Source organism: Aquarana catesbeiana, linkage group LG03, assembly GCF_042186555.1.
Source record: "Aquarana catesbeiana isolate 2022-GZ linkage group LG03, ASM4218655v1, whole genome shotgun sequence".
NCBI classification, from domain to species: domain Eukaryota; kingdom Metazoa; phylum Chordata; class Amphibia; order Anura; family Ranidae; genus Aquarana; species Aquarana catesbeiana.
Window position 1 is genome coordinate 642,145,153 of NC_133326.1, and position 72,089 is coordinate 642,217,241.

General features: G+C 45.5%; 3 protein-coding genes across 3 annotated transcripts; all 3 read right to left on the reverse strand.

Moving 5' to 3' along the window:
- Positions 1–4,277: 4,277 nt before the first annotated feature.
- Positions 4,278–9,427, reverse strand: LOC141133285 (uncharacterized). Its single transcript, XM_073622559.1, has 2 exons — positions 6,753–9,427; positions 4,278–6,044 (listed from the first exon to the last, which is right to left on the reverse strand). Exons 1-2 carry the CDS (start codon positions 8,032–8,034, stop codon positions 4,654–4,656), a joined length of 2,673 nt encoding a protein of 890 aa, XP_073478660.1. The 5' UTR covers positions 8,035–9,427; the 3' UTR covers positions 4,278–4,653.
- A 15,358-nt stretch (positions 9,428–24,785) lies between these two features.
- Positions 24,786–29,935, reverse strand: LOC141133282 (uncharacterized). Its single transcript, XM_073622556.1, has 2 exons — positions 27,261–29,935; positions 24,786–26,552 (listed from the first exon to the last, which is right to left on the reverse strand). Exons 1-2 carry the CDS (start codon positions 28,540–28,542, stop codon positions 25,162–25,164), a joined length of 2,673 nt encoding a protein of 890 aa, XP_073478657.1. The 5' UTR covers positions 28,543–29,935; the 3' UTR covers positions 24,786–25,161.
- Positions 29,936–45,300: 15,365 nt separating this feature from the next.
- On the reverse strand, positions 45,301–52,186 carry LOC141133283 (uncharacterized). The gene is made up of 2 exons (XM_073622557.1): positions 47,776–52,186; positions 45,301–47,067 (listed from the first exon to the last, which is right to left on the reverse strand). Exons 1-2 carry the CDS (start codon positions 49,055–49,057, stop codon positions 45,677–45,679), a joined length of 2,673 nt encoding a protein of 890 aa, XP_073478658.1. The 5' UTR covers positions 49,058–52,186; the 3' UTR covers positions 45,301–45,676.
- Positions 52,187–72,089: the final 19,903 nt, after the last annotated feature.

Sequence of the window (72,089 nt, forward strand, 5' to 3'; positions counted from 1 at the left end):
CAAACCTAATTCTATATATTGAAGTGTATCTAAAACCAAAACTTTTTCGTTTCGCATGAAGTGGTGAGGTCAGTAAATGTATTTTTTTAAATGCAAGCAATGTCAGTACCTGAATATCAGTCTTCTTTAGCTGTTCCTATATAACAGGGCCAATCAGTTTATGTGCTGACAAGAAGCAGAGAGATGAGCTCATCACTGTGCTGCTTCTTCCTTCACTGTCCAGTCACAGACTGAGCTGGGTCCCAGACAGCCTAGGTTTAGAGGAAGTGGTTTGAATGATGGCAGGCATCAGACTGGGGAAATCTTTGAGCAGAAAGGAAGTACTGCGGGGAAGATCTCTAGATCGACAGTGAAATTTGCAACAAAAGCTGTTTTCTTTTTTATAGTTTTTTAATAGGCTCTTCTTTTTATCTTTTTATTTTTGGCTTGAGTTTAACATTACATTTAATAATGTATTAATAAATAAAGAACTGCATTAATTTGAGTCTTTTTTATCTGCATAGAGTTGAGATGCAAGTTATTTTGCACGTTGAGTTTACATGGAAATATTTTTTTGTTTTTGGCCTTATTCACGTAAGTGTACTTAAAGTGGAGGGCCACTCCGGAAAAAAAAATTCACCAAAAATCCTAAAAAAAAATTAAAAAAAAACATTTGAAAAAAAAAAAATTTAAACTTACCTAAACCCTTGTTGCTAGGAAGTCTTCCTAATCTGCCTCTTCCTATTCCGCGGTTTGAGCTGTTTTTGTATTTATTTCCCTAAAATTCACTGCAGAACTTTAATCTCTTCCTGCCACTTTCTGGCAGTCCTTAAACATCTTCGATACTGGGCACTTTCACCACCTTCATGCCCAGGCCAATTTTCAGCGATGTCACGCTTTAAATCACAATTGAGTGGTTTTCACACAAATAGAGCTTTCTTTTGGTGGTATTTAATCACCACTTGTTTTTTTACTAAACAAATAAAAAAAAACAGAAAATTTTAAAACAAAAAAAAAAAAACATTTTCTTTGTTTCTGTTACAGGATTTTGCAAATTAGTAATTTTTTTCTTCACTGTTGTGCTCTGATGAGTCTGCATTGATGGGCACTGATAGGATGCATTAATGGGCACTGATGAGGCAGCACTGATGGGCACTGATGAGGCTGCACTGATGGGCACTGATGAGGCTATTTCCAGTTACAGGGCACATTTACACTGATAATCAGGGCACTGCACCATCACTGCAGCCTCATCAGTGCCCATGAGTGCAGCTTCATCAGTGCCAATCAGTGCCCATTAGTGTAGCCTCATCGGTGCCCATCAATGCAGCCTATCAGTGTCCATCAGTGCAGCCTCATCAGTGCCCATCAATGTAGCCTCACTGATGGGCACTGATTGGCACTGATGAAGCTGCACTGATGGGCAGTGATGAGGCTGCACCGATGATCAGGGCACTGATGATCAGTGTAAATGTGCCCTGTAACTGGAAAGCCAGTTATTAGCTTTCCTTTCTTCAGACACTGACTGCGCTATGGAAAGGAAATGCCGATAACCGGCATTTGTTTACATGTGACCAGCTGTAATTGGACACAGCTGATCATGATCACATGATAAAGTCCCCTAGGACGGTCACGAGCGGCACAATGCGAAGGACGTCATATGATGTCCAGTCAGTATGGCAAAGCCATTGCCTGGCCATCATTCTGCTATAGGCCAGGCAAGAAGGTGTTAAATGGGTCTTACTCTATGGACACTCTTTTGTACACCTGGTTTGACTGTTCTATACACATTTTTTGTTACATGGGAACCTGTACCTTTCTAGTATATAAGCCCAAAGCCCAAAATATAATATATAGCTTCTTAGTAGTCCTTATTGTGGTGACTGCATTTGTTCCTTTTTTTAATTTAGTATTTAGTTCTGATAAAAAGATCTTATTTGTTGATTATCATTTGTAATATCAGAAAGTTTTAAGTATCTCTGTTTCTCTCTTTTATGTACTACTAATGCTGATGATCATAATAGGACCATTGCACAAGGGCAATCTAACACTAACTGACGCTGGGGGGAACTGACTAACTGCCACTGACATCACCAGTGACACAAATACAGTGATCGGTGCTAATACAGTACTATTCAATGTCACTGCACTAATGACACTGGCTGGGAAGGGGTTAACATCTAGGGCAATCAAGAGGTTAAATGTGTGACTAACAATGTGTAATGTGTGTAATATGCGCTGCTTTTTACTACAGATCACTTTGTTACTTATCCCTGCTTTGCAGAGATAAGAAACAGAGAGATCGCTCCCTCTGTACAGAGCTCTGTGTTGATTGTCAGCACAGGGCTCTAGGCTGTTGTACACAGCTGATCAGCCAGTCCCAGGCCGTGAATCATTGGGCAGGATTTGCTGATGGATGCCTGCTGTGTACAATCACAGCGGGTATCAGAAGCAGGCAACGATATGTGGGTGCGTCACTTTGCCTGTGTGGGCTGCCCATCCGCAGTACATTGTGGGTGGGCAATCCACAAGTTGTTAAATTAACCCCTTAATTTACAGTGCAGAAGTCTCCCTCATATAATTTACTCTTTTGGTTGAATGTTCTTAGCCTGTAGTGTTGGCAATTTTCTCTATTAGTGGGATATTCTTTAAAGAAGAAGTACAGTCAAAGTTTGTTTGGCTGTACTTATCCTATGGATTCATTTGGCTGTACTTCTCCTATGGATCTTTACAGAGCTGGTCCAGTCGGGATCCGCCCACATGTCTGGTACGGCACCCGGCTCAGCCCTCAGGATGAGAGCCTGAGCTGGTCGCTCCCATCCCCTCCACAGCCCAGCGTTCCAGTGAGCGACGAGGGGGCAGAGCAGAGAGCTGTGACTGACAGTCAGCAGCTCTCTGTTCAGGGAGCTCTGAGAACCGAGCGATTGGTGGTGTTTGATCGCTCTGTTCTCTGTGTTAGAGGTGCCAGGGGACAGATGCAGCATCCACCTAGGTAAGTATGATTCTTATAAAAAAAAAGTTCCATGCATCTCTTTTACCTTTTCTGCTCAAATGCTCTTAAAGAGGAGTGGGGATAAGGTGTTTTGGGAGAACTGGTATGGATTTTGGGGGGGACTCCCATGCCATTTTTTTTATTTTGGCATGGGGTTCCCCTTAAAATCTATACCAGACCTAAAGGATCTGGTATGGATTTTGGGGGGGACCCCCACGCCATATATTTTTTAATTTTGGCGCAGGGTTTCCCTTAATATTCATACCAGACCTGGAGGGCCTGGTATGGATTTTGGGGGGGGACCCCCACGCAATTTTTTTATTTTGGTGCGGGGTACCCTTTAATATTCATACCAGACCCAAAGGGCCTGGTAATGGACTGGGGGGGACCCATGCAATTTTTTTCAATGATTTTTATCTATATTGCCAGGATCTGACAATACATTACAGCCGCAAGCAGTTTTAAATTACATTTTTTCCTTTAGAAATGTCATTTTGCTGCAGGACTGTTTTTGATGCACTACTTTACAGGCATACTAAGGACACCCCCCCCCCCCACCCCCCAGGCACGATTATTAAAATCACTGCTCCTGAAAAAAACGTCCGTTTTTAAAACTTTTTTTTGCATTGATACATGTCCCCTGGCGCAGGACCCGGGTCCCCAAACACTTTTTATGGCAATAACTTGCATATAAGCCTTTAAAATGAGCACTTTTGATTTTTCATGTTTGTGGCCCATAGACTTTACCAGGGTTCACGTGTTCGCACAAATATTTTGCCTGTTCGCATGTTCTGGTGCAAACTGAACCGGGGGGTGTTCGGCTCATCCCTACATGGGACCATGGAGTAAGGTGGGTATAACTAGTCTTATATCTTGAATATACAGAGGGGGTGGGCACCCAAGTTTCATTTGCCTGGAGCTCAGTTTTAAATCAGGAGTTTTCTTACATTCATGTACATGTTATTGATGCTACAGAAACTGTTAACATTAAAAAGTATTTACTATAAATAACTTATAAAACAACATCAGGAAACACTTCCACTTTCTCATGGCTCATTTTCATTTTTCAAGAAACGAAACAAAGTTTATATCTTGCTCTAAAGGGTTATAGCTGTAGTGTAGCCCAGACAGTCTACACAGTGCTGTGAGTCATTGTCAATAAATGCCCTTTAAGGCAAGACCAGGCTTGGTAGACTTAGTTCATAAATACAGACATCTACTGTGCATATTGGTTATTCCCCGTATTTATGTAGACTATTTTTGATTGAAAAATGTATACTTTATTTTGCAAGAAAATATACAAAAAAAACAAATACTTTAAACAGGGTACATCCAATCTGTACTGCGACGCAGCGCATAAATACACTACATTACAATACATCACCAAGCATACCAATAAATTACATTCATCCTGCGGTATGATGCCTAATGTGTTGTGCAGAGTAGTAATACCCCGAAACATCACATCATGCATGACGCCGCATTACCCTGAAAGCAGTACTAAAAAAAAACATTTCACAAAAAGTCCAGTCATACAGTCAAATAACATTCAAATGGGCAACGGGTGTGATGGGGGGGGTGGAGAAGGTGGGGCAGGGGAGGGAGTAAAGAGTTCACAGGCCCGAAGCTTTATTTGAACTGCCAAAGGATACACGGGGGAGAGGGGGGGGATGGGGAAATCTTCAGACCTCCTCTTCCTCCTTGAAGTCCATCAGGTGATAGTCTCTGAGCAGACTGTGAACCAGTCTGCGACAGTCCTCGATGGACGTCCTCTCCCGCTGGTGGATGAGGCGCTTTCTGGCGCACCATAAAGCGTCCTTAAAGCAACACAGCACCCGCCAGGCACCGTCAATGTCCTCCTGTGAATGAGTTCCACAGAAGAGTCCGTTCAACACACCAAAGTGTGTGATTGCAGTCTGTGGTACAAAGTCTTTGAGTTCAGGTTCCAGGGCCCTCAACAGGTCCTGTGCAAAGGGGAACTCCCAGAAAACATGCAGAGCAGTTTCCTCCTGGATGATGCAAAAGGGGCAGTGCCTGTATCTACACAGGTTTCTGGCATGCATGAATGTCCTGAGTGGCAGCCCCCCTTGGATTGCCATCCATGCCAGATCTTTGTGCCTGTTGGTGAGTCTCTTTGAAGAAACATTCCTCCAGACCACTTTACAAGTGGCTGAAGGGAGGCCTGGAACAGTCTCCACAATGTCCGATGCTCTGATCAACTTGTGGATAGTTTTTGGCTTCCACAAGTCGGGCTTCACTCCATGTAGCCCCAGCTCCTTAATAAACTTGAAGGTGTCCAAGTAGTACCAAGGCGTGTCCCAGTTGTAGGGGATGGAGCTGTCCCATTTGTCCCATCCAAGGGTCCTCCAAAGAGGCAGGAGGAAAAAACGGGACATAGAGTTACCACCAGAGTCCACAGTTCTGTCCACCAATGTCCTGCGGATGCAGTTACAAGCAAAGCACACCCTCAATAGTGTAGCGATGTCGGGCACGCCCTTACCGCCCTTGAGGGGTTCCTTGAACATAACCGCCCGCTTCACTCTGTCCATTTTGGAGCTCCAGATGAAGTGAAACACCGCCCTGGTGATGGCCTTACAGGTGTTGACCCGAGGGGGCCAGGCCTGGGCGAGGTACTGCAACACAGGGAGAATCTCGCTGCGGAGTACCAGTGTTTTGCCTTCGATGGTGAGTTCTCTGAGGCTCCAAAGTCCAAACTTCTGTTGCATCTTTGACAGTCTTTCCTCCCAGGACTTCAGGGCTGCGCCCTCAGCTCCAAACCATACCCCAAGGATTTTGATGAAGTCCGTCTTGACGCTGAAAGGAATTGGTGCAGAAGAAGGCAGGAACCACTTTCCGAACAGTATGACCTCTGACTTCCCGCAGTTGACCTTTGCCCCTGAAGATTGGCCGAAGTCCTCACAGGTCTGGGCGAGCGTGTCGATGGAGCGCCGGTCAGCACAGAACACCGTCACGTCGTCCATGTAGAGTGAGCACTTGACCTCCCGTCTGTCCGGTCCTGGTGCGGTGATCCCTCTGATCTCTGGGTTCCGTCTGATGCTTCGGGCGAAGAGCTCTATACAACAAACAAAAAGCAGAGGTGAGAGAGGGCAGCCTTGTCTGACCCCAGACAGAATTGGAAAGGGGTCAGTTTTCCAGCCATTTACCAGCACCAAACTAGAAATGTCAGTGTACATTACATTCACATACGAACAAAACATTTCCCCAAGACCAAACCTGCGCAGAGCTCTGCACATAAACTCGTGGGAGACACGGTCAAAGGCCTTCTCCTGGTCAAGACTGACCAGGGCCGCGTGCACACGGCGGCCATGAATGTACTGGACCGTGTCCCGGACAAGCGCAAGGCTGTCCGCAATCCTGCGACCAGGAATGCCGCAAGTCTGATCCGGGTGGATGATCTGTCCGATGACAGACTTCAACCTGTTGGCCAGGACCTTGGCGAGGATTTTGTAGTCCACGTTCAGCAGAGAGATCGGACGCCAATTTTTAAGATCCGATCTCTCCCCCTTCCGCTTATACAAAATCGTGATCATCCCCTCCCTCAGTGACGGAGGCATTCTGCCCTCCACCACCATCTCCTCGTACAGCTCGAGCAGGTCCGGGCCCACGAGATCCCACAGTGCTACATAGAGCTCAACTGGGAGACCATCGCAGCCCGGGGTCTTGCCCCGCCTAAAGGATTTAGCGGCAGAGTGCAGCTCCTCCAGCACCAAGGGGGCGTTGACGGTTGATGAACCTGCAGGATCAATTTGGTTAGTGATACCTGACAGGAACCTGTCGGCCGCCTGTGTGTCCGTTTCTTTCGGGGAGTAGAGGTTGGTGTAGTAGTCGCTGACCACTTTCATCACAGCCTTCTTCCCCTTCTGGAGTGTTCCGGTCTCGTCGCGCAACTCTGACAAGGGTGTGTGTCCTGAGTGGAGTTTCCTGAAAAAGAAAGAATTACACTTCTCACCTTTCTCAAGATTCTCCACCTTGGCACGGAAGACAATGTGCCTGGATTCTTCCTCGAAGTGTCCTTTCAGGCTCCTCTTGGTGTCCTCCAGGTCCTGCCTAACGTCCCAGCCACAGTGCTGAAGGTCCTGCAGGGACTGCAACTGACGCTGCAGTCTCCTGAGTTCCCTCCTCCTGGCACACACACGCTGGCGTCCCCTTGCCTGAAAGAAGCTACGCAGCTGAACCTTCACAAACTCCCACCAGTCACTTACCCTTCCGAAGAATCTCTTTTCCTCCGTCCAGGTGGCATAGGCTTCTCGGAGTTCCCCCATCAATTCCTCGTTTTCCAGCAGGGTGCTATTCAGCTTCCAGGAACCCGGTCCGCGGGCAAAGCCCTCGCCCAGGTCACCCCGAAAGTGAATAGCCCTGTGGTCAGAGAAAAAGCAGGGGACCATGGAGAACTCACGATGCTTGACTGTTCTTGAAGTGAGCACGAAGTCAATCCTGGAACGCACAGATCCATCGGGTCGGCACCACGAATAGTTCACGGTCCCTTTCCCTATGGATCCCACGGCGTCCTGCAAGGAGGCCTCCGAGATCATCTCCTTGAGCAGCCTAGAAGTAGCATCAAGTTTTGCGTATATGCTGGAGCTGCGCCCATCCTCCTCGATCGGACAGTTAAAATCACCGCCGATCACTACTGTTCTGGTGGTGACGAGTTGGGTCCGCAGGGTCTGGAAGAGTTCCAGCCGCGCATTCTTGTCTGGGGGGGCGTACACGTTGATGAGCCTAACTGGCTCTTCCACCCACGAGCCGTCTATGACCAAAAGACGGCCACAGACTAGCTCATGGATAGAGTCAACCGTGAAACGCCCACCCCTGACCAGAATGGCTACGCCTGCAGACTTGCAATCGCCACCCCCGGACCAGTAGGAGGGACCAAGGGTCCACTGGGAGGACAGATGAGTGTACCTCCTCAGGGGAGGAAGGGCGCACTCCTGAAGCATGTAGACATCACTCTGCTGACTTGAAAGAAAGGTCAGGACCGCTTGCCTTCTAGATGTATCCTTGATACTCCTCACATTAATGGAAAAGATTGAGATCTCAGCCATAATGAAAAAGGGTATGAGGGTCTAGTTAACAAGGGTCCGAACTTACCTCCCCGGAGGGGGGGGGTGGCTCTTCCGTTGCGTCTTCTGCCTGTCTTATGTAGACTATTGGTTAGCTATAACTTATTAAGCTGCTTTCAGGCGTTTTAGCGCTAGAAATAGCCTCTAACGCCTGAAAACCGCTTCCTATTCATTTCAGTGTGACTTTTCACACTCGGGCGGTGCGCTTGTGGGATGTTCTGAAAAGTCCTGCAAGCAGCATCTTTGGGGCTGTTTGGGAGCGTTGTATACGCCGCTCGCAAAACGCCCTGCCAATTGAAATGAATAGGCAACCTGCAAAGCGCTTCGGCAGCACCGCAACACGGGCACATTTAACCCTTTCTTCAGTCACTAACGGGGGCTAAAAGTGCACCGCTAGCGGCTGGGAAGGGCCACTAAAATTACAGTAAAGCGCCGCTAAAACTAACAGCACTTTACTGCTAACGGGGATCGGCTACAGTGTGAAATTAGCCTTATACCTTATAAGGGGGGGAGGGCTATGGCTGACAGCAGAGGCATAACTGGAACCTTCAGGGCCTCGGTGCAAAAAAACATAAAGGGCCCCCTGACCCGTAGCTGGGCCCCCACCCTCCCTTTGTGACCCTGGTAGTTCTGCCACTGGTGTCATTCGTTTTTTTTTTTAATTTGTTTATGTTTTACAATTTTATATTTTATTATTTTAGTATACAATTTTTATTGTATTATTCCTGTTTATTCATAAACTGAAGCATAGTAAACATAGTTTGCTATGCCTGAGTTATGAATGAACATGTACTGATCACTGACTCTATTCATTAAGACAAGGAAAGGGCAGATAAATGACACATTTACCGGCCCCTTCCCCGCTCTCCATCTTGACAAGTCCCCTGCAGCTGCCACCCTCAGAAGGGAGGGGGGAACCCAGCAATGCTGTGGGGGATGACCGAGGGGGTGGGAGAGTACACAAAAGCCTGATCACAGCAGGAGCAGAATAGAAGAGGAGGCGGGGCTGCATTTAGATGAACCAATCACCCTCCATTTTCCTCCAGCAGCTACTGAAAGGCTACAGGAGGAAAATGGAGGGGATCAGCTCCTCTATATGCCGCCCCCACTGCCCCTCCTATCCAGGTGTATAGGGGTCCTTACTGGCCCCCAGGATCATAGGGGCCTGGTCGCAATTGCAACCCTTGTACGCACGCCCCTTGCTGACTATCATCATGCATCTAAAGTGCTGCAGACACCTGTCCTTAAAAATTTACACTGAGGTGCACATGGGCATCTTAGTATACATTCCAGCATGGCACCTGTTTGCCGGGATCACTAAACTGCGCATGCATGGCAGTGATGTGATCCCACACAGCCAATCAAGATGGCCAGGGACTGGCACCCCAAAAAAAAAAGCCAGGGGCAGAAGAACCTGGCGAGGGAACTTGCAGGTGTCAGACCATTGAAGCAGATGTAAGTATTGTGGTCTTTAATTATGTTTACCTCTGTGTTGTCTACACAGTAAAAGCCATGCTGGAAGTGTGATTATACTATCAATTATCATTCCTGGCCTGCACAAGTGATGAGAAACCCCCCTCCCCCTTGAGAGATATAAAATATAAAGGACTGAAAGGAATTCATTTAATTTTGCAGAAAGCATAACTTGCAAAAAATCAAATGTAGCTTTCTTGTAGTTGGGCAACATTGGGGCAATGTGTACAGAAAACGGACAAATCTCATTTCCTGCTCATGTGATCTTGCTGCTGTTATCAGCGTTTTTTTTTCTTATATTGCAACATTATAACTGCTTATCTGATTTTAGCAGGTGGACCCAATTATCAGTTTAATTTATTTTTTTTTCCAATTTGTGGCATTAGCTAAATTGGCTGCCGCACAATCTACAGATCTAAAATCTACGATTACGTTATTTTAAAAGTCTTTCATTCTCTTCAAGTGACCCATGTTGTGTTTATAGCTCAGCTTTAACCAATAGTATCCTGTAGCCTTTAACATTTTACCAATCAGTATAAAATCTCCACCAGGCAGACTCTAATTTATGGCAGAGCTATGTTCAGGGGATGATTTCCAGGCATTTTGTTTCTCTAAGTGGCTCTGAGGCAGTGCCAGATTACAAACTGGGAAAGTAGGCATTGGCCTATAGGCCCCACTTATACACCTTCCTGCCCAAGCCAATTTTCAGCTTTCAGCGCTGTCGCAATTTGAATGCCAATTGCGCGGTTATGCTACACTGTACCCAAACAAATTTTTTATCATTTTGTTCCCACAAATAGAGCTTTCTTTTGGTGGTATTTGATCACCTCTGTGATTTTTATTTTTTGCGCAGCAAAAAAAAAAAACGAAAAATTTGAAAAAAAAAAGTTTTTCTTTGTTTCTCTTAAATTTTTTTGTAAATAAGTACGTTTTCTTCTTCAATGACGGGCACTGATATGGCTGCACCAATGGGCACTGATGAGGTGGCACCAATGAGGTGGCACTGATGAGGTGGCACTGATGATGGGCTCTGATAGGCGGCACTGATGGGCACTGATAGGTGGCACTGGTATGCGGCACTCATGGGCACTCATAGATGGCACTGATGGGCACTCATAGGCGGCACTGATGGGCACTCATAGGCGGCACTGATGGGTACTTATGGGTGGCACTGATAGGTGGCACGGATGGGCACTGATGGTCACTGATAGGTGGGCACTGATGGCCACGGATGGGCACTGATAGGTGGCACTGAGGGACACTGATGGGTGGCACTCATTACACTGGTGGGCGGCATTGCTGGGCATCGTTTATTTTTTTATTTCTGTAATGGTGCCAGTCAGTGCCCATTTGTGGGCACTGATTGGCATGTATTGGGCATTTTTTTAAATATGTGGATGGCCATGGGGTACATACCTGGCCATCCACATGCTGGGGGCTTACCCGGTGGTCCTGGCAGCATCCCTGGTGGTCCAGTGTGGGCATCCGAGAGGGGGCTGCACTGATAAACAATCAGCGCAGACCCCCCCTGTCAGGAAAGCCGCCACTTGCATCTGTCAGACGCGAGTGAGGAAAAGCCAATCAACGGCTTTTCCTGTTTACATCATGATCAGCTGTATCACAATATTGAGTTGGCCCACCCTTTGCAGCTATAACAGCTTCAACTCTTCTGAAAAGGCTGTCCACAAGGTTTAGAAGTATGTGCACAGTCATGTTGGAACAGGAAGTGGCCATCCCCAAACTGTTCCCACAAAGTTGGGAGCATGATATTGTCCAAAATGTCTTGGTATGCTGATGCCTTAAGAGTTCCCTTCACTGGAACTAAGAGGCAAAGCCCAACCCCTGAAAAACAACCCCATATCATAATCCCCCCTCCACCAAATGATTTGGACCAGTGCACAAAGCAAGGTCCATAAAGACATGGATGAGCAAGTTTGGGGTGGAGGAACTTGACTGGCCTGCACAGAGTCCTGACCTCAATTTGATAGAACACCTTTGGGATTAATTAGAGCAGAGACTGAGAGCCAGGCTTTCTTATCCAACATCAGTGCCTGACCTCACAAATACGCTTCTGGAAGAATGCTCAAACATTCCTATAGACACACTCCTAAACCTTGTGGACAGCCTTCCCATAAGAGTTGAAGCTGTTATAGCTGCAAAGGGTGGGCCAACTCAATATTGAACACTATGGACTAAGACTGGGATGCCATTGGGCTCCCCAACACTTTTGGTAATATAGTGTATGTTTAATGCACAGTAGGAATGGTCATCTCCATCAAGCGGCCAATGTGTATACTACTTAGTTCAATGTTATGAGAGAAAGCTCCAGAAACCTGCAAGGGGGCCCCAAGGATTGGACTGCCTAGGGGCCTCCACAGAGTTGGATCTGGGAGGGGTTGTTAGTGTTACAGATAAGGAGGTCTAAGCTGTGGGTATCTTAATAAAGGGCAATTAATGGGGTAGCTGCAGCATTGGGGGCATCATTGTGAGAAAGCATGACAGCATTAGCAGAATCACTGTATGGGGTAGACCCCAAACCTAATTCTATATATTGAAGTGTATCTAAAACCAAAACTTTTTAGTTTCGCATGAAGTGGTGAGGTCAGTAAATGTATTTTTTTAAATGCAAGCAATGTCAGTACCTGAATATCAGTCTTCTTTAGCTGTTCCTATATAACAGGGCCAATCAGTTTATGTGCTGACAAGAAGCAGAGAGATGAGCTCATCACTGTGCTGCTTCTTCCTTCACTGTCCAGTCACAGACTGAGCTGGGTCCCAGACAGCCTAGGTTTAGAGGAAGTGGTTTGAATGATGGCAGGCATCAGACTGGGGAAATCTTTGAGCAGAAAGGAAGTACTGTGGGGAAGATCTCTAGATCGACAGTGAAATTTGCAACAAAAGCTGTTTTCTTTTTTATAGTTTTTTAATAGGCTCTTCTTTTTATCTTTTTATTTTTGGCTTGAGTTTAACATTACATTTAATAATGTATTAATAAATAAAGAACTGCATTAATTTGAGTCTTTTTTATCTGCATAGAGTTGAGATGCAAGTTATTTTGCACGTTGAGTTTACATGGAAATATTTTTTTGTTTTTGGCCTTATTCACGTAAGTGTACTTAAAGTGGAGGGCCACTCCGGAAAAAAAAATTCACCAAAAATCCTAAAAAAAAATTAAAAAAAAACATTTGAAAAAAAAAAAATTTAAACTTACCTAAACCCTTGTTGCTAGGAAGTCTTCCTAATCTGCCTCTTCCTATTCCGCGGTTTGAGCTGTTTTTGTATTTATTTCCCTAAAATTCACTGCAGAACTTTAATCTCTTCCTGCCACTTTCTGGCAGTCCTTAAACATCTTCGATACTGGGCACTTTCACCACCTTCATGCCCAGGCCAATTTTCAGCGATGTCACGCTTTAAATCACAATTGAGTGGTTTTCACACAAATAGAGCTTTCTTTTGGTGGTATTTAATCACCACTTGTTTTTTTACTAAACAAATGAAAAAAAGACAGAAAATTTTAAAACAAAAAAAAAAAAACATTTTCTTTGTTTCTGTTACAGGATTTTGCAAATTAGTAATTTTTTTCTTCACTGTTGTGCTCTGATGAGTCTGCATTGATGGGCACTGATAGGATGCATTAATGGGCACTGATGAGGCAGCACTGATGGGCACTGATGAGGCTGCACTGATGGGCACTGATGAGGCTATTTCCAGTTACAGGGCACATTTACACTGATAATCAGGGCACTGCACCATCACTGCAGCCTCATCAGTGCCCATGAGTGCAGCTTCATCAGTGCCAATCAGTGCCCATTAGTGTAGCCTCATCGGTGCCCATCAATGCAGCCTATCAGTGTCCATCAGTGCAGCCTCATCAGTGCCCATCAATGTAGCCTCACTGATGGGCACTGATTGGCACTGATGAAGCTGCACTGATGGGCAGTGATGAGGCTGCACCGATGATCAGGGCACTGATGATCAGTGTAAATGTGCCCTGTAACTGGAAAGCCAGTTATTAGCTTTCCTTTCTTCAGACACTGACTGCGCTATGGAAAGGAAATGCCGATAACCGGCATTTGTTTACATGTGACCAGCTGTAATTGGACACAGCTGATCATGATCACATGATAAAGTCCCCTAGGACGGTCACGAGCGGCACAATGCGAAGGACGTCATATGATGTCCAGTCAGTATGGCAAAGCCATTGCCTGGCCATCATTCTGCTATAGGCCAGGCAAGAAGGTGTTAAATGGGTCTTACTCTATGGACACTCTTTTGTACACCTGGTTTGACTGTTCTATACACATTTTTTGTTACATGGGAACCTGTACCTTTCTAGTATATAAGCCCAAAGCCCAAAATATAATATATAGCTTCTTAGTAGTCCTTATTGTGGTGACTGCATTTGTTCCTTTTTTTAATTTAGTATTTAGTTCTGATAAAAAGATCTTATTTGTTGATTATCATTTGTAATATCAGAAAGTTTTAAGTATCTCTGTTTCTCTCTTTTATGTACTACTAATGCTGATGATCATAATAGGACCATTGCACAAGGGCAATCTAACACTAACTGACGCTGGGGGGAACTGACTAACTGCCACTGACATCACCAGTGACACAAATACAGTGATCGGTGCTAATACAGTACTATTCAATGTCACTGCACTAATGACACTGGCTGGGAAGGGGTTAACATCTAGGGCAATCAAGAGGTTAAATGTGTGACTAACAATGTGTAATGTGTGTAATATGCGCTGCTTTTTACTACAGATCACTTTGTTACTTATCCCTGCTTTGCAGAGATAAGAAACAGAGAGATCGCTCCCTCTGTACAGAGCTCTGTGTTGATTGTCAGCACAGGGCTCTAGGCTGTTGTACACAGCTGATCAGCCAGTCCCAGGCCGTGAATCATTGGGCAGGATTTGCTGATGGATGCCTGCTGTGTACAATCACAGCGGGTATCAGAAGCAGGCAACGATATGTGGGTGCGTCACTTTGCCTGTGTGGGCTGCCCATCCGCAGTACATTGTGGGTGGGCAATCCACAAGTTGTTAAATTAACCCCTTAATTTACAGTGCAGAAGTCTCCCTCATATAATTTACTCTTTTGGTTGAATGTTCTTAGCCTGTAGTGTTGGCAATTTTCTCTATTAGTGGGATATTCTTTAAAGAAGAAGTACAGTCAAAGTTTGTTTGGCTGTACTTATCCTATGGATTCATTTGGCTGTACTTCTCCTATGGATCTTTACAGAGCTGGTCCAGTCGGGATCCGCCCACATGTCTGGTACGGCACCCGGCTCAGCCCTCAGGATGAGAGCCTGAGCTGGTCGCTCCCATCCCCTCCACAGCCCAGCGTTCCAGTGAGCGACGAGGGGGCAGAGCAGAGAGCTGTGACTGACAGTCAGCAGCTCTCTGTTCAGGGAGCTCTGAGAACCGAGCGATTGGTGGTGTTTGATCGCTCTGTTCTCTGTGTTAGAGGTGCCAGGGGACAGATGCAGCATCCACCTAGGTAAGTATGATTCTTATAAAAAAAAAGTTCCATGCATCTCTTTTACCTTTTCTGCTCAAATGCTCTTAAAGAGGAGTGGGGATAAGGTGTTTTGGGAGAACTGGTATGGATTTTGGGGGGGACTCCCATGCCATTTTTTTTATTTTGGCATGGGGTTCCCCTTAAAATCTATACCAGACCTAAAGGATCTGGTATGGATTTTGGGGGGGACCCCCACGCCATATATTTTTTAATTTTGGCGCAGGGTTTCCCTTAATATTCATACCAGACCTGGAGGGCCTGGTATGGATTTTGGGGGGGGGCCCCCACGCAATTTTTTTATTTTGGTGCGGGGTACCCTTTAATATTCATAGCAGACCCAAAGGGCCTGGTAATGGACTGGGGGGGACCCATGCAATTTTTTTCAATGATTTTTATCTATATTGCCAGGATCTGACAATACATTACAGCCGCAAGCAGTTTTAAATTACATTTTTTCCTTTAGAAATGTCATTTTGCTGCAGGACTGTTTTTGATGCACTACTTTACAGGCATACTAAGGACACCCCCCCCCCCACCCCCCAGGCACGATTATTAAAATCACTGCTCCTGAAAAAAACGTCCGTTTTTAAAACTTTTTTTTGCATTGATACATGTCCCCTGGCGCAGGACCCGGGTCCCCAAACACTTTTTATGGCAATAACTTGCATATAAGCCTTTAAAATGAGCACTTTTGATTTTTCATGTTTGTGGCCCATAGACTTTACCAGGGTTCACGTGTTCGCACAAATATTTTGCCTGTTCGCATGTTCTGGTGCAAACTGAACCGGGGGGTGTTCGGCTCATCCCTACATGGGACCATGGAGTAAGGTGGGTATAACTAGTCTTATATCTTGAATATACAGAGGGGGTGGGCACCCAAGTTTCATTTGCCTGGAGCTCAGTTTTAAATCAGGAGTTTTCTTACATTCATGTACATGTTGCTACAGAAACTGTTAACATTAAAAAGTATTTACTATAAATAACTTATAAAACAACATCAGGAAACACTTCCACTTTCTCATGGCTCATTTTCATTTTTCAAGAAACGAAACAAAGTTTATATCTTGCTCTAAAGGGTTATAGCTGTAGTGTAGCCCAGACAGTCTACACAGTGCTGTGAGTCATTGTCAATAAATGCCCTTTAAGGCAAGACCAGGCTTGGTAGACTTAGTTCATAAATACAGACATCTACTGTGCATATTGGTTATTCCCAGTATTTATGTAGACTATTGGTTAGCTATAACTTATTAAGCTGCTTTCAGGCGTTTTAGCGCTAGAAATAGCCTCTAACGCCTGAAAACCGCTTCCTATTCATTTCAGTGTGACTTTTCACACTCGGGCGGTGCGCTTGTGGGATGTTCTGAAAAGTCCTGCAAGCAGCATCTTTGGGGCTGTTTGGGAGCGTTGTATACGCCGCTCGCAAAACGCCCTGCCAATTGAAATGAATAGGCAACCTGCAAAGCGCTTCGGCAGCACCGCAACACGGGCACATTTAACCCTTTCTTCAGTCACTAACGGGGGCTAAAAGTGCACCGCTAGCGGCTGGGAAGGGCCACTAAAATTACAGTAAAGCGCCGCTAAAACTAACAGCACTTTACTGCTAACGGGGATCGGCTACAGTGTGAAATTAGCCTTATACCTTATAAGGGGGGGAGGGCTATGGCTGACAGCAGAGGCATAACTGGAACCTTCAGGGCCTCGGTGCAAAAAAACATAAAGGGCCCCCTGACCCGTAGCTGGGCCCCCACCCTCCCTTTGTGACCCTGGTAGTTCTGCCACTGGTGTCATTCGTTTTTTTTTTTAATTTGTTTATGTTTTACAATTTTATATTTTATTATTTTAGTATACAATTTTTATTGTATTATTCCTGTTTATTCATAAACTGAAGCATAGTAAACATAGTTTGCTATGCCTGAGTTATGAATGAACATGTACTGATCACTGACTCTATTCATTAAGACAAGGAAAGGGCAGATAAATGACACATTTACCGGCCCCTTCCCCGCTCTCCATCTTGACAAGTCCCCTGCAGCTGCCACCCTCAGAAGGGAGGGGGGAACCCAGCAATGCTGTGGGGGATGACCGAGGGGGTGGGAGAGTACACAAAAGCCTGATCACAGCAGGAGCAGAATAGAAGAGGAGGCAGGGCTGCATTTAGACGAACCAATCACCCTCCATTTTCCTCCAGCAGCTACTGAAAGGCTACAGGAGGAAAATGGAGGGGATCAGCTCCTCTATATGCCGCCCCCACTGCCCCTCCTATCCAGGTGTATAGGGGTCCTTACTGGCCCCCAGGATCATAGGGGCCTGGTCGCAATTGCAACCCTTGTACGCACGCCCCTTGCTGACTATCATCATGCATCTAAAGTGCTGCAGACACCTGTCCTAAAAAATTTACACTGAGGTGCACATGGGCATCTTAGTATACATTCCAGCATGGCACCTGTTTGCCGGGATCACTAAACTGCGCATGCATGGCAGTGATGTGATCCCACACAGCCAATCAAGATGGCCAGGGACTGGCACCCCAAAAAAAAAAGCCAGGGGCAGAAGAACCTGGCGAGGGAACTTGCAGGTGTCAGACCATTGAAGCAGATGTAAGTATTGTGGTCTTTAATTATGTTTACCTCTGTGTTGTCTACACAGTAAAAGCCATGCTGGAAGTGTGATTATACTATCAATTATCATTCCTGGCCTGCACAAGTGATGAGAAACCCCCCTCCCCCTTGAGAGATATAAAATATAAAGGACTGAAAGGAATTCATTTAATTTTGCAGAAAGCATAACTTGCAAAAAATCAAATGTAGCTTTCTTGTAGTTGGGCAACATTGGGGCAATGTGTACAGAAAACGGACAAATCTCATTTCCTGCTCATGTGATCTTGCTGCTGTTATCAGCGTTTTTTTTTCTTATATTGCAACATTATAACTGCTTATCTGATTTTAGAAGAGGGACCCAATTATCAGTTTAATTTATTTTTTTTTCCAATTTGTGGCATTAGCTAAATTGGCTGCCGCACAATCTACAGATCTAAAATCTACGATTACGTTATTTTAAAAGTCTTTCATTCTCTTCAAGTGACCCATGTTGTGTTTATAGCTCAGCTTTAACCAATAGTATCCTGTAGCCTTTAACATTTTACCAATCAGTATAAAATCTCCACCAGGCAGACTCTAATTTATGGCAGAGCTATGTTCAGGGGATGATTTCCAGGCATTTTGTTTCTCTAAGTGGCTCTGAGGCAGTGCCAGATTACAAACTGGGAAAGTAGGCATCGGCCTATAGGCCCCACTTATACACCTTCCTGCCCAAGCCAATTTTCAGCTTTCAGCGCTGTCGCAATTTGAATGCCAATTGCGCGGTTATGCTACACTGTACCCAAACAAATTTTTTATCATTTTGTTCCCACAAATAGAGCTTTCTTTTGGTGGTATTTGATCACCTCTGCGATTTTTATTTTTTGCGCAGCAAAAAAAAAAAAAAAACGAAAAATTTGAAAAAAAAAAGTTTTTCTTTGTTTCTCTTAAATTTTTTTGTAAATAAGTACGTTTTCTTCTTCAATGACGGGCACTGATATGGCTGTACCAATGGGCACTGATGAGGTGGCACCAATGAGGTGGCACTGATGAGGTGGCACTGATGATGGGCTCTGATAGGCGGCACTGATGGGCACTGATAGGTGGCACTGGTATGCGGCACTCATGGGCACTCATAGATGGCACTGATGGGCACTCATAGGCGGCACTGATGGGCACTCATAGGCGGCACTGATGGGTACTTATGGGTGGCACTGATAGGTGGCACGGATGGGCACTGATGGTCACTGATAGGTGGGCACTGATGGCCACGGATGGGCACTGATAGGTGGCACTGAGGGACACTGATGGGTGGCACTCATTACACTGGTGGGCGGCATTGCTTGGCATCGTTTATTTTTTTATTTCTGTAATGGTGCCAGTCAGTGCCCATTTGTGGGCACTGATTGGCATGTATTGGGCATTTTTTTAAATATGTGGATGGCCATGGGGTACATACCTGGCCATCCACATGCTGGGGGCTTACCCGGTGGTCCTGGCAGCATCCCTGGTGGTCCAGTGTGGGCATCCGAGAGGGGGCTACACTGATAAACAATCAGCGCAGACCCCCCCTGTCAGGAAAGCCGCCACTTGCATCTGTCAGACGCGAGTGAGGAAAAGCCAATCAACGGCTTTTCCTGTTTACATCATGATCAGCTGTATCACAATATTGAGTTGGCCCACCCTTTGCAGCTATAACAGCTTCAACTCTTCTGAAAAGGCTGTCCACAAGGTTTAGAAGTATGTGCACAGTCATGTTGGAACAGGAAGGGGCCATCCCCAAACTGTTCCCACAAAGTTGGGAGCATGATATTGTCCAAAATGTCTTGGTATGCTGATGCCTTAAGAGTTCCCTTCACTGGAACTAAGAGGCAAAGCCCAACCCCTGTAAAACAACCCCATATCATAATCCCCCCTCCACCAAATGATTTGGACCAGTGCACAAAGCAAGGTCCATAAAGACATGGATGAGCAAGTTTGGGGTGGAGGAACTTGACTGGCCTGCACAGAGTCCTGACCTCAATTTGATAGAACACCTTTGGGATTAATTAGAGCAATTTTCAGCTTTCAGCGCTGTCGCAATTTGAATGCCAATTGCGCGGTTATGCTACACTGTACCCAAACAAATTTTTTATCATTTTGTTCCCACAAATAGAGCTTTCTTTTGGTGGTATTTGATCACCTCTGCGATTTTTATTTTTTGCGCAGCAAAAAAAAAAAAAAACGAAAAATTTGAAAAAAAAAAGTTTTTCTTTGTTTCTCTTAAATTTTTTTGTAAAAAAGTACGTTTTCTTCTTCAGGAATGTTTGAGCATTCTTCCAGAAGCGTATTTGTGAGGTCAGGCACTGATGTTGGATAAGAAAGCCTGAGAGCCAGGCTTTCTTATCCAACATCAGTGCCTGACCTCACAAATACGCTTCTGGAAGAATGCTCAAACATTCCTATAGACACAATCCTAAACCTTGTGGACAGCCTTCCCAGAAGACTTGAAGCTGTTATAGCTGCAAAGGGTGGGCCAACTCAATATTGAACACTATGGACTAAGACTGGGATGCCATTGGGCTCCCCAACACTTTTGGTAATATAGTGTATGTTTAATGCACAGTAGGAATGGTCATCTCCATCAAGCGGCCAATGTGTATACTACTTAGTTAAATGTTATGAGAGAAAGCTCCAGAAACCTGCAAGGGGGCCCCAAGGATTGGACTGCCTAGGGGCCTCCACAGAGTTGGATCTGGGAGGGGTTGTTAGTGTTACAGATAAGGAGGTCTAAGCTGTGGGTATCTTAATAAAGGGCAATTAATGGGGTAGCTGCAGCATTGGGGGCATCATTGTGAGAAAGCATGACAGCATTAGCAGAATCACTGTATGGGGTAGACCCCAAACCTAATTCTATATATTGAAGTGTATCTAAAACCAAAACTTTTTCGTTTCGCATGAAGTGGTGAGGTCAGTAAATGTATTTTTTTAAATGCAAGCAATGTCAGTACCTGAATATCAGTCTTCTTTAGCTGTTCCTATATAACAGGGCCAATCAGTTTATGTGCTGACAAGAAGCAGAGAGATGAGCTCATCACTGTGCTGCTTCTTCCTTCACTGTCCAGTCACAGACTGAGCTGGGTCCCAGACAGCCTAGGTTTAGAGGAAGTGGTTTGAATGATGGCAGGCATCAGACTGGGGAAATCTTTGAGCAGAAAGGAAGTACTGCGGGGAAGATCTCTAGATCGACAGTGAAATTTGCAACAAAAGCTGTTTTCTTTTTTATAGTTTTTTAATAGGCTCTTCTTTTTATCTTTTTATTTTTGGCTTGAGTTTAACATTACATTTAATAATGTATTAATAAATAAAGAACTGCATTAATTTGAGTCTTTTTTATCTGCATAGAGTTGAGATGCAAGTTATTTTGCACGTTGAGTTTACATGGAAATATTTTTTTGTTTTTGGCCTTATTCACGTAAGTGTACTTAAAGTGGAGGGCCACTCCGGAAAAAAAAATTCACCAAAAATCCTAAAAAAAAATTAAAAAAAAACATTTGAAAAAAAAAAAATTTAAACTTACCTAAACCCTTGTTGCTAGGAAGTCTTCCTAATCTGCCTCTTCCTATTCCGCGGTTTGAGCTGTTTTTGTATTTATTTCCCTAAAATTCACTGCAGAACTTTAATCTCTTCCTGCCACTTTCTGGCAGTCCTTAAACATCTTCGATACTGGGCACTTTCACCACCTTCATGCCCAGGCCAATTTTCAGCGATGTCACGCTTTAAATCACAATTGAGTGGTTTTCACACAAATAGAGCTTTCTTTTGGTGGTATTTAATCACCACTTGTTTTTTTACTAAACAAATAAAAAAAAACAGAAAATTTTAAAACAAAAAAAAAAAAACATTTTCTTTGTTTCTGTTACAGGATTTTGCAAATTAGTAATTTTTTTCTTCACTGTTGTGCTCTGATGAGTCTGCATTGATGGGCACTGATAGGATGCATTAATGGGCACTGATGAGGCAGCACTGATGGGCACTGATGAGGCTGCACTGATGGGCACTGATGAGGCTATTTCCAGTTACAGGGCACATTTACACTGATAATCAGGGCACTGCACCATCACTGCAGCCTCATCAGTGCCCATGAGTGCAGCTTCATCAGTGCCAATCAGTGCCCATTAGTGTAGCCTCATCGGTGCCCATCAATGCAGCCTATCAGTGTCCATCAGTGCAGCCTCATCAGTGCCCATCAATGTAGCCTCACTGATGGGCACTGATTGGCACTGATGAAGCTGCACTGATGGGCAGTGATGAGGCTGCACCGATGATCAGGGCACTGATGATCAGTGTAAATGTGCCCTGTAACTGGAAAGCCAGTTATTAGCTTTCCTTTCTTCAGACACTGACTGCGCTATGGAAAGGAAATGCCGATAACCGGCATTTGTTTACATGTGACCAGCTGTAATTGGACACAGCTGATCATGATCACATGATAAAGTCCCCTAGGACGGTCACGAGCGGCACAATGCGAAGGACGTCATATGATGTCCAGTCAGTATGGCAAAGCCATTGCCTGGCCATCATTCTGCTATAGGCCAGGCAAGAAGGTGTTAAATGGGTCTTACTCTATGGACACTCTTTTGTACACCTGGTTTGACTGTTCTATACACATTTTTTGTTACATGGGAACCTGTACCTTTCTAGTATATAAGCCCAAAGCCCAAAATATAATATATAGCTTCTTAGTAGTCCTTATTGTGGTGACTGCATTTGTTCCTTTTTTTAATTTAGTATTTAGTTCTGATAAAAAGATCTTATTTGTTGATTATCATTTGTAATATCAGAAAGTTTTAAGTATCTCTGTTTCTCTCTTTTATGTACTACTAATGCTGATGATCATAATAGGACCATTGCACAAGGGCAATCTAACACTAACTGACGCTGGGGGGAACTGACTAACTGCCACTGACATCACCAGTGACACAAATACAGTGATCGGTGCTAATACAGTACTATTCAATGTCACTGCACTAATGACACTGGCTGGGAAGGGGTTAACATCTAGGGCAATCAAGAGGTTAAATGTGTGACTAACAATGTGTAATGTGTGTAATATGCGCTGCTTTTTACTACAGATCACTTTGTTACTTATCCCTGCTTTGCAGAGATAAGAAACAGAGAGATCGCTCCCTCTGTACAGAGCTCTGTGTTGATTGTCAGCACAGGGCTCTAGGCTGTTGTACACAGCTGATCAGCCAGTCCCAGGCCGTGAATCATTGGGCAGGATTTGCTGATGGATGCCTGCTGTGTACAATCACAGCGGGTATCAGAAGCAGGCAACGATATGTGGGTGCGTCACTTTGCCTGTGTGGGCTGCCCATCCGCAGTACATTGTGGGTGGGCAATCCACAAGTTGTTAAATTAACCCCTTAATTTACAGTGCAGAAGTCTCCCTCATATAATTTACTCTTTTGGTTGAATGTTCTTAGCCTGTAGTGTTGGCAATTTTCTCTATTAGTGGGATATTCTTTAAAGAAGAAGTACAGTCAAAGTTTGTTTGGCTGTACTTATCCTATGGATTCATTTGGCTGTACTTCTCCTATGGATCTTTACAGAGCTGGTCCAGTCGGGATCCGCCCACATGTCTGGTACGGCACCCAGCTCAGCCCTCAGGATGAGAGCCTGAGCTGGTCGCTCCCATCCCCTCCACAGCCCAGCGTTCCAGTGAGCGACGAGGGGGCAGAGCAGAGAGCTGTGACTGACAGTCAGCAGCTCTCTGTTCAGGGAGCTCTGAGAACCGAGCGATTGGTGGTGTTTGATCGCTCTGTTCTCTGTGTTAGAGGTGCCAGGGGACAGATGCAGCATCCACCTAGGTAAGTATGATTCTTATAAAAAAAAAGTTCCATGCATCTCTTTTACCTTTTCTGCTCAAATGCTCTTAAAGAGGAGTGGGGATAAGGTGTTTTGGGAGAACTGGTATGGATTTTGGGGGGGACTCCCATGCCATTTTTTTTATTTTGGCATGGGGTTCCCCTTAAAATCTATACCAGACCTAAAGGATCTGGTATGGATTTTGGGGGGGACCCCCACGCCATATATTTTTTAATTTTGGCGCAGGGTTTCCCTTAATATTCATACCAGACCTGGAGGGCCTGGTATGGATTTTGGGGGGGGACCCCCACGCAATTTTTTTATTTTGGTGCGGGGTACCCTTTAATATTCATACCAGACCCAAAGGGCCTGGTAATGGACTGGGGGGGACCCATGCAATTTTTTTCAATGATTTTTATCTATATTGCCAGGATCTGACAATACATTACAGCCGCAAGCAGTTTTAAATTACATTTTTTCCTTTAGAAATGTCATTTTGCTGCAGGACTGTTTTTGATGCACTACTTTACAGGCATACTAAGGACACCCCCCACCCCCACCCCCCAGGCACGATTATTAAAATCACTGCTCCTGAAAAAAACGTCCGTTTTTAAAACTTTTTTTTGCATTGATACATGTCCCCTGGCGCAGGACCCGGGTCCCCAAACACTTTTTATGGCAATAACTTGCATATAAGCCTTTAAAATGAGCACTTTTGATTTTTCATGTTTGTGGCCCATAGACTTTACCAGGGTTCACGTGTTCGCACAAATATTTTGCCTGTTCGCATGTTCTGGTGCAAACTGAACCGGGGGGTGTTCGGCTCATCCCTACATGGGACCATGGAGTAAGGTGGGTATAACTAGTCTTATATCTTGAATATACAGAGGGGGTGGGCACCCAAGTTTCATTTGCCTGGAGCTCAGTTTTAAATCAGGAGTTTTCTTACATTCATGTACATGTTATTGATGCTACAGAAACTGTTAACATTAAAAAGTATTTACTATAAATAACTTATAAAACAACATCAGGAAACACTTCCACTTTCTCATGGCTCATTTTCATTTTTCAAGAAACGAAACAAAGTTTATATCTTGCTCTAAAGGGTTATAGCTGTAGTGTAGCCCAGACAGTCTACACAGTGCTGTGAGTCATTGTCAATAAATGCCCTTTAAGGCAAGACCAGGCTTGGTAGACTTAGTTCATAAATACAGACATCTACTGTGCATATTGGTTATTCCCCGTATTTATGTAGACTATTTTTGATTGAAAAATGTATACTTTATTTTGCAAGAAAATATACAAAAAAAACAAATACTTTAAACAGGGTACATCCAATCTGTACTGCGACGCAGCGCATAAATACACTACATTACAATACATCACCAAGCATACCAATAAATTACATTCATCCTGCGGTATGATGCCTAATGTGTTGTGCAGAGTAGTAATACCCCGAAACATCACATCATGCATGACGCCGCATTACCCTGAAAGCAGTACTAAAAAAAAACATTTCACAAAAAGTCCAGTCATACAGTCAAATAACATTCAAATGGGCAACGGGTGTGATGGGGGGGGTGGAGAAGGTGGGGCAGGGGAGGGAGTAAAGAGTTCACAGGCCCGAAGCTTTATTTGAACTGCCAAAGGATACACGGGGGAGAGGGGGGGGATGGGGAAATCTTCAGACCTCCTCTTCCTCCTTGAAGTCCATCAGGTGATAGTCTCTGAGCAGACTGTGAACCAGTCTGCGACAGTCCTCGATGGACGTCCTCTCCCGCTGGTGGATGAGGCGCTTTCTGGCGCACCATAAAGCGTCCTTAAAGCAACACAGCACCCGCCAGGCACCGTCAATGTCCTCCTGTGAATGAGTTCCACAGAAGAGTCCGTTCAACACACCAAAGTGTGTGATTGCAGTCTGTGGTACAAAGTCTTTGAGTTCAGGTTCCAGGGCCCTCAACAGGTCCTGTGCAAAGGGGAACTCCCAGAAAACATGCAGAGCAGTTTCCTCCTGGATGATGCAAAAGGGGCAGTGCCTGTATCTACACAGGTTTCTGGCATGCATGAATGTCCTGAGTGGCAGCCCCCCTTGGATTGCCATCCATGCCAGATCTTTGTGCCTGTTGGTGAGTCTCTTTGAAGAAACATTCCTCCAGACCACTTTACAAGTGGCTGAAGGGAGGCCTGGAACAGTCTCCACAATGTCCGATGCTCTGATCAACTTGTGGATAGTTTTTGGCTTCCACAAGTCGGGCTTCACTCCATGTAGCCCCAGCTCCTTAATAAACTTGAAGGTGTCCAAGTAGTACCAAGGCGTGTCCCAGTTGTAGGGGATGGAGCTGTCCCATTTGTCCCATCCAAGGGTCCTCCAAAGAGGCAGGAGGAAAAAACGGGACATAGAGTTACCACCAGAGTCCACAGTTCTGTCCACCAATGTCCTGCGGATGCAGTTACAAGCAAAGCACACCCTCAATAGTGTAGCGATGTCGGGCACGCCCTTACCGCCCTTGAGGGGTTCCTTGAACATAACCGCCCGCTTCACTCTGTCCATTTTGGAGCTCCAGATGAAGTGAAACACCGCCCTGGTGATGGCCTTACAGGTGTTGACCCGAGGGGGCCAGGCCTGGGCGAGGTACTGCAACACAGGGAGAATCTCGCTGCGGAGTACCAGTGTTTTGCCTTCGATGGTGAGTTCTCTGAGGCTCCAAAGTCCAAACTTCTGTTGCATCTTTGACAGTCTTTCCTCCCAGGACTTCAGGGCTGCGCCCTCAGCTCCAAACCATACCCCAAGGATTTTGATGAAGTCCGTCTTGACGCTGAAAGGAATTGGTGCAGAAGAAGGCAGGAACCACTTTCCGAACAGTATGACCTCTGACTTCCCGCAGTTGACCTTTGCCCCTGAAGATTGGCCGAAGTCCTCACAGGTCTGGGCGAGCGTGTCGATGGAGCGCCGGTCAGCACAGAACACCGTCACGTCGTCCATGTAGAGTGAGCACTTGACCTCCCGTCTGTCCGGTCCTGGTGCGGTGATCCCTCTGATCTCTGGGTTCCGTCTGATGCTTCGGGCGAAGAGCTCTATACAACAAACAAAAAGCAGAGGTGAGAGAGGGCAGCCTTGTCTGACCCCAGACAGAATTGGAAAGGGGTCAGTTTTCCAGCCATTTACCAGCACCAAACTAGAAATGTCAGTGTACATTACATTCACATACGAACAAAACATTTCCCCAAGACCAAACCTGCGCAGAGCTCTGCACATAAACTCGTGGGAGACACGGTCAAAGGCCTTCTCCTGGTCAAGACTGACCAGGGCCGCGTGCACACGGCGGCCATGAATGTACTGGACCGTGTCCCGGACAAGCGCAAGGCTGTCCGCAATCCTGCGACCAGGAATGCCGCAAGTCTGATCCGGGTGGATGATCTGTCCGATGACAGACTTCAACCTGTTGGCCAGGACCTTGGCGAGGATTTTGTAGTCCACGTTCAGCAGAGAGATCGGACGCCAATTTTTAAGATCCGATCTCTCCCCCTTCCGCTTATACAAAATCGTGATCATCCCCTCCCTCAGTGACGGAGGCATTCTGCCCTCCACCACCATCTCCTCGTACAGCTCGAGCAGGTCCGGGCCCACGAGATCCCACAGTGCTACATAGAGCTCAACTGGGAGACCATCGCAGCCCGGGGTCTTGCCCCGCCTAAAGGATTTAGCGGCAGAGTGCAGCTCCTCCAGCACCAAGGGGGCGTTGACGGTTGATGAACCTGCAGGATCAATTTGGTTAGTGATACCTGACAGGAACCTGTCGGCCGCCTGTGTGTCCGTTTCTTTCGGGGAGTAGAGGTTGGTGTAGTAGTCGCTGACCACTTTCATCACAGCCTTCTTCCCCTTCTGGAGTGTTCCGGTCTCGTCGCGCAACTCTGACAAGGGTGTGTGTCCTGAGTGGAGTTTCCTGAAAAAGAAAGAATTACACTTCTCACCTTTCTCAAGATTCTCCACCTTGGCACGGAAGACAATGTGCCTGGATTCTTCCTCGAAGTGTCCTTTCAGGCTCCTCTTGGTGTCCTCCAGGTCCTGCCTAACGTCCCAGCCACAGTGCTGAAGGTCCTGCAGGGACTGCAACTGACGCTGCAGTCTCCTGAGTTCCCTCCTCCTGGCACACACACGCTGGCGTCCCCTTGCCTGAAAGAAGCTACGCAGCTGAACCTTCACAAACTCCCACCAGTCACTTACCCTTCCGAAGAATCTCTTTTCCTCCGTCCAGGTGGCATAGGCTTCTCGGAGTTCCCCCATCAATTCCTCGTTTTCCAGCAGGGTGCTATTCAGCTTCCAGGAACCCGGTCCGCGGGCAAAGCCCTCGCCCAGGTCACCCCGAAAGTGAATAGCCCTGTGGTCAGAGAAAAAGCAGGGGACCATGGAGAACTCACGATGCTTGACTGTTCTTGAAGTGAGCACGAAGTCAATCCTGGAACGCACAGATCCATCGGGTCGGCACCACGAATAGTTCACGGTCCCTTTCCCTATGGATCCCACGGCGTCCTGCAAGGAGGCCTCCGAGATCATCTCCTTGAGCAGCCTAGAAGTAGCATCAAGTTTTGCGTATATGCTGGAGCTGCGCCCATCCTCCTCGATCGGACAGTTAAAATCACCGCCGATCACTACTGTTCTGGTGGTGACGAGTTGGGTCCGCAGGGTCTGGAAGAGTTCCAGCCGCGCATTCTTGTCTGGGGGGGCGTACACGTTGATGAGCCTAACTGGCTCTTCCACCCACGAGCCGTCTATGACCAAAAGACGGCCACAGACTAGCTCATGGATAGAGTCAACCGTGAAACGCCCACCCCTGACCAGAATGGCTACGCCTGCAGACTTGCAATCGCCACCCCCGGACCAGTAGGAGGGACCAAGGGTCCACTGGGAGGACAGATGAGTGTACCTCCTCAGGGGAGGAAGGGCGCACTCCTGAAGCATGTAGACATCACTCTGCTGACTTGAAAGAAAGGTCAGGACCGCTTGCCTTCTAGATGTATCCTTGATACTCCTCACATTAATGGAAAAGATTGAGATCTCAGCCATAATGAAAAAGGGTATGAGGGTCTAGTTAACAAGGGTCCGAACTTACCTCCCCGGAGGGGGGGGGTGGCTCTTCCGTTGCGTCTTCTGCCTGTCTTATGTAGACTATTGGTTAGCTATAACTTATTAAGCTGCTTTCAGGCGTTTTAGCGCTAGAAATAGCCTCTAACGCCTGAAAACCGCTTCCTATTCATTTCAGTGTGACTTTTCACACTCGGGCGGTGCGCTTGTGGGATGTTCTGAAAAGTCCTGCAAGCAGCATCTTTGGGGCTGTTTGGGAGCGTTGTATACGCCGCTCGCAAAACGCCCTGCCAATTGAAATGAATAGGCAACCTGCAAAGCGCTTCGGCAGCACCGCAACACGGGCACATTTAACCCTTTCTTCAGTCACTAACGGGGGCTAAAAGTGCACCGCTAGCGGCTGGGAAGGGCCACTAAAATTACAGTAAAGCGCCGCTAAAACTAACAGCACTTTACTGCTAACGGGGATCGGCTACAGTGTGAAATTAGCCTTATACCTTATAAGGGGGGGAGGGCTATGGCTGACAGCAGAGGCATAACTGGAACCTTCAGGGCCTCGGTGCAAAAAAACATAAAGGGCCCCCTGACCCGTAGCTGGGCCCCCACCCTCCCTTTGTGACCCTGGTAGTTCTGCCACTGGTGTCATTCGTTTTTTTTTTTAATTTGTTTATGTTTTACAATTTTATATTTTATTATTTTAGTATACAATTTTTATTGTATTATTCCTGTTTATTCATAAACTGAAGCATAGTAAACATAGTTTGCTATGCCTGAGTTATGAATGAACATGTACTGATCACTGACTCTATTCATTAAGACAAGGAAAGGGCAGATAAATGACACATTTACCGGCCCCTTCCCCGCTCTCCATCTTGACAAGTCCCCTGCAGCTGCCACCCTCAGAAGGGAGGGGGGAACCCAGCAATGCTGTGGGGGATGACCGAGGGGGTGGGAGAGTACACAAAAGCCTGATCACAGCAGGAGCAGAATAGAAGAGGAGGCGGGGCTGCATTTAGATGAACCAATCACCCTCCATTTTCCTCCAGCAGCTACTGAAAGGCTACAGGAGGAAAATGGAGGGGATCAGCTCCTCTATATGCCGCCCCCACTGCCCCTCCTATCCAGGTGTATAGGGGTCCTTACTGGCCCCCAGGATCATAGGGGCCTGGTCGCAATTGCAACCCTTGTACGCACGCCCCTTGCTGACTATCATCATGCATCTAAAGTGCTGCAGACACCTGTCCTTAAAAATTTACACTGAGGTGCACATGGGCATCTTAGTATACATTCCAGCATGGCACCTGTTTGCCGGGATCACTAAACTGCGCATGCATGGCAGTGATGTGATCCCACACAGCCAATCAAGATGGCCAGGGACTGGCACCCCAAAAAAAAAAGCCAGGGGCAGAAGAACCTGGCGAGGGAACTTGCAGGTGTCAGACCATTGAAGCAGATGTAAGTATTGTGGTCTTTAATTATGTTTACCTCTGTGTTGTCTACACAGTAAAAGCCATGCTGGAAGTGTGATTATACTATCAATTATCATTCCTGGCCTGCACAAGTGATGAGAAACCCCCCTCCCCCTTGAGAGATATAAAATATAAAGGACTGAAAGGAATTCATTTAATTTTGCAGAAAGCATAACTTGCAAAAAATCAAATGTAGCTTTCTTGTAGTTGGGCAACATTGGGGCAATGTGTACAGAAAACGGACAAATCTCATTTCCTGCTCATGTGATCTTGCTGCTGTTATCAGCGTTTTTTTTTCTTATATTGCAACATTATAACTGCTTATCTGATTTTAGCAGGTGGACCCAATTATCAGTTTAATTTATTTTTTTTTCCAATTTGTGGCATTAGCTAAATTGGCTGCCGCACAATCTACAGATCTAAAATCTACGATTACGTTATTTTAAAAGTCTTTCATTCTCTTCAAGTGACCCATGTTGTGTTTATAGCTCAGCTTTAACCAATAGTATCCTGTAGCCTTTAACATTTTACCAATCAGTATAAAATCTCCACCAGGCAGACTCTAATTTATGGCAGAGCTATGTTCAGGGGATGATTTCCAGGCATTTTGTTTCTCTAAGTGGCTCTGAGGCAGTGCCAGATTACAAACTGGGAAAGTAGGCATTGGCCTATAGGCCCCACTTATACACCTTCCTGCCCAAGCCAATTTTCAGCTTTCAGCGCTGTCGCAATTTGAATGCCAATTGCGCGGTTATGCTACACTGTACCCAAACAAATTTTTTATCATTTTGTTCCCACAAATAGAGCTTTCTTTTGGTGGTATTTGATCACCTCTGTGATTTTTATTTTTTGCGCAGCAAAAAAAAAAAACGAAAAATTTGAAAAAAAAAAGTTTTTCTTTGTTTCTCTTAAATTTTTTTGTAAATAAGTACGTTTTCTTCTTCAATGACGGGCACTGATATGGCTGCACCAATGGGCACTGATGAGGTGGCACCAATGAGGTGGCACTGATGAGGTGGCACTGATGATGGGCTCTGATAGGCGGCACTGATGGGCACTGATAGGTGGCACTGGTATGCGGCACTCATGGGCACTCATAGATGGCACTGATGGGCACTCATAGGCGGCACTGATGGGCACTCATAGGCGGCACTGATGGGTACTTATGGGTGGCACTGATAGGTGGCACGGATGGGCACTGATGGTCACTGATAGGTGGGCACTGATGGCCACGGATGGGCACTGATAGGTGGCACTGAGGGACACTGATGGGTGGCACTCATTACACTGGTGGGCGGCATTGCTGGGCATCGTTTATTTTTTTATTTCTGTAATGGTGCCAGTCAGTGCCCATTTGTGGGCACTGATTGGCATGTATTGGGCATTTTTTTAAATATGTGGATGGCCATGGGGTACATACCTGGCCATCCACATGCTGGGGGCTTACCCGGTGGTCCTGGCAGCATCCCTGGTGGTCCAGTGTGGGCATCCGAGAGGGGGCTGCACTGATAAACAATCAGCGCAGACCCCCCCTGTCAGGAAAGCCGCCACTTGCATCTGTCAGACGCGAGTGAGGAAAAGCCAATCAACGGCTTTTCCTGTTTACATCATGATCAGCTGTATCACAATATTGAGTTGGCCCACCCTTTGCAGCTATAACAGCTTCAACTCTTCTGAAAAGGCTGTCCACAAGGTTTAGAAGTATGTGCACAGTCATGTTGGAACAGGAAGTGGCCATCCCCAAACTGTTCCCACAAAGTTGGGAGCATGATATTGTCCAAAATGTCTTGGTATGCTGATGCCTTAAGAGTTCCCTTCACTGGAACTAAGAGGCAAAGCCCAACCCCTGAAAAACAACCCCATATCATAATCCCCCCTCCACCAAATGATTTGGACCAGTGCACAAAGCAAGGTCCATAAAGACATGGATGAGCAAGTTTGGGGTGGAGGAACTTGACTGGCCTGCACAGAGTCCTGACCTCAATTTGATAGAACACCTTTGGGATTAATTAGAGCAGAGACTGAGAGCCAGGCTTTCTTATCCAACATCAGTGCCTGACCTCACAAATACGCTTCTGGAAGAATGCTCAAACATTCCTATAGACACACTCCTAAACCTTGTGGACAGCCTTCCCATAAGAGTTGAAGCTGTTATAGCTGCAAAGGGTGGGCCAACTCAATATTGAACACTATGGACTAAGACTGGGATGCCATTGGGCTCCCCAACACTTTTGGTAATATAGTGTATGTTTAATGCACAGTAGGAATGGTCATCTCCATCAAGCGGCCAATGTGTATACTACTTAGTTCAATGTTATGAGAGAAAGCTCCAGAAACCTGCAAGGGGGCCCCAAGGATTGGACTGCCTAGGGGCCTCCACAGAGTTGGATCTGGGAGGGGTTGTTAGTGTTACAGATAAGGAGGTCTAAGCTGTGGGTATCTTAATAAAGGGCAATTAATGGGGTAGCTGCAGCATTGGGGGCATCATTGTGAGAAAGCATGACAGCATTAGCAGAATCACTGTATGGGGTAGACCCCAAACCTAATTCTATATATTGAAGTGTATCTAAAACCAAAACTTTTTAGTTTCGCATGAAGTGGTGAGGTCAGTAAATGTATTTTTTTAAATGCAAGCAATGTCAGTACCTGAATATCAGTCTTCTTTAGCTGTTCCTATATAACAGGGCCAATCAGTTTATGTGCTGACAAGAAGCAGAGAGATGAGCTCATCACTGTGCTGCTTCTTCCTTCACTGTCCAGTCACAGACTGAGCTGGGTCCCAGACAGCCTAGGTTTAGAGGAAGTGGTTTGAATGATGGCAGGCATCAGACTGGGGAAATCTTTGAGCAGAAAGGAAGTACTGTGGGGAAGATCTCTAGATCGACAGTGAAATTTGCAACAAAAGCTGTTTTCTTTTTTATAGTTTTTTAATAGGCTCTTCTTTTTATCTTTTTATTTTTGGCTTGAGTTTAACATTACATTTAATAATGTATTAATAAATAAAGAACTGCATTAATTTGAGTCTTTTTTATCTGCATAGAGTTGAGATGCAAGTTATTTTGCACGTTGAGTTTACATGGAAATATTTTTTTGTTTTTGGCCTTATTCACGTAAGTGTACTTAAAGTGGAGGGCCACTCCGGAAAAAAAAATTCACCAAAAATCCTAAAAAAAAATTAAAAAAAAACATTTGAAAAAAAAAAAATTTAAACTTACCTAAACCCTTGTTGCTAGGAAGTCTTCCTAATCTGCCTCTTCCTATTCCGCGGTTTGAGCTGTTTTTGTATTTATTTCCCTAAAATTCACTGCAGAACTTTAATCTCTTCCTGCCACTTTCTGGCAGTCCTTAAACATCTTCGATACTGGGCACTTTCACCACCTTCATGCCCAGGCCAATTTTCAGCGATGTCACGCTTTAAATCACAATTGAGTGGTTTTCACACAAATAGAGCTTTCTTTTGGTGGTATTTAATCACCACTTGTTTTTTTACTAAACAAATGAAAAAAAGACAGAAAATTTTAAAACAAAAAAAAAAAAACATTTTCTTTGTTTCTGTTACAGGATTTTGCAAATTAGTAATTTTTTTCTTCACTGTTGTGCTCTGATGAGTCTGCATTGATGGGCACTGATAGGATGCATTAATGGGCACTGATGAGGCAGCACTGATGGGCACTGATGAGGCTGCACTGATGGGCACTGATGAGGCTATTTCCAGTTACAGGGCACATTTACACTGATAATCAGGGCACTGCACCATCACTGCAGCCTCATCAGTGCCCATGAGTGCAGCTTCATCAGTGCCAATCAGTGCCCATTAGTGTAGCCTCATCGGTGCCCATCAATGCAGCCTATCAGTGTCCATCAGTGCAGCCTCATCAGTGCCCATCAATGTAGCCTCACTGATGGGCACTGATTGGCACTGATGAAGCTGCACTGATGGGCAGTGATGAGGCTGCACCGATGATCAGGGCACTGATGATCAGTGTAAATGTGCCCTGTAACTGGAAAGCCAGTTATTAGCTTTCCTTTCTTCAGACACTGACTGCGCTATGGAAAGGAAATGCCGATAACCGGCATTTGTTTACATGTGACCAGCTGTAATTGGACACAGCTGATCATGATCACATGATAAAGTCCCCTAGGACGGTCACGAGCGGCACAATGCGAAGGACGTCATATGATGTCCAGTCAGTATGGCAAAGCCATTGCCTGGCCATCATTCTGCTATAGGCCAGGCAAGAAGGTGTTAAATGGGTCTTACTCTATGGACACTCTTTTGTACACCTGGTTTGACTGTTCTATACACATTTTTTGTTACATGGGAACCTGTACCTTTCTAGTATATAAGCCCAAAGCCCAAAATATAATATATAGCTTCTTAGTAGTCCTTATTGTGGTGACTGCATTTGTTCCTTTTTTTAATTTAGTATTTAGTTCTGATAAAAAGATCTTATTTGTTGATTATCATTTGTAATATCAGAAAGTTTTAAGTATCTCTGTTTCTCTCTTTTATGTACTACTAATGCTGATGATCATAATAGGACCATTGCACAAGGGCAATCTAACACTAACTGACGCTGGGGGGAACTGACTAACTGCCACTGACATCACCAGTGACACAAATACAGTGATCGGTGCTAATACAGTACTATTCAATGTCACTGCACTAATGACACTGGCTGGGAAGGGGTTAACATCTAGGGCAATCAAGAGGTTAAATGTGTGACTAACAATGTGTAATGTGTGTAATATGCGCTGCTTTTTACTACAGATCACTTTGTTACTTATCCCTGCTTTGCAGAGATAAGAAACAGAGAGATCGCTCCCTCTGTACAGAGCTCTGTGTTGATTGTCAGCACAGGGCTCTAGGCTGTTGTACACAGCTGATCAGCCAGTCCCAGGCCGTGAATCATTGGGCAGGATTTGCTGATGGATGCCTGCTGTGTACAATCACAGCGGGTATCAGAAGCAGGCAACGATATGTGGGTGCGTCACTTTGCCTGTGTGGGCTGCCCATCCGCAGTACATTGTGGGTGGGCAATCCACAAGTTGTTAAATTAACCCCTTAATTTACAGTGCAGAAGTCTCCCTCATATAATTTACTCTTTTGGTTGAATGTTCTTAGCCTGTAGTGTTGGCAATTTTCTCTATTAGTGGGATATTCTTTAAAGAAGAAGTACAGTCAAAGTTTGTTTGGCTGTACTTATCCTATGGATTCATTTGGCTGTACTTCTCCTATGGATCTTTACAGAGCTGGTCCAGTCGGGATCCGCCCACATGTCTGGTACGGCACCCGGCTCAGCCCTCAGGATGAGAGCCTGAGCTGGTCGCTCCCATCCCCTCCACAGCCCAGCGTTCCAGTGAGCGACGAGGGGGCAGAGCAGAGAGCTGTGACTGACAGTCAGCAGCTCTCTGTTCAGGGAGCTCTGAGAACCGAGCGATTGGTGGTGTTTGATCGCTCTGTTCTCTGTGTTAGAGGTGCCAGGGGACAGATGCAGCATCCACCTAGGTAAGTATGATTCTTATAAAAAAAAAGTTCCATGCATCTCTTTTACCTTTTCTGCTCAAATGCTCTTAAAGAGGAGTGGGGATAAGGTGTTTTGGGAGAACTGGTATGGATTTTGGGGGGGACTCCCATGCCATTTTTTTTATTTTGGCATGGGGTTCCCCTTAAAATCTATACCAGACCTAAAGGATCTGGTATGGATTTTGGGGGGGACCCCCACGCCATATATTTTTTAATTTTGGCGCAGGGTTTCCCTTAATATTCATACCAGACCTGGAGGGCCTGGTATGGATTTTGGGGGGGGGCCCCCACGCAATTTTTTTATTTTGGTGCGGGGTACCCTTTAATATTCATAGCAGACCCAAAGGGCCTGGTAATGGACTGGGGGGGACCCATGCAATTTTTTTCAATGATTTTTATCTATATTGCCAGGATCTGACAATACATTACAGCCGCAAGCAGTTTTAAATTACATTTTTTCCTTTAGAAATGTCATTTTGCTGCAGGACTGTTTTTGATGCACTACTTTACAGGCATACTAAGGACACCCCCCCCCCCACCCCCCAGGCACGATTATTAAAATCACTGCTCCTGAAAAAAACGTCCGTTTTTAAAACTTTTTTTTGCATTGATACATGTCCCCTGGCGCAGGACCCGGGTCCCCAAACACTTTTTATGGCAATAACTTGCATATAAGCCTTTAAAATGAGCACTTTTGATTTTTCATGTTTGTGGCCCATAGACTTTACCAGGGTTCACGTGTTCGCACAAATATTTTGCCTGTTCGCATGTTCTGGTGCAAACTGAACCGGGGGGTGTTCGGCTCATCCCTACATGGGACCATGGAGTAAGGTGGGTATAACTAGTCTTATATCTTGAATATACAGAGGGGGTGGGCACCCAAGTTTCATTTGCCTGGAGCTCAGTTTTAAATCAGGAGTTTTCTTACATTCATGTACATGTTATTGTTGCTACAGAAACTGTTAACATTAAAAAGTATTTACTATAAATAACTTATAAAACAACATCAGGAAACACTTCCACTTTCTCATGGCTCATTTTCATTTTTCAAGAAACGAAACAAAGTTTATATCTTGCTCTAAAGGGTTATAGCTGTAGTGTAGCCCAGACAGTCTACACAGTGCTGTGAGTCATTGTCAATAAATGCCCTTTAAGGCAAGACCAGGCTTGGTAGACTTAGTTCATAAATACAGACATCTACTGTGCATATTGGTTATTCCCCGTATTTATGTAGACTATTGGTTAGCTATAACTTATTAAGCTGCTTTCAGGCGTTTTAGCGCTAGAAATAGCCTCTAACGCCTGAAAACCGCTTCCTATTCATTTCAGTGTGACTTTTCACACTCGGGCGGTGCGCTTGTGGGATGTTCTGAAAAGTCCTGCAAGCAGCATCTTTGGGGCTGTTTGGGAGCGTTGTATACGCCGCTCGCAAAACGCCCTGCCAATTGAAATGAATAGGCAACCTGCAAAGCGCTTCGGCAGCACCGCAACACGGGCACATTTAACCCTTTCTTCAGTCACTAACGGGGGCTAAAAGTGCACCGCTAGCGGCTGGGAAGGGCCACTAAAATTACAGTAAAGCGCCGCTAAAACTAACAGCACTTTACTGCTAACGGGGATCGGCTACAGTGTGAAATTAGCCTTATACCTTATAAGGGGGGGAGGGCTATGGCTGACAGCAGAGGCATAACTGGAACCTTCAGGGCCTCGGTGCAAAAAAACATAAAGGGCCCCCTGACCCGTAGCTGGGCCCCCACCCTCCCTTTGTGACCCTGGTAGTTCTGCCACTGGTGTCATTCGTTTTTTTTTTTAATTTGTTTATGTTTTACAATTTTATATTTTATTATTTTAGTATACAATTTTTATTGTATTATTCCTGTTTATTCATAAACTGAAGCATAGTAAACATAGTTTGCTATGCCTGAGTTATGAATGAACATGTACTGATCACTGACTCTATTCATTAAGACAAGGAAAGGGCAGATAAATGACACATTTACCGGCCCCTTCCCCGCTCTCCATCTTGACAAGTCCCCTGCAGCTGCCACCCTCAGAAGGGAGGGGGGAACCCAGCAATGCTGTGGGGGATGACCGAGGGGGTGGGAGAGTACACAAAAGCCTGATCACAGCAGGAGCAGAATAGAAGAGGAGGCAGGGCTGCATTTAGACGAACCAATCACCCTCCATTTTCCTCCAGCAGCTACTGAAAGGCTACAGGAGGAAAATGGAGGGGATCAGCTCCTCTATATGCCGCCCCCACTGCCCCTCCTATCCAGGTGTATAGGGGTCCTTACTGGCCCCCAGGATCATAGGGGCCTGGTCGCAATTGCAACCCTTGTACGCACGCCCCTTGCTGACTATCATCATGCATCTAAAGTGCTGCAGACACCTGTCCTAAAAAATTTACACTGAGGTGCACATGGGCATCTTAGTATACATTCCAGCATGGCACCTGTTTGCCGGGATCACTAAACTGCGCATGCATGGCAGTGATGTGATCCCACACAGCCAATCAAGATGGCCAGGGACTGGCACCCCAAAAAAAAAAGCCAGGGGCAGAAGAACCTGGCGAGGGAACTTGCAGGTGTCAGACCATTGAAGCAGATGTAAGTATTGTGGTCTTTAATTATGTTTACCTCTGTGTTGTCTACACAGTAAAAGCCATGCTGGAAGTGTGATTATACTATCAATTATCATTCCTGGCCTGCACAAGTGATGAGAAACCCCCCTCCCCCTTGAGAGATATAAAATATAAAGGACTGAAAGGAATTCATTTAATTTTGCAGAAAGCATAACTTGCAAAAAATCAAATGTAGCTTTCTTGTAGTTGGGCAACATTGGGGCAATGTGTACAGAAAACGGACAAATCTCATTTCCTGCTCATGTGATCTTGCTGCTGTTATCAGCGTTTTTTTTTCTTATATTGCAACATTATAACTGCTTATCTGATTTTAGAAGAGGGACCCAATTATCAGTTTAATTTATTTTTTTTTCCAATTTGTGGCATTAGCTAAATTGGCTGCCGCACAATCTACAGATCTAAAATCTACGATTACGTTATTTTAAAAGTCTTTCATTCTCTTCAAGTGACCCATGTTGTGTTTATAGCTCAGCTTTAACCAATAGTATCCTGTAGCCTTTAACATTTTACCAATCAGTATAAAATCTCCACCAGGCAGACTCTAATTTATGGCAGAGCTATGTTCAGGGGATGATTTCCAGGCATTTTGTTTCTCTAAGTGGCTCTGAGGCAGTGCCAGATTACAAACTGGGAAAGTAGGCATCGGCCTATAGGCCCCACTTATACACCTTCCTGCCCAAGCCAATTTTCAGCTTTCAGCGCTGTCGCAATTTGAATGCCAATTGCGCGGTTATGCTACACTGTACCCAAACAAATTTTTTATCATTTTGTTCCCACAAATAGAGCTTTCTTTTGGTGGTATTTGATCACCTCTGCGATTTTTATTTTTTGCGCAGCAAAAAAAAAAAAAAAACGAAAAATTTGAAAAAAAAAAGTTTTTCTTTGTTTCTCTTAAATTTTTTTGTAAATAAGTACGTTTTCTTCTTCAATGACGGGCACTGATATGGCTGTACCAATGGGCACTGATGAGGTGGCACCAATGAGGTGGCACTGATGAGGTGGCACTGATGATGGGCTCTGATAGGCGGCACTGATGGGCACTGATAGGTGGCACTGGTATGCGGCACTCATGGGCACTCATAGATGGCACTGATGGGCACTCATAGGCGGCACTGATGGGCACTCATAGGCGGCACTGATGGGTACTTATGGGTGGCACTGATAGGTGGCACGGATGGGCACTGATGGTCACTGATAGGTGGGCACTGATGGCCACGGATGGGCACTGATAGGTGGCACTGAGGGACACTGATGGGTGGCACTCATTACACTGGTGGGCGGCATTGCTTGGCATCGTTTATTTTTTTATTTCTGTAATGGTGCCAGTCAGTGCCCATTTGTGGGCACTGATTGGCATGTATTGGGCATTTTTTTAAATATGTGGATGGCCATGGGGTACATACTTGGCCATCCACATGCTGGGGGCTTACCTGGTGGTCCTGGCAGCATCCCTGGTGGTCCAGTGTGGGCATCCAAGAGGGGGCTGCACTGATAAACAATCAGCGCAGACCCCCCCTGTCAGGAAAGCCGCCACTTGCATCTGTCAGACGCGAGTGAGGAAAAGCCAATCAACGGCTTTTCCTGTTTACATCATGATCAGCTGTATCACAATATTGAGTTGGCCCACCCTTTGCAGCTATAACAGCTTCAACTCTTCTGAAAAGGCTGTCCACAAGGTTTAGAAGTATGTGCACAGTCATGTTGGAACAGGAAGGGGCCATCCCCAAACTGTTCCCACAAAGTTGGGAGCATGATATTGTCCAAAATGTCTTGGTATGCTGATGCCTTAAGAGTTCCCTTCACTGGAACTAAGAGGCAAAGCCCAACCCCTGTAAAACAACCCCATATCATAATCCCCCCTCCACCAAATGATTTGGACCAGTGCACAAAGCAAGGTCCATAAAGACATGGATGAGCAAGTTTGGGGTGGAGGAACTTGACTGGCCTGCACAGAGTCCTGACCTCAATTTGATAGAACACCTTTGGGATTAATTAGAGCAATTTTCAGCTTTCAGCGCTGTCGCAATTTGAATGCCAATTGCGCGGTTATGCTACACTGTACCCAAACAAATTTTTTATCATTTTGTTCCCACAAATAGAGCTTTCTTTTGGTGGTATTTGATCACCTCTGCGATTTTTATTTTTTGCGCAGCAAAAAAAAAAAAAAACGAAAAATTTGAAAAAAAAAAGTTTTTCTTTGTTTCTCTTAAATTTTTTTGTAAAAAAGTACGTTTTCTTCTTCAGGAATGTTTGAGCATTCTTCCAGAAGCGTATTTGTGAGGTCAGGCACTGATGTTGGATAAGAAAGCCTGAGAGCCAGGCTTTCTTATCCAACATCAGTGCCTGACCTCACAAATACGCTTCTGGAAGAATGCTCAAACATTCCTATAGACACAATCCTAAACCTTGTGGACAGCCTTCCCAGAAGACTTGAAGCTGTTATAGCTGCAAAGGGTGGGCCAACTCAATATTGAACACTATGGACTAAGACTGGGATGCCATTGGGCTCCCCAACACTTTTGGTAATATAGTGTATGTTTAATGCACAGTAGGAATGGTCATCTCCATCAAGCGGCCAATGTGTATACTACTTAGTTAAATGTTATGAGAGAAAGCTCCAGAAACCTGCAAGGGGGCCCCAAGGATTGGACTGCCTAGGGGCCTCCACAGAGTTGGATCTGGGAGGGGTTGTTAGTGTTACAGATAAGGAGGTCTAAGCTGTGGGTATCTTAATAAAGGGCAATTAATGGGGTAGCTGCAGCATTGGGGGCATCATTGTGAGAAAGCATGACAGCATTAGCAGAATCACTGTATGGGGTAGACCCCAAACCTAATTCTATATATTGAAGTGTATCTAAAACCAAAACTTTTTCGTTTCGCATGAAGTGGTGAGGTCAGTAAATGTATTTTTTTAAATGCAAGCAATGTCAGTACCTGAATATCAGTCTTCTTTAGCTGTTCCTATATAACAGGGCCAATCAGTTTATGTGCTGACAAGAAGCAGAGAGATGAGCTCATCACTGTGCTGCTTCTTCCTTCACTGTCCAGTCACAGACTGAGCTGGGTCCCAGACAGCCTAGGTTTAGAGGAAGTGGTTTGAATGATGGCAGGCATCAGACTGGGGAAATCTTTGAGCAGAAAGGAAGTACTGCGGGGAAGATCTCTAGATCGACAGTGAAATTTGCAACAAAAGCTGTTTTCTTTTTTATAGTTTTTTAATAGGCTCTTCTTTTTATCTTTTTATTTTTGGCTTGAGTTTAACATTACATTTAATAATGTATTAATAAATAAAGAACTGCATTAATTTGAGTCTTTTTTATCTGCATAGAGTTGAGATGCAAGTTATTTTGCACGTTGAGTTTACATGGAAATATTTTTTTGTTTTTGGCCTTATTCACGTAAGTGTACTTAAAGTGGAGGGCCACTCCGGAAAAAAAAATTCACCAAAAATCCTAAAAAAAAATTAAAAAAAAACATTTGAAAAAAAAAAAATTTAAACTTACCTAAACCCTTGTTGCTAGGAAGTCTTCCTAATCTGCCTCTTCCTATTCCGCGGTTTGAGCTGTTTTTGTATTTATTTCCCTAAAATTCACTGCAGAACTTTAATCTCTTCCTGCCACTTTCTGGCAGTCCTTAAACATCTTCGATACTGGGCACTTTCACCACCTTCATGCCCAGGCCAATTTTCAGCGATGTCACGCTTTAAATCACAATTGAGTGGTTTTCACACAAATAGAGCTTTCTTTTGGTGGTATTTAATCACCACTTGTTTTTTTACTAAACAAATAAAAAAAAACAGAAAATTTTAAAACAAAAAAAAAAAAACATTTTCTTTGTTTCTGTTACAGGATTTTGCAAATTAGTAATTTTTTTCTTCACTGTTGTGCTCTGATGAGTCTGCATTGATGGGCACTGATAGGATGCATTAATGGGCACTGATGAGGCAGCACTGATGGGCACTGATGAGGCTGCACTGATGGGCACTGATGAGGCTATTTCCAGTTACAGGGCACATTTACACTGATAATCAGGGCACTGCACCATCACTGCAGCCTCATCAGTGCCCATGAGTGCAGCTTCATCAGTGCCAATCAGTGCCCATTAGTGTAGCCTCATCGGTGCCCATCAATGCAGCCTATCAGTGTCCATCAGTGCAGCCTCATCAGTGCCCATCAATGTAGCCTCACTGATGGGCACTGATTGGCACTGATGAAGCTGCACTGATGGGCAGTGATGAGGCTGCACCGATGATCAGGGCACTGATGATCAGTGTAAATGTGCCCTGTAACTGGAAAGCCAGTTATTAGCTTTCCTTTCTTCAGACACTGACTGCGCTATGGAAAGGAAATGCCGATAACCGGCATTTGTTTACATGTGACCAGCTGTAATTGGACACAGCTGATCATGATCACATGATAAAGTCCCCTAGGACGGTCACGAGCGGCACAATGCGAAGGACGTCATATGATGTCCAGTCAGTATGGCAAAGCCATTGCCTGGCCATCATTCTGCTATAGGCCAGGCAAGAAGGTGTTAAATGGGTCTTACTCTATGGACACTCTTTTGTACACCTGGTTTGACTGTTCTATACACATTTTTTGTTACATGGGAACCTGTACCTTTCTAGTATATAAGCCCAAAGCCCAAAATATAATATATAGCTTCTTAGTAGTCCTTATTGTGGTGACTGCATTTGTTCCTTTTTTTAATTTAGTATTTAGTTCTGATAAAAAGATCTTATTTGTTGATTATCATTTGTAATATCAGAAAGTTTTAAGTATCTCTGTTTCTCTCTTTTATGTACTACTAATGCTGATGATCATAATAGGACCATTGCACAAGGGCAATCTAACACTAACTGACGCTGGGGGGAACTGACTAACTGCCACTGACATCACCAGTGACACAAATACAGTGATCGGTGCTAATACAGTACTATTCAATGTCACTGCACTAATGACACTGGCTGGGAAGGGGTTAACATCTAGGGCAATCAAGAGGTTAAATGTGTGACTAACAATGTGTAATGTGTGTAATATGCGCTGCTTTTTACTACAGATCACTTTGTTACTTATCCCTGCTTTGCAGAGATAAGAAACAGAGAGATCGCTCCCTCTGTACAGAGCTCTGTGTTGATTGTCAGCACAGGGCTCTAGGCTGTTGTACACAGCTGATCAGCCAGTCCCAGGCCGTGAATCATTGGGCAGGATTTGCTGATGGATGCCTGCTGTGTACAATCACAGCGGGTATCAGAAGCAGGCAACGATATGTGGGTGCGTCACTTTGCCTGTGTGGGCTGCCCATCCGCAGTACATTGTGGGTGGGCAATCCACAAGTTGTTAAATTAACCCCTTAATTTACAGTGCAGAAGTCTCCCTCATATAATTTACTCTTTTGGTTGAATGTTCTTAGCCTGTAGTGTTGGCAATTTTCTCTATTAGTGGGATATTCTTTAAAGAAGAAGTACAGTCAAAGTTTGTTTGGCTGTACTTATCCTATGGATTCATTTGGCTGTACTTCTCCTATGGATCTTTACAGAGCTGGTCCAGTCGGGATCCGCCCACATGTCTGGTACGGCACCCGGCTCAGCCCTCAGGATGAGAGCCTGAGCTGGTCGCTCCCATCCCCTCCACAGCCCAGCGTTCCAGTGAGCGACGAGGGGGCAGAGCAGAGAGCTGTGACTGACAGTCAGCAGCTCTCTGTTCAGGGAGCTCTGAGAACCGAGCGATTGGTGGTGTTTGATCGCTCTGTTCTCTGTGTTAGAGGTGCCAGGGGACAGATGCAGCATCCACCTAGGTAAGTATGATTCTTATAAAAAAAAAGTTCCATGCATCTCTTTTACCTTTTCTGCTCAAATGCTCTTAAAGAGGAGTGGGGATAAGGTGTTTTGGGAGAACTGGTATGGATTTTGGGGGGGACTCCCATGCCATTTTTTTTATTTTGGCATGGGGTTCCCCTTAAAATCTATACCAGACCTAAAGGATCTGGTATGGATTTTGGGGGGGACCCCCACGCCATATATTTTTTAATTTTGGCGCAGGGTTTCCCTTAATATTCATACCAGACCTGGAGGGCCTGGTATGGATTTTGGGGGGGGACCCCCACGCAATTTTTTTATTTTGGTGCGGGGTACCCTTTAATATTCATACCAGACCCAAAGGGCCTGGTAATGGACTGGGGGGGACCCATGCAATTTTTTTCAATGATTTTTATCTATATTGCCAGGATCTGACAATACATTACAGCCGCAAGCAGTTTTAAATTACATTTTTTCCTTTAGAAATGTCATTTTGCTGCAGGACTGTTTTTGATGCACTACTTTACAGGCATACTAAGGACACCCCCCCCCCCCCACCCCCCAGGCACGATTATTAAAATCACTGCTCCTGAAAAAAACGTCCGTTTTTAAAACTTTTTTTTGCATTGATACATGTCCCCTGGCGCAGGACCCGGGTCCCCAAACACTTTTTATGGCAATAACTTGCATATAAGCCTTTAAAATGAGCACTTTTGATTTTTCATGTTTGTGGCCCATAGACTTTACCAGGGTTCACGTGTTCGCACAAATATTTTGCCTGTTCGCATGTTCTGGTGCAAACTGAACCGGGGGGTGTTCGGCTCATCCCTACATGGGACCATGGAGTAAGGTGGGTATAACTAGTCTTATATCTTGAATATACAGAGGGGGTGGGCACCCAAGTTTCATTTGCCTGGAGCTCAGTTTTAAATCAGGAGTTTTCTTACATTCATGTACATGTTATTGATGCTACAGAAACTGTTAACATTAAAAAGTATTTACTATAAATAACTTATAAAACAACATCAGGAAACACTTCCACTTTCTCATGGCTCATTTTCATTTTTCAAGAAACGAAACAAAGTTTATATCTTGCTCTAAAGGGTTATAGCTGTAGTGTAGCCCAGACAGTCTACACAGTGCTGTGAGTCATTGTCAATAAATGCCCTTTAAGGCAAGACCAGGCTTGGTAGACTTAGTTCATAAATACAGACATCTACTGTGCATATTGGTTATTCCCCGTATTTATGTAGACTATTTTTGATTGAAAAATGTATACTTTATTTTGCAAGAAAATATACAAAAAAAACAAATACTTTAAACAGGGTACATCCAATCTGTACTGCGACGCAGCGCATAAATACACTACATTACAATACATCACCAAGCATACCAATAAATTACATTCATCCTGCGGTATGATGCCTAATGTGTTGTGCAGAGTAGTAATACCCCGAAACATCACATCATGCATGACGCCGCATTACCCTGAAAGCAGTACTAAAAAAAAACATTTCACAAAAAGTCCAGTCATACAGTCAAATAACATTCAAATGGGCAACGGGTGTGATGGGGGGGGTGGAGAAGGTGGGGCAGGGGAGGGAGTAAAGAGTTCACAGGCCCGAAGCTTTATTTGAACTGCCAAAGGATACACGGGGGAGAGGGGGGGGATGGGGAAATCTTCAGACCTCCTCTTCCTCCTTGAAGTCCATCAGGTGATAGTCTCTGAGCAGACTGTGAACCAGTCTGCGACAGTCCTCGATGGACGTCCTCTCCCGCTGGTGGATGAGGCGCTTTCTGGCGCACCATAAAGCGTCCTTAAAGCAACACAGCACCCGCCAGGCACCGTCAATGTCCTCCTGTGAATGAGTTCCACAGAAGAGTCCGTTCAACACACCAAAGTGTGTGATTGCAGTCTGTGGTACAAAGTCTTTGAGTTCAGGTTCCAGGGCCCTCAACAGGTCCTGTGCAAAGGGGAACTCCCAGAAAACATGCAGAGCAGTTTCCTCCTGGATGATGCAAAAGGGGCAGTGCCTGTATCTACACAGGTTTCTGGCATGCATGAATGTCCTGAGTGGCAGCCCCCCTTGGATTGCCATCCATGCCAGATCTTTGTGCCTGTTGGTGAGTCTCTTTGAAGAAACATTCCTCCAGACCACTTTACAAGTGGCTGAAGGGAGGCCTGGAACAGTCTCCACAATGTCCGATGCTCTGATCAACTTGTGGATAGTTTTTGGCTTCCACAAGTCGGGCTTCACTCCATGTAGCCCCAGCTCCTTAATAAACTTGAAGGTGTCCAAGTAGTACCAAGGCGTGTCCCAGTTGTAGGGGATGGAGCTGTCCCATTTGTCCCATCCAAGGGTCCTCCAAAGAGGCAGGAGGAAAAAACGGGACATAGAGTTACCACCAGAGTCCACAGTTCTGTCCACCAATGTCCTGCGGATGCAGTTACAAGCAAAGCACACCCTCAATAGTGTAGCGATGTCGGGCACGCCCTTACCGCCCTTGAGGGGTTCCTTGAACATAACCGCCCGCTTCACTCTGTCCATTTTGGAGCTCCAGATGAAGTGAAACACCGCCCTGGTAATGGCCTTACAGGTGTTGACCCGAGGGGGCCAGGCCTGGGCGAGGTACTGCAACACAGGGAGAATCTCGCTGCGGAGTACCAGTGTTTTGCCTTCGATGGTGAGTTCTCTGAGGCTCCAAAGTCCAAACTTCTGTTGCATCTTTGACAGTCTTTCCTCCCAGGACTTCAGGGCTGCGCCCTCAGCTCCAAACCATACCCCAAGGATTTTGATGAAGTCCGTCTTGACGCTGAAAGGAATTGGTGCAGAAGAAGGCAGGAACCACTTTCCGAACAGTATGACCTCTGACTTCCCGCAGTTGACCTTTGCCCCTGAAGATTGGCCGAAGTCCTCACAGGTCTGGGCGAGCGTGTCGATGGAGCGCCGGTCAGCACAGAACACCGTCACGTCGTCCATGTAGAGTGAGCACTTGACCTCCCGTCTGTCCGGTCCTGGTGCGGTGATCCCTCTGATCTCTGGGTTCCGTCTGATGCTTCGGGCGAAGAGCTCTATACAACAAACAAAAAGCAGAGGTGAGAGAGGGCAGCCTTGTCTGACCCCAGACAGAATTGGAAAGGGGTCAGTTTTCCAGCCATTTACCAGCACCAAACTAGAAATGTCAGTGTACATTACATTCACATACGAACAAAACATTTCCCCAAGACCAAACCTGCGCAGAGCTCTGCACATAAACTCGTGGGAGACACGGTCAAAGGCCTTCTCCTGGTCAAGACTGACCAGGGCCGCGTGCACACGGCGGCCATGAATGTACTGGACCGTGTCCCGGACAAGCGCAAGGCTGTCCGCAATCCTGCGACCAGGAATGCCGCAAGTCTGATCCGGGTGGATGATCTGTCCGATGACAGACTTCAACCTGTTGGCCAGGACCTTGGCGAGGATTTTGTAGTCCACGTTCAGCAGAGAGATCGGACGCCAATTTTTAAGATCCGATCTCTCCCCCTTCCGCTTATACAAAATCGTGATCATCCCCTCCCTCAGTGACGGAGGCATTCTGCCCTCCACCACCATCTCCTCGTACAGCTCGAGCAGGTCCGGGCCCACGAGATCCCACAGTGCTACATAGAGCTCAACTGGGAGACCATCGCAGCCCGGGGTCTTGCCCCGCCTAAAGGATTTAGCGGCAGAGTGCAGCTCCTCCAGCACCAAGGGGGCGTTGACGGTTGATGAACCTGCAGGATCAATTTGGTTAGTGATACCTGACAGGAACCTGTCGGCCGCCTGTGTGTCCGTTTCTTTCGGGGAGTAGAGGTTGGTGTAGTAGTCGCTGACCACTTTCATCACAGCCTTCTTCCCCTTCTGGAGTGTTCCGGTCTCGTCGCGCAACTCTGACAAGGGTGTGTGTCCTGAGTGGAGTTTCCTGAAAAAGAAAGAATTACACTTCTCACCTTTCTCAAGATTCTCCACCTTGGCACGGAAGACAATGTGCCTGGATTCTTCCTCGAAGTGTCCTTTCAGGCTCCTCTTGGTGTCCTCCAGGTCCTGCCTAACGTCCCAGCCACAGTGCTGAAGGTCCTGCAGGGACTGCAACTGACGCTGCAGTCTCCTGAGTTCCCTCCTCCTGGCACACACACGCTGGCGTCCCCTTGCCTGAAAGAAGCTACGCAGCTGAACCTTCACAAACTCCCACCAGTCACTTACCCTTCCGAAGAATCTCTTTTCCTCCGTCCAGGTGGCATAGGCTTCTCGGAGTTCCCCCATCAATTCCTCGTTTTCCAGCAGGGTGCTATTCAGCTTCCAGGAACCCGGTCCGCGGGCAAAGCCCTCGCCCAGGTCACCCCGAAAGTGAATAGCCCTGTGGTCAGAGAAAAAGCAGGGGACCATGGAGAACTCACGATGCTTGACTGTTCTTGAAGTGAGCACGAAGTCAATCCTGGAACGCACAGATCCATCGGGTCGGCACCACGAATAGTTCACGGTCCCTTTCCCTATGGATCCCACGGCGTCCTGCAAGGAGGCCTCCGAGATCATCTCCTTGAGCAGCCTAGAAGTAGCATCAAGTTTTGCGTATATGCTGGAGCTGCGCCCATCCTCCTCGATCGGACAGTTAAAATCACCGCCGATCACTACTGTTCTGGTGGTGACGAGTTGGGTCCGCAGGGTCTGGAAGAGTTCCAGCCGCGCATTCTTGTCTGGGGGGGCGTACACGTTGATGAGCCTAACTGGCTCTTCCACCCACGAGCCGTCTATGACCAAAAGACGGCCACAGACTAGCTCATGGATAGAGTCAACCGTGAAACGCCCACCCCTGACCAGAATGGCTACGCCTGCAGACTTGCAATCGCCACCCCCGGACCAGTAGGAGGGACCAAGGGTCCACTGGGAGGACAGATGAGTGTACCTCCTCAGGGGAGGAAGGGCGCACTCCTGAAGCATGTAGACATCACTCTGCTGACTTGAAAGAAAGGTCAGGACCGCTTGCCTTCTAGATGTATCCTTGATACTCCTCACATTAATGGAAAAGATTGAGATCTCAGCCATAATGAAAAAGGGTATGAGGGTCTAGTTAACAAGGGTCCGAACTTACCTCCCCGGAGGGGGGGGGTGGCTCTTCCGTTGCGTCTTCTGCCTGTCTTATGTAGACTATTGGTTAGCTATAACTTATTAAGCTGCTTTCAGGCGTTTTAGCGCTAGAAATAGCCTCTAACGCCTGAAAACCGCTTCCTATTCATTTCAGTGTGACTTTTCACACTCGGGCGGTGCGCTTGTGGGATGTTCTGAAAAGTCCTGCAAGCAGCATCTTTGGGGCTGTTTGGGAGCGTTGTATACGCCGCTCGCAAAACGCCCTGCCAATTGAAATGAATAGGCAACCTGCAAAGCGCTTCGGCAGCACCGCAACACGGGCACATTTAACCCTTTCTTCAGTCACTAACGGGGGCTAAAAGTGCACCGCTAGCGGCTGGGAAGGGCCACTAAAATTACAGTAAAGCGCCGCTAAAACTAACAGCACTTTACTGCTAACGGGGATCGGCTACAGTGTGAAATTAGCCTTATACCTTATAAGGGGGGGAGGGCTATGGCTGACAGCAGAGGCATAACTGGAACCTTCAGGGCCTCGGTGCAAAAAAACATAAAGGGCCCCCTGACCCGTAGCTGGGCCCCCACCCTCCCTTTGTGACCCTGGTAGTTCTGCCACTGGTGTCATTCGTTTTTTTTTTTAATTTGTTTATGTTTTACAATTTTATATTTTATTATTTTAGTATACAATTTTTATTGTATTATTCCTGTTTATTCATAAACTGAAGCATAGTAAACATAGTTTGCTATGCCTGAGTTATGAATGAACATGTACTGATCACTGACTCTATTCATTAAGACAAGGAAAGGGCAGATAAATGACACATTTACCGGCCCCTTCCCCGCTCTCCATCTTGACAAGTCCCCTGCAGCTGCCACCCTCAGAAGGGAGGGGGGAACCCAGCAATGCTGTGGGGGATGACCGAGGGGGTGGGAGAGTACACAAAAGCCTGATCACAGCAGGAGCAGAATAGAAGAGGAGGCGGGGCTGCATTTAGATGAACCAATCACCCTCCATTTTCCTCCAGCAGCTACTGAAAGGCTACAGGAGGAAAATGGAGGGGATCAGCTCCTCTATATGCCGCCCCCACTGCCCCTCCTATCCAGGTGTATAGGGGTCCTTACTGGCCCCCAGGATCATAGGGGCCTGGTCGCAATTGCAACCCTTGTACGCACGCCCCTTGCTGACTATCATCATGCATCTAAAGTGCTGCAGACACCTGTCCTTAAAAATTTACACTGAGGTGCACATGGGCATCTTAGTATACATTCCAGCATGGCACCTGTTTGCCGGGATCACTAAACTGCGCATGCATGGCAGTGATGTGATCCCACACAGCCAATCAAGATGGCCAGGGACTGGCACCCCAAAAAAAAAAGCAAGGGGCAGAAGAACCTGGCGAGGGAACTTGCAGGTGTCAGACCATTGAAGCAGATGTAAGTATTGTGGTCTTTAATTATGTTTACCTCTGTGTTGTCTACACAGTAAAAGCCATGCTGGAAGTGTGATTATACTATCAATTATCATTCCTGGCCTGCACAAGTGATGAGAAACCCCCCTCCCCCTTGAGAGATATAAAATATAAAGGACTGAAAGGAATTCATTTAATTTTGCAGAAAGCATAACTTGCAAAAAATCAAATGTAGCTTTCTTGTAGTTGGGCAACATTGGGGCAATGTGTACAGAAAACGGACAAATCTCATTTCCTGCTCATGTGATCTTGCTGCTGTTATCAGCGTTTTTTTTTCTTATATTGCAACATTATAACTGCTTATCTGATTTTAGCAGGTGGACCCAATTATCAGTTTAATTTATTTTTTTTTCCAATTTGTGGCATTAGCTAAATTGGCTGCCGCACAATCTACAGATCTAAAATCTACGATTACGTTATTTTAAAAGTCTTTCATTCTCTTCAAGTGACCCATGTTGTGTTTATAGCTCAGCTTTAACCAATAGTATCCTGTAGCCTTTAACATTTTACCAATCAGTATAAAATCTCCACCAGGCAGACTCTAATTTATGGCAGAGCTATGTTCAGGGGATGATTTCCAGGCATTTTGTTTCTCTAAGTGGCTCTGAGGCAGTGCCAGATTACAAACTGGGAAAGTAGGCATTGGCCTATAGGCCCCACTTATACACCTTCCTGCCCAAGCCAATTTTCAGCTTTCAGCGCTGTCGCAATTTGAATGCCAATTGCGCGGTTATGCTACACTGTACCCAAACAAATTTTTTATCATTTTGTTCCCACAAATAGAGCTTTCTTTTGGTGGTATTTGATCACCTCTGCGATTTTTATTTTTTGCGCAGCAAAAAAAAAAAAACGAAAAATTTGAAAAAAAAAAGTTTTTCTTTGTTTCTCTTAAATTTTTTTGTAAATAAGTACGTTTTCTTCTTCAATGACGGGCACTGATATGGCTGCACCAATGGGCACTGATGAGGTGGCACTGATGAGGTGGCACTGATGATGGGCTCTGATAGGTGGCACTGATGGGCACTGATAGGTGGCACTGGTATGCGGCACTCATGGGCACTCATAGATGGCACTGATGGGCAATCATAGGCGGCACTGATGGGCACTCATAGGCGGCACTGATGGGTACTTATGGGTGGCACTGATAGGTGGCACGGATGGGCACTGATGGTCACTGATAGGTGGGCACTGATGGCCACGGATGGGCACTGATAGGTGGCACTGAGGGACACTGATGGGTGGCACTCATTACACTGGTGGGCGGCATTGCTGGGCATCGTTTATTTTTTTATTTCTGTAATGGTGCCAGTCAGTGCCCATTTGTGGGCACTGATTGGCATGTATTGGGCATTTTTTTAAATATGTGGATGGCCATGGGGTACATACTTGGCCATCCACATGCTGGGGGCTTACCTGGTGGTCCTGGCAGCATCCCTGGTGGTCCAGTGTGGGCATCCAAGAGGGGGCTGCACTGATAAACAATCAGCGCAGACCCCCCCTGTCAGGAAAGCCGCCACTTGCATCTGTCAGACGCGAGTGAGGAAAAGCCAATCAACGGCTTTTCCTGTTTACATCATGATCAGCTGTATCACAATATTGAGTTGGCCCACCCTTTGCAGCTATAACAGCTTCAACTCTTCTGAAAAGGCTGTCCACAAGGTTTAGAAGTATGTGCACAGTCATGTTGGAACAGGAAGGGGCCATCCCCAAACTGTTCCCACAAAGTTGGGAGCATGATATTGTCCAAAATGTCTTGGTATGCTGATGCCTTAAGAGTTCCCTTCACTGGAACTAAGAGGCCAAGCCCAACCCCTGAAAAACAACCCCATACCATAATCCCCCCTCCACCAAATGATTTGGACCAGTGCACAAAGCAAGGTCCATAAAGACGATGAGCAAGCTTGGGGTGGAGGAACTTGACTGGCCTACACAGAGTCCTGACCTCAATTTGATAGAACACCTTTGGGATTAATTAGAGCAGAGACTGAGAGCCAGGCTTTCTTATCCAACATCAGTGCCTGACCTCACAAATACGCTTCTGGAAGAATGCTCAAACATTCCTATAGACACACTCCTAAACCTTGTGGACAGCCTTCCCAGAAGAGTTGAAGCTGTTATAGCTGCAAAGGGTGGGCCAACTCAATATTGAACCCTGTGGACTAAGACTGGGATGCCATTGGGCTCCCCAACACTTTTGGTAATATAGTGTATGTTTAATGCACAGTAGGAATGGTCATCTCCATCAAGCGGCCAATGTGCATACTACTTAGTTCAATGTTATGAGAGAAAGCTCCAGAAACCTGCAAGGGGGGCCCCAAGGATTGGACTGCCTAGGGGCCTCCACAGAGTTGGATCTGGGAGGGGTTGTTAGTGTTACAGATAAGGAGGTCTAAGCTGTGGGTATCTTAATAAAGGGCAATTAATGGGGTAGCTGCAGCATTGGGGGCATCATTGCGAGAAAGCATGACAGCATTAGCAGAATCACTGTATGGGGTAGACCCCAAACCTAATTCTATATATTGAAGTGTATCTAAAACCAAAACCTTTTAGTTTCGCATGAAGTGGTGAGGTCAGTAAATGTATTTTTTTAAATGCAAGCAATGTCAGTACCTGAATATCAGTCTTCTTTAGCTGTTCCTATATAACAGGGCCAATCAGTTTATGTGCTGACAAGAAGCAGAGAGATGAGCTCATCACTGTGCTGCTTCTTCCTTCACTGTCCAGTCACAGACTGAGCTGGGTCCCAGACAGCCTAGGTTTAGAGGAAGTGGTTTGAATGATGGCAGACCTCAGACTGGGGAAATCTTTGAGCAGAAAGGAAGTACTGCGGGGAAGATCTCTAGATCGACAGTGAAATTTGCAACAAAAGCTGTTTTCTTTTTTATAGTTTTTAATAGGCTCTTCTTTTTATCTTTTTATTTTTGGATTGAGTTTAACATTACATTTAATAATGTATTAATAAATAAAGAACTGCATTAATTTGAGTCTTTTTTATCTGCATAGAGTTGAGATGCAAGTTATTTTGCACGTTGAGTTTACATGGAAATATTTTTTTGTTTTTGGCCTTATTCACATAAGTGTACTTAAAGTGGAGGGCCCCTCTGAAAAAAAAAAATCACCAAAAATCCTAAAAAAAATTAAAAAAAAACATTTGAAAAAAAAAATTTAAACTTACCTAAACCCTTGTTGCTAGGAAGTCTTCCTAATCTGCCTCTTCCTATTCCGCGGTTTGAGCTGTTTTTGTATTTATTTCCCTAAAATTCACTGCAGAACTTTAATCTCTTCCTGTCACTTTCTGGCAGTCCTTAAACATCTTCGATACTGGGCACTTTCACCACCTTCATGCCCAGGCCAATTTTCAGTGCTGTCACGCTTTAAATCACAATTGCGTGGTTTTCACACAAATAGAGCTTTCTTTTGGTGGTATTTAATCAGCACTTGTTTTTTTACTAAACAAACGAAAAAAAGACAGAAAATTTTGAAACAAAAAAAAAAAAAAAATACATTTTCTTTGTTTCTGTTACAGGATTTTGCAAATTAGTAATTTTTTTCTTCACTGTTGTGCACTGATGAGTCTGCATTGATGGGCACTGATAGGATGCATTAATGGGCACTGATGGGGCAGCACTGATGGGCACTGATGAGGCTGCACTGATGGGCACTGATGAGGCTATTTCCAATTACAGGGCACATTTACACTGATAATCAGGGCACTGCTCATCACTGCAGCCTCATCAGTGCCCATGAGTGCAGCTTCATCAGTGCCAATCAGTGCCCATTAGTGTAGCCTCATCGGTGCCCATCAATGCAGCCTATCAGTGTCCATCAGTGCAGCCTCATCAGTGCCCATCAATGTAGCCTCACTGATGGGCACTGATTGGCACTGATGAAGCTGCACTGATGGGCAGTGATGAGGCTGCACCGATGATCAGGGCACTGATGATCAGTGTAAATGTGCCCTGTAACTGGAAAGCCAGTTATTAGCTTTCCTTTCTTCAGACACTGACTGCGCTATGGAAAGGAAATTCCGATAACCGGCATTTGTTTACATGTGACCGGCTGTAATTGGACACAGCTGATCATGATCACATGATAAAGTCCCCTGGGGCGGTCATGAGCGGCACAATGTGAAGGACGTCATATGATGTCCAGTCAGTATGGCAAAGCCATTGCCTGGCCATCATTCTGCTATAGGCCAGGCAAGAAGGTGTTAAATGGGTCTTACTCTATGGACACTCTTTTGTACACCTGGTTTGACTGTTCTATACACATTTTTTGTTACATGGGAACCTGTACCTTTCTAGTATATAAGCCCAAAGCCCAAAATATAATATATAGCTTCTTAGTAGTCCTTATTGTGGTGACTGCATTTGTTCCTTTTTTTTAATTAGTATTTAGTTCTGATAAAAAGATCTTATTTGTTGCTTATCATTTGTAATATCAGAAAGTTTTAAGTATCTCTGTTAACATGCTGTTTATACAGGCAGAGATGCAACAAACATTATATAACAGTAGTTTCACCACTAGGTGGTAGTGTTACGATGACACTTCTATATGTTTGTTCTCTCATGGAATGATGTTGATTGGTTGTAAAATTATTATTATTATTATTATTCAGGATTATTATTCAAATCAGGATTCAGTTTGTGCGGTACTTTACAAAATGAAGGCAGGCAGCACATTTTACAATACAATTCCATAAAAGAACAGTCAGAGAGCCATGCTCGTTAGAGATTATCACCAAAATATCTTATTGTGCGCCTATTTCGAAAAGTTGAAAGCTCCGTCAGTTATTTGTCCAGCACAATCCTAACAGGTGAGGGTCATATCTGCAGAAGCTTACCAACAGGTTACTGACCCAGTTATAGCCAAAGTTATAAAAACTGCTGCAGATACAGAGTTACACCAAGACAGTCTTGGGGAAAAAAAAGACCAAAAACCAAATATGATGGCTGATAACAGCACTTCATCAAGGGTTTCAATTGCTGATCTGACAAACTACAACTACCAGTCCCGGAAGATTAAGCTGAAGATGCTGCAGATAGGAGAGGAGGGCACAGAAGTCTATACAAGTGCCCAGATTAAACTTGCCTGGGCAAAGTACTATATCCCTGAGCATAGATGATGATCAAGTGTGAAACTGCAGAATACATGTGGTAGGATCTACAGATCTACAGAAAGTAAATAAAACAGCAAATCTTAGTGTGGCCACCCTGTCCTAAGCAAAAGGTTACTATTTCAATTTAGCTTCACGGGGTGGAAGTCAGCTCAAGCTGATGTATAGTCTATTTGCTCATTTGGGTTTCCGCTAAGCTTAGTGGTGCTGTGGTTTCTGTCTCCTGCCAGTAGGTGCCACCGGTACCTTTGGCAATAGTATGAAATGCCACAGTGATCCTGTGTTATGAATATTTATATCTCCTCTAGCCAACCATTAGGCAGTTTATTACAACTGGTGCATGCTGGGGGACAGGGGGGGGGGGTATAAATATCTGGGGTGGACCTTGTGAGCTCTCTTTTCCCCTGGGCTGCTGCCTGGGGAAGTACTGCTGAATGTTCTGATCTGTTAGGACAATATCTTGTGTGAGCCTGGCATATTGTTTGGGCTGGGATTTAGGCCAAATATGGTCTACAGAAGCTGTTTTGTATGGTCTAGAAGGACCAGGATTGAGACTGAACCAGGATTGAAAGTCGGGAGGAAGATCTTGCTGGAGGAAGAAGCCAGGAAAAAGGCTGGTTTTCTTGCAGGGCCTGGTGACTCTCCTGGAAGGATGGCAGGGACTAATGTGATCGTACAGTATGCAAAGCATGGCATAAATTGTCAGTGCTAAATAAATGCCTTAAAGCTGAACAGCCACTTTCTAAAATGTGCTGGCTCATTATGAGTTACGTTCAACAAGTTGCATGCCACCTAATGAACTTATCTCTTCAATTTACATTTTTACTGACTGGCAGGAGTATACAGTCCCTGACAAAAGTCTTGTCGCTTGTATACAAATTGACCTGAAGTGCCGCTAAAATATATTTCTAATCAAGATTTTGTTACAAGAAATGGGTCATTTTAATCCCAACAGCTTTTGTAATAATGTTTCAGTGCAAAACCAAACTGACAAAAAGTATTCTAATATTCACAGCTTGGTAAAGCCCATTGAGTCAATTTTTGCCAAGACATAAGTGTTGTCGCCTTGTTATATGAGCTTCACCTGTGACTAATAATGGATCAATTAGGTCTCAGGTGTGTATAAAAAGAACACCAGTACACTAGACCTTCTCAACTGCAACTAGACCTCTGCAAACATGCCTAAGATTCACCCGGAGACTAAAGTGTTGATTATCAAGAGGCTGAAGACCAGATCCACTGCTGATGTGGCAGACATCTTCAATGTGTCTCAGCGTCAAGTTCAGAGGATAAAAAAAAGATTTGAAGAGACTGGAGACGTTTTGGACAAGGCCAGGTCAGGCCGACCCCGCAAGACAACTGCTCGAGAGGACCGTTTGTTGGCTTGAAAATCCAAGGCCAGCCCATTTTCCACTGCAGCAGAGCTCCACCAGACCTGGTCACCTAAAGTCAACCAGAACAGTTTGTCGGATTCTGTCTCGAAATGGCCTCCATGGTCGAATCAGTGCCCATAAGCCAGCACTAAACAAAAGACAATTGAAAAACTGTGTGGCATTTGCCAAGGGCCACAGCCTGCTAAAAGGATGGACTCTGGAAAAGTGGCAGAAGGTGGATTTTTCAGATGAATCTTCTGTTGAATTACACCACAGTCACCGCAAATATTGCAGGAGACCTACTGGAACCCGCATGGAGCCGAGATTTACCCAGAAAACAGTGAAGTTTGGTGGGGGCAAAATCATGGTCTGGGGTTATATCCAGTATGGGGGTGTGCGAGGGATCTGCAGGGTGGAAGGCAACATCAATAGTCTAAAATACCAAGAAATCTTAGCTACCTCTTATATTCCCAACCATAAAAAAGGCCAAATTTTGCAGCAGGATGGTGCTCCATCGCATACTTCCATCTCCACATCAAAGTTCCTTAAGGCAAAGAAGATCAAGATGCTCCAGGATTGGCCAGCCCAGTCACCAGACATGAACATCATTGAGCATATGTGGTTTAGGATGAAAGATGGAGCATAGAAGACGAAACCAAAGAATATTGATGAACTCTGTGAGGCATGTAAGACTGTTTTCTTTGCTATTCCTGATGACTTCATCAATAAATTGTATGAATCCTTGCCAAACCGCATGGATGCTGTCCTTCAAGCTCATGGAAGTCATACAAGATACTAAATTTGGATCTCACAGCACCACTACTTAATTTGCTGACATATTTTTGGATTTTCAGTAAAGTTGTTCAATTTCTGTATAGGCAACAAAACTTTTGTCTTGCCAAAATTTGACCTTGATTAAATGATAAATCTTTTTTCAGTGAAACTAATTTATTTCAGTGCATTAAACATCATTTGGGAGGGCTTTAGCTTTTCATATGAGCTATTTCTAACACCAATTGATTAATTAAAAGTCAGGTTAATAGCAGGAGTTTCTACAAAATAGAGAAGCGACAAGACTTTTGGCAGGGACTGTAGCTATAGCAATAATTCCGGCGTGCCGATGCTAGACCTTCGGGTATCACATCCTGCAGCTGCAAAGTCCTATGTCCCGCTGTGACCACCCCTCCCCTCCCCTCCTCTAGCCTTATCATGGAGCACTTTGTATTATATGAAACTGTTCACAAAATATGAAGCCTTCTGTAAATGGACAACAGAGGGGAGTGGGTGATTAGAGTGGCTGCTGCCTGAAAAAGCAGCATTGCTCCTGTCAGACCGTTTTTCGTATAGTGATAGCTGCACTCCTGGCACCCAGTAAAGAGATAAGTCCACGAGGTGGGATGAATTCCTGGAGTTCAGCTTTAAATAAATAAAAGGTAAGAAACATACTAACTAAAGGAAAAATCACAGAGGAACTGTATCAGTTGAAGTACAGTCACACTAGATTTCAGATAAACTGTATTTATATCTGGAACTGTTGTCCTAAAGAGAGAAATCCTGAAACCAGGGCTGGTGCAAGGATTTTTGACACCCTAGGCAAAACCCCATTTTGCCCCCCCCCCCCCCCCCGGCTCCACCCCTGACTCCACCCTCTTTTCCCTGCCCATGTATACTCCACCTTTTTATAGACTGCTACCATTTTGGGGGTGGAGTCAGTCACTAGCCCAGCGCATGATACGTATGCAGGAGCTTGGAGGTGGTGGTGGTGGGGGGGGGGCACTGGCATGACGCCCCTGACTGATGTGTGCTCTAGGCCGGTGCCTACCTTAGATAGAGCTGGCCCTGTACAGGGGATGTACACAGATAATCAAGGCACTGATGATCAGTGCAGGCCCATCAGTGCCACCTATCACTGCCCATTAGTGCTGCCCATCAGTGCCACCTATCAGTGCCCATTAGTGCCGCCCATCAGTGCCCATTGGCACTCAGTGCCACCTATAAGTCTCCATCAGTGCCACTTATCAGTACAGCCTCATCAGTGACCATCAGTACAGCCTCATCAGTGACCATCAGTAAAGCCTCATCAGTGACCATCAGTGGGGAACCCCTCATAATGGGCACAGCAGATGTACAGACCCGGGAACTCAGCACAGGGATGGTGGTAACCCCTCATAATGAGCACAGCAGATGTACAGACCTGGGAACTCAGCACAGGGATGGTGGTAACCCCTCATAATGGGCACAGTGGGTTTACAGACCCGGGAACTCAGCACAGGGATGGTGGTAACCCCTCATAATGGGCACAGTGGGTGTACAGACCCGGGAACTCAGCACAGGGATGGTGGGAGCCCCTCATAATGGGCACAGAGGGTGTACAGACCCGGGAACTCAGCACAGGGATGGTGGGAGCCCCTCATAATGGGCACAGTGGGTGTACAGACCCGGCAACTCAGCACAGGGATGGTGGGAGCCCCTCATAATGGGCACAGCGGGTGTACAGACCCGGAAACTCAGCATGGGGATGGTGGGAACCCCTAATAATGGGCACAGAGGGTGTACAGACCCGGGAACTCAGCACAGGGATGGTGGGAGCCCCTCATAATGGGCACAGCGGGTGTACAGCCCGGGAACTCAGCACAGGGATGGAGGGAGCCCCTCATAATGGGCACAGAGGGTGTACAGACCCGGGAACTCAGCACAGGGATGGTGGGAGCCCCTCATAATAGGCACAGCGGGTGTACAGACCTGGGAACTCAGCACAGGGATGGTGAGAAGCTCTCATAATGGGCACAGAGGGTGTACAGACCCCTGGATAGGAGGGGGCAGCATTTACTTGAACTTATTGGCTTTATTTTCCATACTGCAGTCGCTGACTGCTGGTGGAAGGGAGAGGAGGAGAAGACTCCTTTAAGATGCTACAAGTGAAGGAAAATACAGCCTAGTTCTAGTAAATGCTGCATTAATATCAGAAGTAACCAGGAGAATACATAGGGACTAGCAGCCTGACTTGTAGGCAGTGTTTTCTATGGGTGGTCACCAGCAGAAAAAAGAAACATAAAGAGAGCCCACACACTGACCACCCTGCACAGCACTAATATCAGCTCCAGTAACAATTCATAACAGCATGTTGTGTACCAGGAGCGAGCACTCACCTACATCCTCAGCCTCCAACCTGCCGTGCTGTGACCTGTACAATGTGACCGGGGGAGAGGACATTCCATGGAGCTCGGGGTTATCAGGAGGAAGAACTGAGTTGAATGCTGGTCATCAGGAACTGTTTACTGTCCTATAATGGGGGGGCTGAGTGAGTACAGAGTGCAGTTTGCAGAGCAGTCAGTGGTGTGTATAGGGCGGCATTTACAAGCATCAGTCGGCTGTATTTTCCTCCTCTGATGTCTCCTTATACACAGGATGTGCAGCTCCCCAGCTAGGACTTTACCAGTGTGTGTGTCAGTGTCGGGAGCTGCTTGGTGAAGACACTTCCAGGCCAGGCTGCTCTGTGTATTGTTGGTAGGAGGGGAGCGCAGATCTCTTCCATACAGTGCAGAGCGGCTCTATCAAAAATCTTCTGCTTTCCCCAGTGACTGAGCCACGCCGTCTCCGCACTCCTCCCCCCTTCTCGTGTTTGTCAATCCTCTCAGACCCTTCTCTACACACAAGGCTGTGTCATCTCCTCACCAGAGAGCTGTGTACACAGCAGCTGAAGTTGCGCCCTAGTTGGCAGTGCGCCCTAGGCGGCTGCCTAGTCTGCCTAGTGGTTGCACCGGCCCTGGCTGGGATTTAGGCCAATTATGGTCTACAGAAGCTGTTTTGTCTGGTCTAGAAGGTCCAGGATTGAGACTGAACCAGGATTGAAAGTCGGGAGGAAGATCTTGCTGGAGGAAGAAGACAGGAAAAAGGCTGGTTTTCTTGCAGGGCCTGGTGACTCTCCTGGAAGGATGGCAGGGACTAATGTGATCGTACAGTATGCAAAGCATGGCATAAATTGTCAGTGCTAAATAAATGCCTTAAAGCTGAACAGCCACTTTCTAAAATGTGCTGGCTCATTATGGGTTAAGTTCAACAAGGTGCATGCCACCTAATGAACTTATCTCTTCAATTTACATTTTTACTGACTGGCAGGAGTATAGCTATAGCAATAATTCCGGCGCGCCAATGCTAGACCTTCGGGTATCACATCCTGCAGCTGCAAAGTCCTATGTCCCCCTGTGACCACCCCTCCCCTCCCCTCCTCTTGCCTTATCGTGGAGCGCTTTGTATTATGTGAACCCGTTCACAAAATATGAAGCCTTCTGTAAATGTACAACAGAGGGGAGTGGGTGATTAGAGTGACTGCTCCTGTCAGACCGTCTTTCGTATAGTGATAGCCACACTCCTGGCACCTAGTAAAGAGATAAGTCCACGAGGTGGGATGAATTCCTGGAGTTCAGCTTCAAATAAATAAAAGGTAAGACACACACTAACTAAAGGAAAAATCACAGAGGAACTGTATCAGTTGAAGTACAGTCACACTAGATTTCAGATAAACTGTATTTATATCTGGCACTGTTGTCCTAAAGAAAGAAATCCTGAAACCAGGGCTGGTGCAAGAATTTTTGACACCCTAGGCAAAACCCCATTTTGCCCCCCCCCTGGCTCCACCCCTGACTCCACCCTCTTTTCCCTGCCCATGTATACCCCACCTTTTTATAGACTGCTACCATTTTGGGGGTGGAGTCAGTCACTAACCCAGCGCATGATACGTATGCAGGAGCTTGGAGGTGGTGGTGGGGGGGGGGGCACTGGCATGGCGCCCCTGACTGATGTGTGCTCTAGGCCGGTGCCTACCTTAGATAGAGCTGGCCCTGTACAGGGGATGTACACAGATAATCAAGGCACTGATGATCAGTGCAGGCCCATCAGTGCCACCTATCACTGCCCATTAGTGCTGCCCATCAGTGCCACCTATCAGTGCCCATTAGTGCCGCCCATCAGTGCCCATTGGCTCTCAGTGCCACCTATAAGTCTCCATCAGTGCCACTTATCAGTACAGCCTCATCAGTGACCATCAGTACAGCCTCATCAGTGACCATCAGTAAAGCCTCATCAGTGACCATCAGTGGGGAACCCCTCATAATGGGCACAGCAAATGTACAGACCCGGGAACTCAGCACAGGGATGGTGGTAACCCCTCATAATGAGCACAGCAGATGTACAGACCTGGGAACTCAGCACAGGGATGGTGGTAACCCCTCATAATGGGCACAGTGGGTGTACAGACCCGGGAACTCAGCACAGGGATGGTGGTAACCCCTCATAATGGGCACTGTGGGTGTACAGACCCGGGAACTCAGCACAGGGATGGTGGGAGCCCCTCATAATGGGCACAGCGGGTGTACAGACCCCGGAACTCAGCACAGGGATGGTGGGAGCCCTTCATAATGGGCACAGAGGGTGTACAGACCCGGGAACTCAGCACAGGGATGGTGGGAGCCCCTCATAATGGGCTCAGCGGGTGTACAGACCCGGGAACTCAGCACAGGGATGGTGGGAGCCCCTCATAATGGGCACAGAGGGTGTACAGACCCGGGAACTCAGCACAGGGATGGTGGGAGCCCCTCATAATGGGCACAGTGGGTGTACAGACCCGGCAACTCAGCACAGGGATGGTGGTAACCCCTCATAATGGGCACAGCGGGTGTACAGACCCGGGAACTCAGCACAGGGATGATGGGAGCCCCTCATAATGGGCTCAGCGGGTGTACAGACCCGGGAACTCAGCACAGGGATGGTGGGAGCCCCTCATAATGGGCACAGTGGGTGTACAGACCCGGGAACTCAGCACAGGGATGGTGAGAGCCCCTCATAATGGGCACAGAGGGTGTACAGACCCGGGAACTCAGCACAGGGATGGTGAGATCCCCTCATAATGGGCACAGAGGGTGTACAGACCCGGGAACTCAGCACAGGGATGGTGGGAGCCCCTCATAATGGGCACAGTGGGTGTACAGACCCGGGAACTGAGCACAGGGATGGTGGTAACCCCTCATAATGGGCACAGAGGGTGTACAGACCCGGGAACTCAGCACAGGGATGGTGGGAGCCCCTCATAATGGGCACAGCAGGTGTACAGACCCCGGAACTCAGCACAGGGATGGTGGGAGCCCTTCATAATGGGCACAGCGGGTGTACAGCCCGGGAACTCAGCACAGGGATGGAGGGAGCCCCTCATAATGGGCACAGAGGGTGTACAGACCCGGGAACTCAGCACAGGGATGGTGGGAGCCCCTCATAATAGGCACAGCGGGCGTACAGACCTGGGAACTCAGCACAGGGATGGTGAGAAGCTCTCATAATGGGCACAGAGGGTGTACAGACCCCTGGATAGGAGGGGGCAGCATTTACTTGAACGTATTGGCTTTATTTTCCATACTGCAGTCGCTGACTGCTGGTGGAAGGGAGAGGAGGAGAAGACTCCTTTAAGATGCTACAAGTGAAGGAAAATACAGCCTAGTTCTAGTAAATGCTGCATTAATATCAGAAGTAACCAGGAGAATACATAGGGACTAGCAGCCTGACTTGTAGGCAGTGTTTTCTATGGGTGGTCACCAGCAGAAAAAAGAAACATAAAGAGAGCCCACACACTGACCACCCTGCACAGCACTAATATCAGCTCCAGTAACAATTCATAACAGCATGTTGTGTACCAGGAGCGAGCACTCACCTACATCCTCAGCCTCCAACCTGCCGTGCTGTGACCTGTACAATGTGACCGGGGGAGAGGACATTCCAGGGAGCTCGGGGTTATCAGGAGGAAGAACTGAGTTGAATGCTGGTCATCAGGAACTGTTTACTGTCCTATAATGGGGGGGCTGAGTGAGTACAGAGTGCAGTTTGCAGAGCAGTCAGTGGTGTGTTTAGGGCGGCATTTACAAGCATCAGTCGGCTGTATTTTCCTCCTCTGATGTCTCCTTATACACAGGATGTGCAGCTCCCCAGCTAGGACTTTACCAGTGTGTGTGTCAGTGTCGGGAGCTGCCTGGTGAAGACACTTCCAGGCCAGGCTGCTCTGTGTATTGTTGGTAGGAGGGGAGCGCAGATCTCTTCCATACAGTGCAGAGCGGCTCTATCAAAAATCTTCTGCTTTCCCCAGTGACTGAGCCACGCCGTCTCCGCACTCCTCCCCCCTTCTCGTGTTTGTCAATCCTCTCAGACCCTTCTCTACACACAAGGCTGTGTCATCTCCTCACCAGAGAGCTGTGTACACAGCAGCTGAAGTTGCCCCCTAGTTGGCAGTGCGCCCTAGGCGGCTGCCTAGTCTGCCTAGTGGTTGCACCGGCCCTGGCTGGGATTTAGGCCAATTATGGTCTATAGAAGCTGTTTTGTCTGGTCTAGAAGGTCCAGGATTGAGACTGAACCAGGATTGAAAGTCGGGAGGAAGATCTTGCTGGAGGAAGAAGACAGGAAAAAGGCTGGTTTTCTTGCAGGGCCTGGTGACTCTCCTGGAAGGATGGCAGGGACTAATGTGATCGTACAGTATGCAAAGCATGGCATAAATTGTCAGTGCTAAATAAATGCCTTAAAGCTGAACAGCCACTTTCTAAAATGTGCTGGCTCATTATGGGTTAAGTTCAACAAGGTGCATGCCACCTAATGAACTTATCTCTTCAATTTACATTTTTACTGACTGGCAGGAGTATAGCTATAGCAATAATTCCGGCGCGCCAATGCTAGACCTTCGGGTATCACATCCTGCAGCTGCAAAGTCCTATGTCCCCCTGTGACCACCCCTCCCCTCCCCTCCTCTTGCCTTATCGTGGAGCGCTTTGTATTATGTGAACCCGTTCACAAAATATGAAGCCTTCTGTAAATGTACAACAGAGGGGAGTGGGTGATTAGAGTGACTGCTCCTGTCAGACCGTCTTTCGTATAGTGATAGCCACACTCCTGGCACCCAGTAAAGAGATAAGTCCACGAGGTGGGATGAATTCCTGGAGTTCAGCTTCAAATAAATAAAAGGTAAGACACACACTAACTAAAGGAAAAATCACAGAGGAACTGTATCAGTTGAACTACAGTCACACTAGATTTCAGATGAACTGTATTTACATCTGGAACTGTTGTCCTAAAGAGAGAAATCCTGAAACTGTGAAGAACCCAGATGAAGATCACTATTGCAGTGGTGTAATAAATTGACCCGTGTAGTCAAATACAAAATGTAACAGCTGCTTAAAGATAAAATGAGCTGGAAATTTCTACCAAAAAGTAGCAACCACAGGATCCAACAGCCCTGGGCTTCATTTACTCAGATATTTGTGGTGCTATGAAAACTCAGACTCCAGGAACAAAGGGCTTTTCTCACATTCATTATTGACTACCTAAGGTCTACTGTGCTCTAACTGTTATACGGCAAACATGACGTTCCAGAAAAACCAGAACAATATCTTTCCCAAGTAAACATCAAACATGGCAATATGCCTAAAATACTTTGCACAGATAATTGCACAGAATAGACAAGTGGTAAAACACAAGCTATTCTGAGCAAACATTGAATTAAGCTCCAGACAACTGAACCGTACAAAGCCAAACAAAATGGTGTTGCAGTGAGAATGAACCTTACTTTATGTGATAATGGCAGAAGAATGCTTGACTTGGGAACCTCAGAGTGCCGAGGCTTACAACTACTTACAACCCCTGAATCCCTAAGAATGCAACTGCTTTCCCTCTTCTTAAATGACCAGATGACCACTATGCATTTTTGGAGTCGAATAGGAGTCTATGCAAGCTCTATATTTAAAAAATAACAGAATTACATACAAAATGGGAAAAAACACATTAAATCAGATCTGGTCAAAGTACGACCCTAGGGCTACATCCAGCCCTTTGGCTGTCCCTATATGGGCCCTCGATGCCTCTACTGTTAGCATGCCCCACTGAGCCTGTCACTGTCAGCTTCTGCACTGGTTCAGAGAGATATGCTGATGGGTGTCCCTGTGGAGAGCTTGAAGAACTGGAAGGAGAGAGCCTAAAGGGCTGATTGGTACAGCGGGAAGACTCGGTTCTGGTAGAAAAGTGTTGCTTAGGATATGTCCCATCACTCTCCCACCACTCTACTACATGACCAAGTTCTTCCTGGGGTTCATCTGCAAAACCTTTTGCATGGAAAAGCAACAAAGAAAACTCCATATGACCTACTGAATGGAAAGAAGCCTGACCTGACACATAAAAAAATATTTAAAGGCAAACACATATATTCCTAAAGCCATCCACAAGTCAACCCCCAGCTACATCGCCGACCTGGTCTCAAAATACCAACCAAATCGTCCTCTTCATTCCTCCCAAGAAGGGTTGTTTTATACAATTTTACACTATGGGAGGCATATTTGCTTTATTCTAACACGTGGCTGAGTGGATATATCGGGGGGTTGAAAGGGACCACAGGCGTCTTAAAGGGACCAGTACCACATTATCCTGGGTGTTTAGATTGCTGGAGTACCTTGGAAGCCCATTAGGCATAGTATTCAAAGGCTTACATGAGCCTTTTATGAGGTGATCGTTCTGTGAGCACAGAAGTTTGCACAGAGGTGGAAGTGCACTATACAGGCATACCCCACTTTTAAGTACACAATGGGGTTTATTTACTAAAGCTGGAAAGTGCAAAATCAGGCTCACTTCTGCATAGAAACCAATGAGCTTCCAGGTTTTATTACCAAAGCTTAATTGAACAAGCCGAGATTAGAAGCTCATTGGTTTCTATGCAGAAGTGAGTCTGATTTTGCACTTTCCAGCCTTAGTAAATAAACCCCATTGTGTACATAAAAGTGGGATATGTCTGTATTGAGTATATAAGAATAAACATGGATATCATCTGATTAGAAGAAGGTGGCTGACATATATCACATTTGGAATTTGGACTTTTTTTCAGCTTATATATGAACTCACTTAATTTGCACTTTAACCCTTTCATGACTAAGCCTATTTCTGACATTTGGTGTTTACAAGTTAAAATCCGAAATTAGAACCCTCAAACATTATATATATATATATATATATATATATATATATATATATATATATATATAAAAGCAGAGAATCTAGAGAATAAAATGGCGATTGTTGCAATATTTTATGTCATACGGTATTTGTGCAGCGGTGTTTTAAACGTAACTTTTTGGGAAAAAGACACTTTCATGGATTTAAAAAAAACAAAACAGTAAAGTTAGCCCAATTTTTTTGCATAATGTGAAAGATGATGTTACGCCAAGTAAATACATACCAAACATGTCATGCTTTATAATTGCACGCACTCGTGGAATGGCGACAAACTATGGAACCTAAAAATCTCCATAGGCAACGCTTTAAAAATATTTTACGGTTACCAGGTTAGAGTTACAGAGGAGTTCTAGCACTAGAATTATTGCTCTTGCTCTGACGATCGCGGCGATTCCTCACATGTGTGATTTAAACACCGTTTACATATGACGTGACTTCCATATGCGTTTCCTTTGCTAAGCAAACTCGCGGGGACAGGGGCTCTTTAAAAAAAAAAAAAATTCTTATTTATTTTTATATAATTAAATTGTGTTTTCAAAAAAAAAAATGATAATTTTTATTGTTATAAGCAGTTATGATTACGGACTCCTAAGACGACCACCTGCCACTCTTTTTGTCAATAGTTACTTGGATTTCTCAATTTGGGAGGCTATCGCCCCTTGGGAAGGTCCCCTTTTTGTGGTAGTCATCAAACCCAATCAGCATCTCCTGATTAGTGGGTATAAGATCCAAGTCCAGCTCCTCACATCTACTTGTTTTAGAACTCCAAAATTCAATAAGGAAGGAAAAGAAGTCCCAGGAGCCACACATCACCCTTATGTAAAGAGAGGAAGCAGCCTCAGCTTGGACTCCATCCAGGCCACGTCCCTTGACATGTTTCGCCCCAGCCATGGGGGTGTGGCCTGGAGAGAGTCTAGGCTGAGGTTGTTTCCACCACTCTTTACACAAGGGTGATGTGTGGCTCCTGAGACTTCTTTTCCTTCCTCGTTGACTTCTACGGAGCTGAGACAAGCTCTTTCCCTGCCTGCACTCCCAGCGGTTGTCAGCACATAAGGACCTACTAGATCCTGAAGCAGGATCCTTAATTCCGTTATACTGGGTCACAGGACTCCAACAGCTAACCATCAACAGCACACTCCTTACACGACTACCAAAAAGGAGAAAGGATATAGCAACTTTCAGTGTGCTGCAGTGGAATATAGTGAGGTAAAGGCAGCACAGTGGCTAAGTGGTTAGCCCTTCCGCCTAAAGGCGCTAAGGTCACTGGTTAACATCCCAACCTCCGCACTACCTGCATGGAGTTTGCATGTTCTCCCTGTGCCTGTGTGGGTTTCCTCCCACACCCTAAGGCCTGGTTCACACCTATGCAGGTTGCTGTTTGCATATTCCAGGTGCATTTTGCATTTTTCAATACATATTTTTGATCTGCTGAAGTCTATGGAACCAAAAACCAGAAAAAAACGTCCCTGGCCCTTTCCATAAAATGCACCGATGCAAACATGACCCATGGAAAGCCATGTTAAATGGACTGTGGTGAGTTTCTGCCAAACTGAAAACAGACTAAAAAATGCATAGGTGTGAACCAGGCCTTAAGACATGCTGGTAGGCTCCTGTCTAAATTAGCCCTAGCAGATTTTAAGCTCCTCGAGGGCAGGGACTAAAGTGAATGTATAGTAAATATGTAGTGCTGTGTTAATACCTGTAATAAATAAAAGGCTAGTAGATCAAACACGGATACATAGGTAAAATATTTGTGTAAGTATGTTGGAATTATGTTTTTATTTTCTAATAATATTAATTTTCTTTTTTCTTTTTTTGTATTTTTATCTATGTTTGATCTACTGCACCTGACTCAGTGACTCATTAAGCTGGTGATACAAGCTTACACTTCGTAGAACGTCTTTCTCAACTTCCTGTGTCACCCTTATCCCTCCCTTTTTATTAGAACATCATTTTTTTATTAAGTACTTTCACTTTTTTTCTCCTAGGATCATCAGTTGTAGCCAGCACTGTCACACACTTCTAGTCCTTTTTGTCTGCTTCCTCTTTATTAGTGTGACAAAGTTTGAGGAACGCAGAAGACCTGCATGAGCTGTTTCTTAATGACAAACAGTTGTCTTTCTGTACCAATATCAACATCGCTGTCTAATGGCGTTCTCCTGGTTCTGGACCGTGGCCACCATGCTCCTTCTCTGTGTTTTAAAAGTCAACAGTAAGTTTATTTTTAATGTTTTTGTTTTAATGTTTTGTCTTTGAACCCGAAGTGTGATTTGCGTTAGGTGATGGGTGTTTAAGTTGGTCCTTATTGTATTTTATATACTGACAAAAGCACAGCTGTAAGGCTGTATGCACGCTGGTTTATTGTACATGCTGTTTCCTCTGAAAGGAGAAAATCTGCGTTATTAAAAACTCGCCTAAGCTGCATTTTTTTCTAACCAGTTTAGGCAAGTTTAGGCGAGTTTAGCAGCATTTCGTGTTTGGGAGTTTATTTATTTAATTGGCCAGAATTTTAAATTATTCTGACCATTGAAATGCATAAATGCTGAAGTGCTAAACGCACCTAGATGCGTTTAGGTGCGCTTTGCGTTTTTTTTTACGGCCAAAAGCTCCTCTCCTGAACACAATTCTTCTGCGTTCAGGAGAGGAGCTTTCACTGCCTCTAAACGCTGCAGCGCCTTAACTCTGCAAAAAAGCCTATTGGATTGATTTACTAAAGGCAAATAAACTGTGCACTTTACAGTGCAGTTGCTCCAGAGCTTATAAATGGGGTAAAGATTCCCTTTGCAAAGAATGCCCAATCACGAGCAAGGAAAATTTTTAAAAAATGCATTTTTGTTTGCACATGGTTGGATGATGAAAGTCATCAGAGCTTCTCCTCATTTACTAAGCTCTGGAGAAACCATTCTTGCAGAATGCAACTGCACTTTGCAAAGTGCACAGTCTATCTGCCTTTAGTAAATCAACCCCTATGTGTGCATGGACGCATTGGAGATGATGTACTAAAACTGGAGCACTCAAAATTTAGTGCAGCTCTGCATAGTAGCCAATCAGCTTCTACCTTCAGCTTGTTCAATTAAGCTTTGACAATAAAAACTGGAAGCTGATTGGTTTCTATGAAAAGCTGCACCAGTTTTTGCACTCTTCAGTTTTAGTAAATTAACCCCATTGGCTTTTATTGAGTTGAGTTCAGAGGCCCTGGCAACAAAACGCCAAAAGCTCCTAAACATGAGTTCAGAAGCAACATTGTGCATGAGGCACAATAGTACAAACACTCAGGGGGTCTATGTATAAAAAATCTGCTTTGTGAAATTCTCAGCATTTGTGCAAATGTCATGAATAATACCCCTAATGTTTGTAATTTGTGTGAAAGGTTGGTTTCTATTTGTTGCCTTTCCCAACATTCCATTCTAAGACAGCAAATCAGTAAGTACATTCAACCAGAAGCCTTAACTACGGGTTTCGGGGCGGCTCTCTCATTTTGGGATGACGTCATATGGGGCACGGGCGCAACCCCCGATCTCGGTAAAAAGCAGATGACAAGGCTTATTTATCCATGTGATAGGCTGTGTCCAATCACAGCTGATCACATGTAAACAAGAAAATGCTGGCTTTCCTCGCCTCAAAAGTGGCACTGTGACACACGCACATAATCACACATGATATGAACGGTTCCAGATCGCACGGCAAATTGCATCGGTGTAAAACCCTTCACTGATGAGCAATAGATCACTAAGGTATACAATGGAGTTGCATCTCTGCATCATTGGGGTTGATTTACTAAAACTCGAGCACTCATAATCTGGTGCAGCTGTGCATGGCAGCCAATCAGCTTCTAACTTCAGCTTGTTCAATTAAACATGGACAATAAAACCTGGAAGCTGATTGAATTCTATGCAGAGCTATACCAGATTTTGCACTCTCCAGTTTTAGTAAATAACCCTCATTGCATCCGCTCTGTGTAGCAGTTCACTCTGTAGTAGCTAATTCGTTACAATGTCAGTGGTGAGCACAGATTGTGCTTGATTAGATGCTTCTTTGTCTACCGTAGCTGGGGAATGACAGCTCTGAAACTGAAAACAAGGAAATCTATGTCACTTCTTTGAAGTTTGTTCATCGCATAGGAGATCAAGGAACAAATGTTCGCTGATCCACTCCCTCTCAGCATCAGTGTTAATTTTGCCATCAAATTTCGATTTAGTTTTAGTCATAGTTTTTTTTACATATTACATATATATTACATAACCTGAATGGTTTTACTTTTAGTTGTATTTTAGTTGACTAAAATCTCCAGTACATTTTAGTCGACTAACATTATTTTAGTCTACTAAAATCTAATGGGTTTATTTCAATTGTAATGCATTATTAAAGGATTTCTGTAGAATTTCCAAACTCATAATATGCTTCTGGAGTAAAATAAAAAATCTAATAACATGAAATTTTTTATGGTGTTAAGGTTTGAACAAACTACACAAGACACAGATGTAGCCATTATATAACATATTTATAAGTAAAATGTTTTGTTACAAGAATATTGCTTTTTTTGACAGAAGTGTAAACTTTAAGGCCCCTTTCACATACACATGTCTGTTTTTATGGACTCCGTTCGCTCAGTAGGGATTACGCCGTTGTTCGCTGCTGAGCTGGCGGATGACAGGCCCATCTCTGCTCACTGTGCAGGGACAGACCTGTCAGAGCTCCGCTCTCCTCTATGGGGGATTGGATGAAAACGGATCCGCCAGATGGATGGAAAATAGGGCTTCCAGACGTCTGGATTCAGCGGAGCGGAGCGGATGCCAGCGCACATGTCACTGCTGACACCTGTCGCTCCATAGACCTGCATGGATCGCCCGTTAAGGTCCGCCTAAAAAACTGACAGGTGGACCTGAATGGTCTGCATGTGTGAAAGGGGCCTAACAGTTCAAGTAACTGTCTGAGGAGGCCTGTAATGCACAGTGGGTTCCGCTCAAGTTTGGCTTGCATACACACAGTCACACAAAAGTTCGCAG

Bases quoted from the DNA above. Each gene is read 5' to 3' on its own strand.
- LOC141133285 (XM_073622559.1), bottom strand. From the start codon at position 8,034: ATGGCTGAGATCTCAATCTTTTCCATTAATGTGAGGAGTATCAAGGAT. The intron at 6,045-6,752 runs GTATCACTAACC...TTTGTTGTATAG, and splicing joins GGCCGACAGGTTCCTGTCAG to AGCTCTTCGCCCGAAGCATC.
- LOC141133282 (XM_073622556.1), bottom strand. From the start codon at position 28,542: ATGGCTGAGATCTCAATCTTTTCCATTAATGTGAGGAGTATCAAGGAT. The intron at 26,553-27,260 runs GTATCACTAACC...TTTGTTGTATAG, and splicing joins GGCCGACAGGTTCCTGTCAG to AGCTCTTCGCCCGAAGCATC.
- LOC141133283 (XM_073622557.1), bottom strand. From the start codon at position 49,057: ATGGCTGAGATCTCAATCTTTTCCATTAATGTGAGGAGTATCAAGGAT. The intron at 47,068-47,775 runs GTATCACTAACC...TTTGTTGTATAG, and splicing joins GGCCGACAGGTTCCTGTCAG to AGCTCTTCGCCCGAAGCATC.